The sequence below is a fragment of the Amblyomma maculatum genome, chromosome 1 (assembly GCF_055883805.1).
Source record: "Amblyomma maculatum isolate TAMU_Amacu chromosome 1, ASM5588380v1, whole genome shotgun sequence".
NCBI classification, from domain to species: Eukaryota; Metazoa; Arthropoda; class Arachnida; order Ixodida; family Ixodidae; genus Amblyomma; species Amblyomma maculatum.
The window spans coordinates 439,229,591-439,301,679 of NC_139344.1; the positions used below are offsets into that span (position 1 = coordinate 439,229,591).

At 47.6% G+C, this 72,089-nt stretch overlaps 1 protein-coding gene across 1 annotated transcript; it reads left to right on the top strand.

Annotated features, from left to right (window-relative positions):
* Window positions 1-4,348: 4,348 nt before the first annotated feature.
* Window positions 4,349-58,126, top strand: LOC146209533 (uncharacterized). The gene is made up of 3 exons (XM_084580405.1): window positions 4,349-5,650; window positions 42,369-42,430; window positions 57,399-58,126. Exon 3 carries the CDS (start codon window positions 57,434-57,436, stop codon window positions 58,124-58,126), a length of 693 nt encoding a protein of 230 aa, XP_084436531.1. The 5' UTR covers window positions 4,349-5,650; window positions 42,369-42,430; window positions 57,399-57,433.
* The last annotated feature ends 13,963 nt before the right edge of the window (window positions 58,127-72,089 follow it).

Here is a 72,089-nt window from a genome sequence, read left to right on the forward strand (position 1 = left end):
CCTGGCGCAAGCGCCCAGTTGAAAGATGAATTTCCACCCCGCAACCATTCGGGTTCTATGCAAGAGCAATTAGGAGACCAGAAAAGTGAACTGTCGGATTTTCAAAGCGGAATTATTGGCCTACTGTCCCAGCTACTTGCGTCAAAGGCACAATTTAGAGAAGGGATGGGAAGCGAGCCAGTTTCGTTAACGCCCACTCCCCTGTATCGCGATAACCATCTGCAGCTAAATTTGCCCGTGCCGAGGTTTGAAGGATACGCCGACAAGAAATCTGTTTGCGATTTTCTTCATGAACTCGATGACTATCAAATGGCAATGGATATTTCGGACAGTGCTCTGGTCACACGTGTGATTCCTGTAGCTTTAGTAGGTTCCGCAGCAACCTGGAGGCGTAGACAGCGGCCATTCACAACAAAACAGGACTTTGTACAGCGTTTTCGGGAAGAGTTTTTGCCGCCTGACTACGTCATCCGCATCAAAGATGAGCTTTGTGCCAGGACGCAAAACGAACACGAAAGTTTGCTCGAGTTTTTGCGCAGTTTTCAAGAGCTGCACGAGCGGGCAGATCCTGGAGCTCCGGAACCAGAGAAGGTGGCTCATGCCATACATCGGTACCATCCGAGGTACCAGCTATACCTCCGGCGCCGCCAGTTCATGGACTTTGAGGACATGGCCAGGGAGGCCTCCCGCATCGAGGCATCTTTTCTGGCGGAGCTCAACTACAAGCCACCTCCCCCACCGAAGACCTGCCTCGAGCCGTCCTGCGCTTGGCTCGGATCATTGGCAGCCCGCAGCGTGATGACCCCCAGCTGCCGTATGGGGGCAGGTGACTTCCACGAGGTCGCAATCCCTGGTGCGCCTCTTCCGGTGACTGGTCGTCTGCAGGGGGTGGCAGGCCGGACTGGGCCTCCTCCGGTGACTGGCCGCCTGCAGGGGGTGGCAGGCCGAGCCGAGCCTCCTCCAGTGACTGATCGAGAGAAAGGGGTGGCAGGCCGGACCGGGCCTCCTCCGATGACTGGCCGAGAGCGAGGGGTGGCAGGCCGGACCGGGCCTCCTCCGATGACTGGCCGAGAGCGAGGGGTGGCAGGCCGGACCGGGCCTCCTCCGGTGACTGACCGAGAGAAAGGGGTGGCAGGCCGGACCAGGCCTCCTCCGGTGATTGACCGAGCGCAAGGGGTGGCAGGCCGGACTGGGCCTCCTCCGATGAGTGGCCGAGCGCAAGGGGTGGCAGGCCGGACTGGGCCTCCTCCGATGAGTGGCCGAGCGCAAGGGGTGGCAGGCCGGACTGGGCCTCCTCCGATGAGTGGCTGAGCGCAAGGGGTGGCAGGCCGGACTGGGCCTCCTCCGATGAGTGGCCGAGCGCAAGGGGTGGCAGGCCGGACTGGGCCTCCTCCGATGAGTGGCCGAGCGCAAGGGGTGGCAGGCCGGACTGGGCCTCCTCCGATGAGTGGCCGAGCGCAAGGGGTGGCAGGCCGGACTGGGCCTCCTCCGATGAGTGGCCGAGCGCAAGGGGTGGCAGGCCGGACTGGGCCTCCTCTGATGAGTGGCCGAGCGCAAGGGGTGGCAGGCCGGACTGGGCCTCCTCTGATGAGTGACCGAGCGCAAAGGGTGGCAGGCCGGACCGGGCCTCCTCCGGTGAGTGACCGAGCGCAAGGGGTGGCAGGCAGGACCGGGCCTCTCCTGGCTGCCGCCTGCTACAATGCGGGCGAAGGAGCGTGGCCAACACAGAGCCTGGTGTTTTGGTCATCTCATCACCCGGCGGCCAGGGTATGGGGCTGCTGCAGACGTCAGCCTAAGCGACGTAAGGGACGAGGAAAGAAGTCGTCTCCTCTGGCCCAGACAGCCCCGGCACCAGAGGTGATTGGCGGCCCCTTGGAACGTGAATCACGGCCCCAGGACGTCAAGGACCAGGTAAGCGATTTGCCGTCCACTTTCCGCCTCCAGGATGCCCGCCCTGACAATGCACCATTGGTGGCTGTTCAAATAGCGGGGATAGAAGTTCCCGCTCTGCTGGACACCGGTTCCACTGTTTCTGTTTTTGGCGATAAGGTTAGGCGAGCATGCGATTCAAGACATTTGCAGTTACGAGAAGTGACTACAAAGCTTCGAATGGCGTCGCCACAGATAGCGTCAGCAACCTCTGCAGTACGCCTAACAGTTACCGTGAATGGTCGCAAAATAAGGCAGCGCTTCCTGCATCTTCGCGGACTTTCTTGTCCGGTAATTTTGGGCCGTAACTTCATCTCAAAGGCAGGGATCATTGTCGACCTACATTCAGGCAGCTACCGATACGGCAACAATGCACAACCACTCAAGTTCATTACAAAGATTACAGAGCGTCACTCAAATCTTCTGGTCACGGATTCCCCCTCAGTCGGAGTGGCAGAAAGTGGTGTTCTCACTGTCCTGCAGTCTTTCACAGGGTCACAAACGGAAAGATCCAGAATCCAGGCGACACTTGAGCCCTTCGCTACTATGTTCACGGAGGCTCCTGGAAAAGCTAACGTGCTGACGCACAGGATTGACACCGGCAGCTCCCGCCCGATCCGTTTCAACCCCCAGGCCATTGAGCGTCCACAAGCGAGGACTCCTGGATGCCGCTCTGGATGAAATGGTGGCTACCGGTGCAGTAAGACCCTCAAAGAGCCCTTGGGCTTTTCCCGTTGTTCTTGCGCCTAAGAAAGACGGCACAGCACGCTTATGTGTCGACTATCGGCGGCTTAACGCTGTAACAGTCAGAGATTCGTACCCTTTTCCATCAGTCGACTCTGTTATGTATACACTTGGATCAGCGAAATTCTTCACTACTCTAGACTGTAGCAGGGGTTTTCTGCAGATACCGATTGCCCAGAGTGACATCAAAAAAACTGCATTCACTTGCCATCGGGGCTTATTCTAGTTTGTTCGACTGCCTTTCGGTTTATGCAATTCACCTGCTACCTTTCAGCGCGTGATGGATATAGCACTCGGAGACGCGAAATTCAACTATGCGATGGCATACATGGACGACGTCGTGGTGTTTTCAGAAAGCCTAGATGAGCATCTGATCCATTTAACCACTGTTTTGCAACGAATGAAGGACGCAGGCATCACCATTAATCCACGCAAAGTGCAGTTGGTTTCGCGCAGAATCAACCTGCTTGGTTTCATTGTTGAACAGGGCACAGTCCGGCCTGACGAGGAGAAACTGCAGGCCATATTGCAGCTGCCATCACCAACAAACGTCAAGAGCCTGCAGCGATTCTTGGGCATGGTCGGTTTCTACCGCCACTTTATTCCAAACTGTGCGGACCTGGCAAGACCCCTTCATCAGCTTCTACGGAAGGGCGCCCGTTGGTCCTGGACAGACACGGAGCAGGAATCGTTTCGGTCGCTGTCAACAGCTATCGCCGACACTGCTCGTCTGCGGCTCCCGGACCTAAACCGGCCCTTTACAGTGCAGACTGATGCGAGTGAGTATGGAATAGGTGCTGTTTTACTTCAGGATCACGAAGGGAAGCTTTGCCCCTTGGCATTTGCAAGTCGCACTCTCTCATCGCCGGAGCGAAACTACACGGTAACAGAGAAAGACTGCTTGGCAATTGTATTTGCGCTAAAAAAGTTTGACATGTATTTGGATTGGGCTGAGTTTACAATTCAGACCGATCATCAGGCACTGTCTTGGTTGTCAAAGCTGCAGAACCCAGCCGGCCGTCTAGCCCGCTGGGCGCTCGCTCTTCAGAAATATAATTACAGGGTGGAGTACAAGAAAGGCACCTTCAACAAGGCAGCCGACGCCCTGTCCCGAGCTCCGTTACCTGCAGATGGCGAGCAAGCACCGCAAGTCCTGGTGATCGCAGAAGCGGCTGATGCCTGGGGAACGCTGGTTTCTCGTCAACAGCTGCTCCAAGCTCAGCTAAGCGATCCTCAGTGCATCCAAATAAGAAAGGGCCTGGACAGCGCCAACCCTGCAGGAAGCACAGCGCCTACCAGCAGCTATGGCTGCTACCTGGAAGCAGAGGATGGACTTCTCCTGAGATATATACCCGCTGCCGACACAGATGGTGGTGAGTCCCCATTTCGTGTTGTCGTACCAAAGAGCCTGCGCAAGCTCTTTTTAGAGTATTTTCACGACACACGCCTTGCAGGCCACAGCGATGGCAAGAAAACATATGAAAAGTTGGGTCGCATCGTGACTTGGCCCCGCATGAGAAAGGATGTCGTAGCATACGTCCGTACTTGTCTTACATGCCAGACAGCGAAGGCAAGGGGAGGTAAACCACCGGGCTTCTTGCAACCTGTGGAGAGCCGTTACCCGTGGGAAATTGTTGCCTGCGACGTAATGGGGCCTTATCCTTGATCTGTGAAAGGAAATCGCTACTTGCTAGTGGTCACTGATCATTTTTCTAAATGGGTTGAATTATACCCGCTGCGTAAACTGGACTCAAAAGTAGTCTGGGATAAACTCCTAGACGCATTCACTCGGTTCGGCTTCCCGGCGCAGCTAATCACTGATAATGCGACGTATTTCACGGGCAGGATATTTGCTGACACCTGCAAAGCTCTTGGCGTGCAGCACAAAAAGGCTACGCCCTACCATCCTCAGGCCAACATCACAGAGCGGGTCAACAGAAACCTGAAAAACATGCTCGTGGCTTTCACGGAACGTCACAAAGACTGGGATTTGCGAGTGCAGGAGATGGCTTTCGCCACTAGAACCACAGTAAACCGGTCGACTGGTTTTACGCCGGCAGCTATTCTTCTTGGCCGTGAGCTTCGATTTCCCATTGAACATGCCCTTACCCATGACTCTGATTTACAGGCTCCCAGTTATTCCAGGTTCACCCAGGATCTCTCCAGTCGTCTCGCCGGAACTCTACAGGAGGCCAGGGAGAACTTGGACCTCGCCCGCCTGGAGCACTGCGGCCAGTACAACAAGGGCAGGCGTCGTTTGCAGTTCGACGTTGGGGATAAAGTACTCCGCCGCTCGCACCCGCTAAGTAATGCCACAAAAGGATTTGCCGCCTCTCTCGCTCCTCGATGGACTGGTCCTTTTGTAGTAATAAAGCGTCTTTCGCGTCTGGCTTACATGCTTCGTCATGTGCAGGGCGGCCGGGAGATCGGACCAGTCAACGTCGCCGACCTGAGAAAGTACTACGAGCGGCCAGAAAGTACGTAACGGCACTCGGGTCTACCAGATGTGAACCACCTGGACCATCGTCTGATAATGCCAACAATCCAGCGGATTCCTTCAAGCGGGCGGCTCGTCAGAACCAGCACTGTTTTTGTACTCCTCCCAGTGCCCTTCTTTGTTTCGTTCTTAGAAATCTCGGGAGGTGTCCCGTCTTGAGAGGGGGGAGTGTGGGGCTCCTTAGCCCCTTAAGGTGTTTCAAACCGCGCGCGCGTTTTTCTATTTGTATTGTGTTTGCACGGGCAGCGCGAGTGCGCATGAGCAAGCAGGTAATCTTGGGGGGCGTGATGTTAGCGGCGACAGACGAGGGTAGATAAGCGCGTCAGAAGCGAGGCGCGGGGCTTTTTGCGCCGGCGGAAAGGCCGGCGCAGGGCAACCGGTGAGCGTCATGGGCCAGCAGGGTGTGCGCGGACGACCGAAAGAAGATCGCCGACGCGAAGATTGAAGCAGTGCCTGCAGGAACAGCCTAGCCGTATTTCTGTGAGTTGCTGTGCCGCGAGGGGCAATCTTTCTTGTGTCGCCGTTAGCGCTTTGGCCCCATTGCTCGTTTTATTCGCTCCGCAGTGTGTGTTGTTTCGCCGCGGTAAGGCCCTGACATTCTTGCCGCTTTCCGTTGTTCTATTGTCGCGCGCATGAACAGCCTGTTCTCAGCGCAGTAGCGGCTTATGTTTCTCTGTTTTGCCTTTTTTTGTTTATCCGGAATAAACCGATGTTTTTTAAGAGACTGGATTTGTCACTCGTCGGGCGAGACCATGGCTCGCGGACCCGTTTTTTGAAGGCGAGGCCTTCAGTACTTACGGAGAGTGCGGATGGAGTGATATAACAATTTATTACAAAATCAGCCTCATTCCGGTATGTTATGCATTTCATTATTATTAAACTCATAATGAGAGGGAAATATTTTCAGCAAGGACGTATTAGCAGAGCTAGCGTGCAAGTACACGATGATCCGTACCGTTCCGTCGGCCACTACTGTCAGCAAAAAGTTTTGTTTTGCTGTTGTCACTAATACCAACGATACGGTATGAGTCAGCAATGCACAAGAAAGGGTTCTTCTTTGCAATCTGTCGATTATTTAAAGAAATACAAAAAATAAGTGCGCTCTTTTGATGCCAGCCCAAGGCATGCCCCGTTGACGCGGGGTTGCGGGAAGCACGGCCGGCATGGCGTGCGGTAGCTACTGCGGTGGAGAGAGTGAAATGGGTATCATATTCTAGAGTGCGTCGTCGGTAAAAGTCTGTCTGATTTACACAAAACTTTCATGTGCTATCTAAATGAGGAACTAATGGAGAGGTAGGAAGCAGAATTGTATCACAGCCGCACTTTACTGTCGTTGCTTGTTTCCCGCATACGCTCACAGCAATCACCGTGCGGTTTCTTTTGTTTTTTGTCAAGTCCATGATCACGCATTGCTATTCCAATGACGTTAGCACAGAAAATGGTACTAATAAAGGGATTTAGGTCTTTAAATTGGCAAACTGCTAATTACCATAGACCCTCTGTCATGCATGAAGTGTGCGAATGCACAGCTCATTCGGGATTGACAATAGTGGGCTGCCCAAATAATTCTTATCGGAGAGTATTTTCCTCCGATACTCCTTTCTGTCGGTAAAATGGTCTATAGTAAACCTTGCCTTGCAGGCTGCATGAAAACGGTGGCTAAAAACGGCCGGTAGTGTTTTTATGTCTGCCACTGCAGGTGACCCAGAGTTTACGTACAACGTGACGTAGGCTTTGATAAATGGTGCTCAGTTGACAGCACCGCATGTCCGGAGGCGTACGCATGCACCCTCAGGCGATGGGCAAGACATTGATACGTGGGGTTGAGCTATAGTAAACTAGAGGCGCAGCACGGTTTTCCACACAACTCCATTGCTCGTCCGGTTGCCCCATCTGACTGCATGTAACACGCTGTTCCCCGAGAAGCTCGTCTTCGTCTCCGGAAGCCACCGCCCAAGGCGAGCAATGGAAGGAGCGCGCTGCCGTCGCTGATGCTCGTCGACTGGTGAGCTCACCATAAGTCGTGAAATGCGTCCCTTACTCCGCACTCGGTAGACTCCGAAACGTGGTTCAGTCATCCGGTGACGCCTTGAAATGTGTGAGTGCCACAGAAGCGTAATGCGAGGATTAATTACTGCACTGCTGTCGGCAGCTGATCACGGTTATCCATGTTTGACGAACGGCAGAAACAGCAGGAACGCAGGACAGCAGGGACAGCAGGAAGAAGGAACGCACCAGATTAGTAAGAAAGAAACCCATCAACTAATTAGCTGTGGAGGTTAGGGCAGAAGAGTTGAGCCTCTCGCAGCAGAGCAGATATTCAGCTCTAACCGAGGATGGCGACATTACCCTAGAAGCAATGAACAATAATTTCCGAGATATCATTACTGAGTGCGCGGTAGATGTAGGCGGTTGGATAGTTAGAGAGTATACCGGTAAGCTGTCTAAGGAGACGAAAGATTTGATTAAGAAACGCCAGAGTATGAAAGCTTCCAATCCAATAGACCAGATAGAATTGGCCAAGATATCAAAGCTAATCAATAAGCGCAAGGTGGCCTATATAAAGAAGTATAACATGGAGAAAATTGAGCATGCTGTAAAGAACGGAGGAAGCCTTAAAGCGGTAAAGAAGAAATTGGGCACAGGCGAAAACCAGATGTATGCGATAAGGGACAAGGTGGACAACGTCATCACGAATATGGACAAGATAGTCAAAGTAGCCGAGGAGTTCTATACAGATCTCTAAGCAGCCAAAGTAGTCAGGACCGTAATGTGATTGGCGGTAAGGGAAAAACCGTCAGACGGGCCACCAGTGACGAAGGACGATGTCAAGAAAGCATTAGAAACAATGAAAAGGGAGAACTCAGCTGAAGAGGATCAGATAACTACAGATTTGTTACAGGTCGGGTAGGATATCGTGCTCGAAAAACTGGCCACCCTGTATACGCAGTGCCTGGTATCATCGACGATACCTCAACCATAGAAGAATGCAAACATTATCCTTATTCACAAGAAAGGGGACTCTAAGGACCTTAAAAATTACAGACCAATAAGCTTAATGTTTGCTACGTATAAGGTACTTACTAAGATAATCGCTAAAAGATTCAGGACAACCTAAGACTGCAACCGAGCAAAATATCAAGCAGGGTTCGGAAATGGTACTCTACTATCGATCTTATACATACCATCAATCAGGTGATAGAAAAATGCTCGAAATATAACCAGCCCTTATAAATAGCATTCATTGATTACGAAAAAGCATTACTCAGTTGAAACTTCGGCGGTGATGCAGGCATTGCGAAATCAGGGCGTAGACGAGCCGTACGTGAAAGTGCTGAAGATATATATAAGGACTGCACAGCAACCATAGTTCTGCGTAAAGAAAGTAAAAAAAATTCCATAAAGAAAGTTGTTAGGCAAGGAGACAAGATTTCTACAGTACTATTCACAGCTTGCTTAGAGCAAGTATTCAGAGACTTGGAATGGGAGCAGTTAGGGATAAGGGTAGATGGAGAATACCTCAGTAATCTGCGATTTCTGATGACAGTTCCTTGCTAAGTAACTCGGGGGATGAACTGTAAATAATGATTGATGACCTAGACAAGAAAATTATAAATGAAGGCTTAAAAATCAATATGCAGAACACTAAGGTAATGTTCAACAGCCTCGGGGAGGAACAGCAGTTTACATTGGGCAGCGAGGCACTGGAAGTAATAGGCGAATATGTCTACTTAGGACAGGTGGTAACCGCAGATTAGGACCATGAAAAGGAAATAACAAGAATAATATTGGGATGGAGCACATTTGGCAAGCACTCGTATATTATGACTAGCAGCCTACCGGTATGGCTCAAGAGGAAAGTATACAATAGTGGCATTTTACCTGTACTCACCTATGGGGCTGAAACGTGGAGGCTAACCAAGAGGGTTCTATTTAAGTTGAGGACAACTCAGAGGGCTATGGAAAGAAAAATGGTAGGGGTAGCATTAAGAGATAGGAAGCATGCTGAGCGGGTAAAAGAAATAACTCCAGTTACTGACATTCTAGTGGAAATTAAGAAGAAATGGGCATGGGCAGGACATTTAGTGCGAAGAGAGGATAACCGATGGTCGCTTAGGGTAACAAACTGGATTCCAAGGGAAGAAAAACGTAGCAGTGGCCGGCAGAAAGTTAGGTGGGCGGATGAAGTTTAGAAGTTCGCAGGGGTCAAGCGGATGCAGCTAGCATAGAACCGGGTTAAGTGGAGAAATATGGGAGGGGCCTTCGCCCTGCAGTGGGTATAGTCAGGCTGATGATGATGATGATGAGTGACAGCAGGAGGCTAGTCACGGCCGTGTACGTAAAACAATAATGTGTCAGCAATTCCGCGTCGCTTCCGCGTCGCTTGCATCCTGGTTGTATCCACTTTCGGAAACAGCTAGGTATACCGGTAGATCGACATCCTCGCAGCAAGGTAACGATGGGACGTTCGCAATGTTTACAAGTGGAGTGGCGGTCTACAAGGTATACAACCGAAGGAATACTGGGACACGACACAGGAAATGAGAGCGGAGGTCCGGAAACGGATCCATGTCCCCCCATTACCAAAGAACATGCACCCTGAATATAATAAGCAAAGACGGGATAAGTGGGCCGAAACACAGACACGGAAATTCTAGACGGAAAATTCAGGTAGAATTGCATATGTAGACTCTGCATACTGCGGCAAAAGAAAAATGAATGCACTCGTACTCAATGGCAAGTGAGAAATGGTTACAGCAGTGTCTATAAAAACAAAATTCATACAGACAGCGGAATAGCCTGCAATAGCTCTGGCTCTTGCTCAGACCGAGGCAAAATATATAGTCAGTGACAGCAAAAGCGCGGTCTGGAGCTACGCCGCTGGAGTAATAGCAAAGATCGCGGGTATAATCCTCGATAAAAAGCGAATAGAAAGAGACGTCACAATTTTTTGGACGCCAGCCCACGCAGGCGTGCCCGGAAACGAGGCGGCACACAAACTAGCCCGAGATCGCACACACCGGGCTGGAGAAGTGCCACCGGAGCAAGGCAAACAAGAAGACCTGATTAACTATAGCGAAATAGCAATGCACTACAGACTGAGCCGGTGGGTCCTACCGCCACCAGACCCCACGTTAGGCAAAGAGGAAGCCGTAGCATAAGAAAGCTACTGACAAATACATACCCGAACCCAGTTCTTGTCAACCATATATGGCCATAAGTACGATCAGACCTATGTTCTTTATGTAAGGAAAGGGGATCACTAGATCACATAATATGGGAATGTGCAAAGTCACCAGGCAGGGCTAAAAATATAACTAAACACACCTGGGAGACCCTTCTGCGAAGCTCAGACCCAAGAGCCCAAAGAGAAATTGTTCGACTGGCCGAAGATGCCGCCGGAGTCCAAGAACTACCGGTCTGCAACTAAGGCGACTCTCCCACCTTCCGAGTCTAACCCCCGAAGAGCGGTTTAGTCACTTTGCTGGACAAATAAAAGTTTCTCTCTATCTCTAGGAGCGTGCAATGTAGCATCGTTGGCTGCACGAGATTCTCGAAAAAACTCGAGTTTCTCCGCAGCCGGACGTCCGATTCCCGCAAAAGTTTCTTTTTGAAACGAAATAAAGGCCTGTAGAGCCGCATGGAGCGGGAGTTCAATGGCAGACATGTTTGTAAATATGGCGGTTGGAAACTAATCACCGCCTGGTCATGGCGAATATCAGTTGTTGGTATACGCCGTTTTTTGTGAGGGCAACAAAAACAAGAATAGGCAGACGTCAAAGACCGCACGAAAAGGCAAGGAATAGAGAACAAGGCGACGGGTCCGCGCTTTGTCCTGTCACCTTCTTCTCTGTCCCTTGTCTTTTCGCGCGGTTGTATGATGTATTCCAATACTAGTCACCAACTAGCCCACCTCTAACTATTATATTTGGCAGACACCAAGAAACGCCCAATCACAGATCTCACCATACGGTTTGCAGCTTGTGCATCTGCGGCGAGAACGTTTCAGTCGAACTTTGTCAATAATCAGTTTGCTAGCTCTCGCTCGCATATGAAGGCTTAACCCTGTTGAGCCATGATCAATTTTTTTCTCCGTTAATGTCAAAAGCTAATACCGCGCACTTGGCAACGGTTGTCATTTTTCACAAAGATACAAAGTGTATGTACTTAGACTATAATGCATAGTAACGTTTTCATTCATAATGTGGGTCGAATTAGGCTGCGCAGCAGCTGCAATACGTCAGTTGTGCAGGTAGCGTGTGCATCGAGCTTGTGAGCATAAAAACTGTTTCACATGCAAGCAGAAACTCTGGTGACTTTTTGAAGATCATAAGCTGTCGAGATAGTTGGCTTTCCATCGTTTGTGCAGCGCGTAGCCGGATAAGGACAAAGAACGGAGGAACAAATCGGACGTACAGGCGCCGAACTGCAACTTTAATTGCAGTTCAGCGCCTGTGCGTCCTATTTCTTCCTCCCTTCTTGGTCCTTGTCCGACTACGCGCTGCACAAACAATGGTGATTTCTGCCGCGGCGACACAAAAACCTGTTGTTAGCGGTCGCGCCGGCTTGAGCGGCCAAATCGACGCAGTTTCACCAGGTTTCAAATTTTTCGCTTTCTAGCTGCCGTTCCCCGTGGTGCTCGCCCAATCACTTGCACATGAACCGCACTTCATGCACTGAATTGGTCTTGCGCAAAAGAAGTGCCTATATTCTTCGCATTAAAGGGCATCAGCGATTATATTTCTTCCGCTATGTATACAAAGTGATATAGCATACTGTAACTAAATAGCCGTATAATTATAGAGTCTTGCAGCATTTTTTCTCAGGTGCGCCTCAGTGTTTCTTCCTCTAAATATTTAGTTTGTATTTCGAAGCAATGTTTTCTTCGAATTTTCGAAAAGGGTCACTGAAACAAGAGAAATATAATTAAATATTTAGAGGAGCATGTACCTATATCAATTATAAGTACAAACAAATTACAGTATGACGCCGCAGAACGCAGATACTTCGTGTAAGAGGTTTAAATGCAGAAAATTGCGCTTTTAGTTTAGTCACTTGCCCGTTGCACAAGTCTTCGTCGCCGACGCCACTGATTGTTAACGTTCTTGAACACTCCAGCCTGTAAGTCCATCGCTGGGCCTTCAAGCAGCAAAAGTTAAACTTTCCTGCTTTGAATAGCACTTTAATTTATGTATATACTTTTACAGACAACGGCATGATTTGTTTCCTAAAAATTTAGCAATTTCATTGCTTCTGCAGCATCCGAAGACATTGTCGCGGGAGCACGAATCTGATCGAATTTTAGTTCCGAATTCATTCAAGTGGATGTCTCTGAAAACGGCAGACATATGAAGGTATTTTTTGGCGATAAAATTCCGATTTGTGACCAAACCGACGCTCCGGCTGTTTTCTTGAAGCAGAACAGCTACATTAGGGAATAAGCTTGATTTCTGGAATATTTTGTTTGCGAGAACAGAAACGTATCCTAAAATAACACTTTGAGAGCACAATTGTCTACTTCCGGGCAGCAGGATAGAGCAGCGTTCGTTTTCGCATGGCGTAACCTGTTGCCAGACCGTATACCAGGTTCGGCAGGCAGGCACATACTTGTGCTGTAGCGAAGAATGGCTGCTTTCCAGTGCTTTTATTTGTGAGCATATGCGCAAAACGCAATGAATACAAATAAAGAATAAATTCGGGGACGCATAAATATAGGTGTATCACCAGAACTGGCACATTCCAAATAGCTGCGATGACTCCGCAAAGACGGGAAAATTTGTCGGCAGCGTTTAGCCGCGAGGCAATAATTTTCATGACTTATACGGCTGAAATCAGCGTGGTATAATAAAATTCATTGTTTTGCTCCTTGATTACAAAATGTTTGCTTGCCAATTGCACACTCGTTTAAAAACCCGGTCTCAACCGAAATTGTTCCCTGCAGAATATACAACGGGTGCGCACCATAGTCCAGATATTACAGCAGCTTGAACTGCAAGTACCATTTCGCTAGAAAAAAAAATCACAACTGAAAAAAATATATTGTTGAAAAACATGCGCTGGGAAATAGAAAGCCTCTGATAAAAGGCCAGAACTTTGTTCACTCGGACTGCTCAGAAATGCTACTGCTGCTATTTCCGGCGCTGCTCATCTAACTAGACTCTTTGAGCTGTGAGGTAGAACAAAAGAATAAGTTTGCTTAAGCTACGATAACTGTCCATGATAACCAAATCGCTACCAAACAATGGCCACCGAATACTAATGGATGTGCTTTTGAAACATATGGGCATGTTTACTTTGTTTGAAAGCAGCCAGCACCTATTCCCCTTCCCGCACCCATCACATGATCGACACCGGGTCTGCACACCCGATTAGTCAGATGCCATTCCGTGTCTCACCTTAAGAACATAAAAATATTTCACGAACAGGTTCGTGATAGGATGCAAGAAGAAATTAGCCCGTGGGCCGCCCCTGTGATTCTCATGAAACAGAAAGATGGCACATGCAGATTTTGTGTCGACTATCGCCGCCTCAACCCTGTCCCATTGAAGAATGTTTGCCCACTTCCATGCGTTGTTGATGCTATTGACTACCTCCATTCAGCTTCCTACTTTTCCTCTGTTTATTTACAGTCCGGATACTGGCAGATTCCGATGCATCCAAATGACAAAGAGAAGATTGTGTTCGGGACTCCAGATGTGTTATACGAAGTTAATGTGATGCCTTTTCGGCTAAGCAAACGCTCCGGCTACCTTTGAAAGATTCATGGACACCCTTCTGCGTGCACTGAAGCGGAAAATTTGCATGTGTTACCTAGATGACGTAGTGATTTTCGAAACCTTCACCGATCATCATAGCCTTTTTGCTGTTGTCCTTAACTGCATGGAGAAAGCCGGTCTTATGCTCAACTCTACGAAGTGCCGCTTTTGGGAATGCCAGATCGTTGTGCTTGGGCATTTTGTTGACAAAGACGGTGTTAGGCCTGGCCCACAGAAGATTGAAGCTGTCAGCTGCATCAAAGAGCCCAAGTCTGAAAGAACTAAGGAGCTTCCTGGGACATTTCTCTTACTTTCGACGCTTCATCCCTACGTTTGCTGACGTAGCCTGCCCCGTCACATTCCTCTTGCAGAAATATACTCCTCTCACATCAGCCCCGAATGTTATTCTGCGTTACGTCAGCTCAAGTTTCTTTTTAATTCGCGGCCCATACTAAGTCATTTCAGCCGGACAGCTGCCACTGAACTCCACATTGACGCCAGTGGCATCTGCGTGGGTGCTGTACTCATACAACGAGCCACATAGCGGGAATCAACTCCTCGCTTAGGCAAGCCGCACCCTCAGTTAGTCGGAACGCAATTTTATCGTGACAGAGCAAAAGGGCCTTACCGTCGTGTTCGGCGTACAGCGGTCTCGCTCGTACCTTTATGGACGCGCATTACAGTCATCACTGATCATCATTCGCTCTACTAGCAAGCGAATCTGCCCGACTCATGCGATGAGTTGGTCCGCAGATGGGCATTACGACTTAAGGATTTTAACTTTACAGTGTCGTACAAACGCGGTTCCCAAAACGCCAAAGCTTCTTGCCTCTCGCTGCTCCCTCTAGCGACTGCACTTTGAGATGACAACTTTGGCGACTATCTTGCGCCGTTTCCGTATTTTTGGGATCTTCGCACTTTTCAGCGAGAAGAACGCGAAGATCAAGGCTTGGCACCGCTTTTTGAAAAAGCTCGTGATCCAGCATCTGAAAAGCCTTTCTGCGTTCGCGATTGTTTGCTCTAAGGAAACAAGATTTGTCTGGCGGTGCACATTTTTTTCTCGTCGTTCCGGCTAGCCTCTACTCCTTTGTTCTACACGTAATGCGGGATGACGTTACAACTGGACGCTAGGTGTTTGCCAGGACTCTTACCGAATTAAGGAACATTTATACTGACCAAATAAGCGTCGAACGACTAAGTGTTATGTGACCTGTGTGCAGTGCCAGCGATTCACCTTCCCAAGACTTCCCCGCGGGGCGCTTACATCCGTTGACAGCATAGACCACACCATATGAGGAAGTGGGTTTTTACCTGATTATGCCTGCTTCCTCGCTCGTACGAAGGCAATCGTTGGGTCATAATATGCGTTGATCATCTCACGCGTTACTGCGACCATCATTTTGCTACCGTCCCTGACTTCTCTTCCTTTCAGCCTCACGCTGTTATCCTTCGTCATGAGGCTCCTCATGTTATTATTAGTGACCATAGCCGCCAGTTTGCGGCAAATGTTGTAGAACAGCTTCTAAACTTTGTATTTGCCTAGTTGCGTAACTCTACACCATACCCCCTCCAAGCAAATAACCTCGTTGAACGTACAAACCGGACAATGACAAGCATGCTTCGAGAGTCGAAAAACGTCGCTTTTCACCACAAGAACTGCGATGGTGCGCTTCCCGTCATTACATATGCCTATAATACCTCAAAGCACGAAACAACTGCTTATAGTCCATTTTTCGTCGCTATGACCGTCCGCTTCCACATTCTCTCGACGTTATTGTACCGATCTCTATCGACACCGAGCCTTCTGTTTCGAGGTCGCGTAGGGCGACGGGGGGGGGGGGGGGGGGGGGTTGGAGTCCTTTGGTTCCTTTGGGTTGATCAGATCTTTGTGGTGAACTTGTCTCTAGTCATTTCGTCTGTGCTCTTTGTCTTCAGATCAGGGCTCGGGGCGGAGCGTTGGTAGTTGCGGCTGGTCGGGTCTGGGCAGGAAGGGCTGGGGCGTAGCTGCATGGCAATAGTCAGGGGCTCGCGGGCCGATAGTCCTGGTGTACGGATGTAGTCGAGCCTCCAAGGTGAAAATGGAGATGATCTACATCGCACCTGCAACCAGAATGCTACGCTGCGATAAGCAAGAAGACGGCACAGCATTGCGATAGGATGAAGGATGATGTTAATGGCTTAACTAGCGCGAGAGCTCCCCTCGCGCCACTGCCGATCTTCACAACAGCACTACGCAGGTCCATTTATTGTGTTCACTCAAATAAATGATTTAAATTACGTAGTGTGTCACCAATCTTCGCAAGGTTGCCCTTCTCGGAAAACACAAATTGTGCATGTCGCAGGATTGGAGCTCTGCCACTCTCGGGGCTCTGATGGCCCAGCGGATTGGTCTGCGAAAAGGGAAATGTCAGGAGCGAAGAACGAAGTGTGAGAAAGAAGCTCGCTGTATTTCAGTGAATGCACCAGGCTAAGGTGGGGGGATTCTTGTAAATAAACCTAACAATATCATTTCAGAACTACACTCATAACTTCAAGCTAAAATGGCAATTATTCACTACCAGATATAAAACTTGACAAAAGGCAGGAAGTAACCTGGCATCGCCTTCAGATACGAGCCTTCTTTAGCCCGCCAAAATTAGCACACATGTACCCAGCGCAATACAATCCAACGTGTAAAGAATGCAGTGAGACAGCCAGGTACGATCACATATTACAGAGCTGCAAGAAAGCGCAGCCACCGGCGGACCTAATACCAGTCCCTCCTCCAGAGCGGTGGGAGGTCATACTGACCAGCTCAGACACGCTGACGCCACTTGGGGCTACTAAGTACCCCATAAGGTTGCCCGGAGCCACAAGCATTAGGCCATCTAAGTGTTGTGCCCCACAGTGATCCAGTACTAACAACAAATGTGTTATTGCGAAAGCAATACTACTCGCACTTTCAAGCCTTCGCATGACCCGGCCGCAGTGACGTTTTACCCACGTGACGCTGCGACGTCACACCCTACATGGCACACGGGCTGGCAGGAGCTGCCAAGTTGGGTCTTTTGTTTCACATGGGATAGTTATGTCAGAATCAACCTGCTAGGACCCTGGCATTCACGTTAGCCCTATAGGCAACTAAGGCGCGTTTATGTGGGTTGGTTAAAGCGCGGCTTTATATGTGGGCTGAGGAAGAGGAAAAAGAGAAGAAGAACGCTCGGTCACCCGCAGCTAATGCTTTCGCTCAATATTTTGTTCAGCAGCGTTGAACCCTTGTAATGTTTTCCAATCGAATCCACTCAACATTGGTTAAAGGGCATTCAAGAAGTCATTATCCCAGTTAATCAAAACACAACTCAATGGCAAGCTGTGCTGATGCGTTTACAAAATAGATTTGTAGCATTTTAATAATGCAAATTTATAACGTGCATCTATTTGTCTAACCCAGCAAAACTACCCTCGGCACTATGCAAAGTGGCGTTGTATCATGTTACGTCTCGAAGGAAAGTATTTTAAGGCGAAAAAGTTTCTATGCTCATGGTGAAAACCTCGAGTTCGCGAGATGTGTTCGCAAGATCCTGCGCGGTGTCTGCTAGACGTCGCAATATGTCCTGGCGTAGATATAATTTTCCCTTTTAGGTAGTTAGGCCTCCATCCTCCCATATCGAGATGAGGAGTCTTGATATGTCGATGTCCCCGTAGCAGGCACACATGCACGCAACGTAGAGATAGAAGTGAAGAGGGAGAAGGAAGAGATAGAAGAGAAGGGGAGGGTAAAGGTTACAATTGGAGCTTGAAATATAAGCGGCATCATGTAACGAAGCAAATTTAGGCCCATAGAATTCAACGCACATTGCAAATGAGGCAAGAGAAACCGAGCATCGCCTGCAAGGGAGGTTCAACCTATGGATTCAACCTAGTGACCGAGCGAAAGCTGTGAGTGTTAGAGGGAATTTTTCTGCGGACACCTGGATATATTGTGCCAAAGTCACAACGTCTGAACTAACCTTCTGTCCTAGTAACCCGTTGTTGTCGTTTGCCTCTACCAACTACCGAGTTATCTGTCTTCTTCTGCTTCTTTTTCTTCTTCTTTTACTTGTTTTACTTCTTCTTTCTCTTCTACTTTCCTTATTCTTTTTTTCCTCCTTTCCTCCTCAAACTTCTGACATAGCTCTCGATCTATACCACGTCACAGCTGCTAGGTAATGGCGCAATGCACATGGTGGCACGGTGCCGCTCTGAAGGTTTGAAAAACCAGCGCAATGTAACTTTCGCTACAAAATTTAATTCCGCAGCAGAAGTGGGTCTGAACGCCACATAAAGGCAAGACACAGTCTTATAAGATGCGAAATAATTATGAAAATAGGTATGGAAATAATATTGGACTTAAATATTATAAGCGCTGCCACGACCTAGCAATTGATGTCGCCTCCTGGCTCCTTGTTTTACGCCTACTGGTAAGAGAAAACATCACATAATTCAACCAAAACGCTAACAGACCTCCATGGAATATTTTTTAGTAATTTGCCAAGTAATAGTGCCAATTTGTAAACATTAACAGTAAGAATTATGTTTTAAGAAGTAGATTTGAACGTGCTCAAAAACGTGGCTTTAATCCATTCCCGCCGCAGAAGCGTTTCTCTTTATTTATTGCTCCCAGAACCTTTGGAGGAACAAAAATTAAACTAGCTCATGCCTTATCTCATCGGGCTGAATAATGCATGACCGCTATAACCCAATAATTATCCGCCATAACAAATGCCAAAATAAAAGGATACGCACACGACCATCGGGATACGGTAAAAACTAGGTGACTCTTCCACAGAAGCCACAGGAGCGACGCAAACAGCGGGCTTTGATAGCGCTCTTCGCAATTTTAAGACTATTTCTGCTATGTATCGTCATGCGGCGTCATTCAGAGGACCCTGCCACATTCTAGCGAAATATTAGGTGGGAGGTATAGGTATGCTGACACACCAAGGAACAAATTCGCAAAGAATGGAATAACTCAGCAAAGAATATTTTAATATCAGGGACAAATACCGCGAGAAGGATATGGCTATCGGTCATTTATTTAGGGACAGGCGACAAAGGCAGGCAGGAAAGCAAGGATCTGGTTAACTATTTCAGTCAAGGTGAAAGCCGGTTTGTAGATGATGTCGATATTAGGCTATTGGGAGACATCAACGGCAAGCTACATCGAGGATTTGAATAGATACACTGAGCGCAACGGTACAATAATGTACACTTCTGTGAGCGACATTGTTAAACTTATTGTAAACACCGAAACTAAATGCGATGGGCAAATCACGTGAAAATTTCAGAACAGTAAGACGACCATTGACTATTGACCAACGTCGCAGGAAATTTATAGCAAGCTCGCGAAGATTGAAATGACGAGGAGGGTCACAACAGTCTGGGAAATGATCATAAATGTTTTATTCGGTAGTTAGGGGCGCTATTTAATACATAAATGCAGAAAAGACAAACAGCAACCTCACACCTAAACGACGAACAAATAGCGCTTATAGCAGTCCGTATTTGTGAAGATGTAGAAGAGCGTCCGATAGCAGAGTGGGATTGTAATCAGAGAGAACAACTTATAAGTAAGAAAATTAAAGATATAAAAGTAGCAAATCCCTTTTACGGTAACAGGAAGCTACGAAGCTGGTGAATTATGAAATTAGGCAAGCCATCAAACAACGACGGGTACTTGAATGGAGCACCATAAGGCAAAGAAGACGTAGCTAACACGGGAGGAAATAGACAAAAATGAAAATCGTATCGTCGAAAGAAACGGTTGTACAAGCCCTCGTCCAAAAAAAAATAAAGCAGTCCACTGATCAGTGGATGGGTGAAATCCGCGATGTATACAAGAAAATTCTCCAATCCTTTAGGCCAGCTATGTAAAAACGGTCCGAGAAAGTAAGGTCGAATTCTCGATTCCGAGGGAAGGTGTTTAGAGGAAGACGACGTTGTAAACAACATTACGTCAGTTCGTCGCGAATTTATGTACGCGTCCCTGTTTAGTTTGTAGTATTCACAGATCTCGGAGAGGTTAAACACCTACCACAAGATCTGTGAATACTACAAACTAAACAGGGACGCGTTTATAAATTCGCGACGAACTGGCGTAATGTTGTTTACAGCGTCGTCTTCTTCTAAACACCTTCCCTCGGAATCGGAATCAGAAAAAACATTCTCCTCTCCACATAAAGAGCTAAACAACGAAGAGACCAAAAGTCTTCGCAGACTACAGGCCGGAAGTGACCCCAACCCGGTATGGCTGCACCATTTAAAAGTAGATGACCGACAACACGAAAACTGTAAACACGGCGGACAGAGGTACACTAGTTCACATAATCTGGCATTGCCCCTTTTCGCCTGGAGCAGTGGCCAACATTCATGACACGGAAGCTTGGGAATTCCATCTCCAAAGCGAAACATTTGAGACCGAAAAAGAAGTCGTCCGCCTGGCGGCTGAGGCTGCGAAGAATCAATGTATCCTGGCACGCTTCTAGTCGCGGAGTCCTAGCCCCCTATTTGGGTCTGCGTTCCTGGGTGGGGGAGTAGGGGAACCTTCTGTATCGGCGGCAATAAAGTTTTAAATAAATAAATGAATGAACGCGTCTCGAAATGCAAGAGGCGAGCACTGCGCGAGCAGATTCGAACAATATCACAAAGATATGAAACAAAAACGCAGCTGTTTTTATAATTTAAAGCTAGGACGCCATTAGGAAATCACACTTACAGAAAAACACAAACAAAACTTGTACACCAGTGCAAGTAACTTTAAAGCGTTCACCGTATGAATAATGTCCAAGAAAAGCAGGAATGTCTTGTACCCAGGGCGGACGCGATTGAGTGAGCTGCATCGCGTCGGCGGTGCACCGTTCAAGAATGCTCTGCGAAGAGCCAGATAAAAGCAGGTGCAGAGAGGACGCAGATGAGACCTATGCACTTACGTCGGTTGCCCCAGGAACTTGGAAGTGGCAGGGTACCCAAATCTGAGACCTGCGCCAAACCCGTCGATGGCATTTTGTGATGCTGCAGGCTTAATTAGGCCAGCGTTGCAATGGTGGTCAGAGAAGCCTCTTCGCCGCACAAACCGGATATCCGTTAACCTCTACGATTTAATTCCCCTCCTTTATTCTTCTCCCTCAGTTCCTTGATATCTCGGTTTTCCAACAGGTCACCTCTCCGCTCCTTGTGCCCGGAACGCGCTTTGTTCTCGGCACTCGCGCGTAAACTCACACCAGCTTCGCTCCGCCGTCAGCGCACCACCAAATCCAGCCTTTCACCGCGCAGCACCTCACATATGCCCCCATTAACAAAGTTTTTGGTGAGAGGTACACTATGCCAGCCGCTTTGCCTCTTCACTGTGATGTTTTGGTTGGTAAACATTTGTTAAAACAGTCAAGGGGCAGAAGGCCAGATCTAGCAGTCGGCCAAGGCTCCTAACCTGGCAGCCTCTAGAGCGAGACCGATGAGAGCTCGTTGGTCGTCCAAGGTTGAGCTGCGCAGACAAGCCTCCCAGGTATGATGTTTGTGTGTTGGCATGTGTTGTAGTGGACAAGTCCAGACCTTATGAAGGAGAACGTCTGGGATATTGCAGTGTTTACACATCGGCATAAACCTTTAAGGAAATATGAAATCTTTTGGGATTGGGAAAGTGTCCCTCTGGAGTTGGCGCCACATGTAGGCCTCTGGCTTTGTAAGAGTTTGGAGCGGACCTGGATAGAGTTAGCGAGAAAAACGATAGTGTTGGCGCAGGTCGCGTAAAATGATTATGGCGTCCTTCCAGACCAAGGTGAGCATATTGGGGGCGGCATGATAAGCTGCTCGGAAATTAGCCCTCGAGCTAGCTCATGTGCTCCTTCATTACCATTGAGACCCATGTGGGCCGGAGCCTATTCGCCGCGAGATCGGCTTAGAGGTGGCGCCACCGTCACTCCGATAGTGTGGATCGGCAGCCGGCGGCGCTCGCAGAAACGCACGCTGCGTAGGTCTGCTTCCGAGTTTACGGCAGGTTTGTTGGCGATGAAAACGTGTCTTCTGAAGTATGTCTGCAATATTGCAGAAAAAATCTAAGGACTTCGCCAATGCAGCAGAAAAAGAGCGGATTTTAGGAAAACAAAGCACGCGACCACCAGTCTTCTAGATTTATATTTGCACGTCTCTTGCGCTATAGCGCACTAACGCGCCTAATGCTTAGGCCTGCCTAATGACAGCTTTGTTTTTATTATCGACTTTTAAACAGTTTGCGCGTGTCTCATGCGAGTGACCGGCGAAATTAGTGTCAAGCCCACGCATATACAAGGTTCGTGCTCTGACCTGCAGTACTTTAGATTGAATCGAGAAAGCCTGGTTCATTAATCGTACTTGACTCGAGGATTAAGCAGGTTAAAGGTAGCACTGGCAGCGCACTACCTGGCGAGTTGCTTTAGACTGAGTGCGCATCAACTCTGGCCCAAACAACCACGCACAAGTATTCCCCAAAAATGAGATCATGCCGACACTATACAGGAAACCTCGCCGCACAGGAAAGCTGATTGTTTACGTGTACAGCGCTGAGTGGATTGAATTTGCCGAGATGCTTTTTGCGGCCACTGTCATAGAATGTGATAGTGTATTACTGCATGCGCCACTAACTGTAAATGATTTCCTGAAACCGAGGAAAGTATAAGGGATTTCTAATGTGTGTGATGTTAATATATAACGGTAAATTAGTAGTGTAATTATTTTGTTTTGCCGCGTGAATAAATTTCACCGTGTGAGAGAACTTTTACACACTCGACACAATTTACAATAATCTGCGATTAATTTTCAGTAACGTTAAAGTGCAAGCTACGAATTACTCGCTGCGAAGACATCGTTAAAAACTGCGCATGGGCACTGTCATGTTCTGGGAAGCAATTTTACAGGTTGGAAATTTTTTTATCACTAATTATTTAGCAGTGACTAAATCTTATGCGAAGTAAAATATTAGGGTTGCTTCCAAAACAGATGCCGGATATAAAGTTATTCCGAAAGAAATGGAGGTCATCTTATCATGCGACTATAAAAATGTATTTATTCCCGAACTAAACACCGATATTTAAGCCCGCATGAAGCTGTTTTACTCCCCTTGTCAGAAATGACAAGTTTGCTTGGAAGACACCACTTGGACGAAAAGGGATTATAATGATTATAATAGGCTACCTGTAAAGTACATTGATCTAGGTGTATTATGTAATATTTAGGGTAACAATTAGGTGCAGGGAATATGTTTCCTAAACATTCGAGCATTTCTCTAAAGCAAAATGTGCTCACTAAAACTTTTACGGATGCACAGAAGCCTTCGGTGGTGCAGTGGTAAGACGCCCGACTACTGTGCCGGAGTTCCCGGGTTCGAACCCGACCGCGGCGGCTGCGTTTCGATGGAGGCGAAACGAAGAGGCGTCGTGTGCTGTGCGATGTCAGCGCACGTTAAAGATCCCCAGGTGGTCGAAATTACTCCGTAGCCCTCCACTACGGCTCCTCTTTCTCTCTTTCCACTTTCATTCCCACCTTCCTCCCTTCCCTTAAGGCGCGGTTCGGGTGTCCACAGAGCAAGTGTGACAGTTACTGCGCCTTTCCCTTCCTGTGAACCAATTTAACAAAAGAAAAGAAAAGAAAAGAAAAGAAATGCATATTGGCCCGGGTTTAACGCATGAAAGCGGTATCGGCTATGACGGATAATTGCAGAGGATGGTTTTGGTGTCGTTTTTTTTTTTATTACAAACACCACATTTACCTCGTGGGATTGTTTATTGTGCAGTAAAATCCCACAGCAGAGGAACGTCTTTCGAAACGGTTGTGATTGAATCCCCCGTTCTCGAAATCAGCAGTCGAGCGCCCTTACCATTGAGACATCACGACAGAGGTTTAAATGCAAAACAAAAGTACTCACACAACTCTATCGTGCATACAGACGGCATAGTAGGCATACAGTGGTCTGTTCAAACTGCATTCTGCTATATGAAGCAGTCTGCGGTGGCATATGTTTTAGTAGCTGCGGTATTCCGAACAGAAACGGGAATATGCGATTTCTGAGCGTTTCCATTAACTTTTATTGACGACAACGACCTGTTTTGCATTGAAACGGCGGTAACAACAGTACCACTTTGTTTGAGACATTGCATGTCAAAGGATCTCAAGCGCCGAAGACCGCGATGGATGATGTCCTTATCCAAGCATGACATGCTCAATACGGACTAGTATATATATATTTTTAATAAAATGTGGGGTTATAGACTGCTCATATTTATTTTGCAAGAGGCATATAGGTAAGCAAAAGCTCACAGGAACCACGAAACAAACAAAAACACTCCTGTACACGACGCATGCGTGCGCGTAAATCACTGCGGGCTGGCACGCGACGCGAAGACGCATCCACACTGAGTAGGTTTCGCCGCTGAGCCGCAAGGTGGCGATTCTGCTCGATCTCGAGGCCAATAGCAGGAGGATCTGGTGTTTAGGAGGACTTGATATGAATATTCAAAATGCTTCGACTGAAATACGGTCATGATTAAAATTAAGAACGGCATGCTGTGAGTCACTTATGACCACTTTAGCTTCAGAAGTGGAGAGCGCGAGAGCAATAGCTACTTCCTCCGCTGTAGTGATATGGGAAGTGCGTAAGGAGCAGGAGGCATAAGAGTCACGTTCTCATCTGTGGCAACCGCTGTTGCAGCAGTCTGAATAGGATGATCTGCCGCGTATGCGTAAACTACGTCACGTCGGTCAGCATATCGCTGCTATCGTGACGCGGCCCGAGCTTCTCTGCGATCTTGATGGTGAGTTAGATGCATGTTGCGAGGGAGAGAGAGAGTCTTGATGTTGGCCGTAATGTAAGGTGGGAGATTGATCACCGAGAATAGCGGACGGAGGGGAGCGATGCGAAGTTCAGGGATACAGCGACCTGCGGAAATTAGTAAGAGGCGTCGGCACTGAGCTAGGCGGGTCGCCTCAACGAGCTCGTCAACTGTGTTGGAGACACCAAGGGTGAGGAGCTTGTCGTTGGGAGTAGAGAGAGGAAGACCAAGGGCTGTTTTGACCCCGCTGCGGATAAGTCAATCCAGGCGGTGCTTCTCTGTGAACGTGAGGCGTAAATATGGAGCAGTGTACAATACGACTTACGACAAATACTTGAAAGAGAGAAAAACGATTGACCTCCTTCATGCCTGCCTACTTGTTGGCAACGCGCCGTATGAGATGGGCTGTCTGCTGTGTGCATCGAAGCACGCGTTGTATTGGGTTGGTGTTTGCTCCGTTTGTTTGGAGGTAGAGGCCAAGAATTCGGCTAGTGTCGATCGTAGGCACGGGAACGTTGTTAATAGTGAGGCGGATATCCGGAAATGGGGGGGCGGGGGGGTTTGGCTAGAGATCCAAGGATGGAGGTTTGATTCTCGGTGGAGACTTTTTTGTTTTCATGAGGAGACCGGCCCAGAGGTGTGACTAAGTAGTGCGGCGCCGCGAACTGTGGCGGTTGCTAGGCAATGGTTTAAGTTTAGCGCGACCACGACAAAAGTGTGATCACGGCGAAGACGGATATCTAGATATGTTGGCGGTTTCCGGGATCCGTTTTCGCCGTGATAGCACTCTTGTCGTTGTCGCACCTTGCCCGTGGTCGTGCTGAACTTGAACCGTTAACTAGCAACCGCCACAGCTGGCGATGCAGCAGAACTGATTAACACCGCTAGGCCAATCTCCTGATGAAAACAAAAACGTCTCCAACGAGAACCTCTCGGATCCCCAGCCGAGCGCTCTACTCATGAAATACACAGAATCCCTTCTCTAGCGTGAGGATGATAGTAGTGGTAATGATAAGCGGCGCATTTCAGGCAAGATGTACTCAGCATTGGACAGGCTTGGATTGGACTATATTACATTGGACTGGTTTTGATTGAATTGGGACTAACTAGTCACTAACTAGTACTAATTTCTCATTAGCCATGACTAATGACGTTTGGCTATGATGTCATCTTATAGTGACGTCATGATTGGATGTGCCGTCATCATTACGTCACACCCGGCCATGTCTAATTACCAGAAGGGCTGACATAATGACCTCACATCGATAATGACGCCACGGCTGGTGATGACGTCACCAGGCAAAGTTAAACCCGCCGGGCATTCAATCCCAGTGTCCGTACGGCGCCATACATTCGCCACATCACACAGCATATGGAAGCAGACAGTGCAGCAGCCATCAGTGGCGTTTCAAATTTGTTCACAGTAAAGAAAAGAGGCAGTGTCTGTTACAATTCGTAAGGAAAATGAGGAAGGTAGGACTGAAAATAGTGAGAAATAGGTTCCATAGTGTATGATTTACGTCCACCGCTTCACCGACGCTTTCGCCTTAACGCACTTTAGTAGTCAAAAGTGTCCCATATGGCATAAATAACGCTGTAACCATAGAGTAAACTATGTGCAAACGTTCAAGCCGAACCTAATCGCAGCCATGCAGATAGCTCCCCGCATAACTCCATGTTTGACCACAAGCTAAAGCACAGCTAATGTTCCAGAGAAAACTGACGTCGTGCGCATCATACCACACTTCTCAAGTGAAGGAGACAGGTTCAATGCCGCACACCAGTTGCACAACACACTGCGAAACTTCGGTAAGAAACATGGGAAGTAGCCATTAGCACGAAACCCGCTTCATTACGATCCTGTGGCCCAACTAGAGTCCACTTGACTATACTTTTTACAAAAGCCTTCAAATAACCAGAAATAGATCCACACATATTTGTGCTGCCGACATCAAAAATTATACATTATGACAACTGAGGAAAGAGAAACCCAGTATATACGAATTACAACGCTACATTGTACAGATAATTATTGTAAACCACGGATAATATAATTGTTTAGGCATCAGCCTCAGGCATTTTACAAACGACTCATGCAGACATCGCCTACGTTTTCCGACCCCTTCATGTACTGTACAGAATGGTATATTCTTGTAAATTTAGGCTCCAGCAAGTACCCTGCTGTTTACGTGTTTCGCTTTCGTCGGATACTGCAAAGGGTTGGGGTTAGTCCGAATTACGATACGCGTTCCATACAGGAATATGTGGAATTTTCCCACAGCCCAGACTGTCACCAAACACTATCGTTCGATCGCTTAATAGCAGGATTCGCGAGGTAACAATTGTCTGCTCGCGTATGACACCGGGTGGAGAACGCCTTCATGTTCCTTTAAAAAAACAGCGCCTATGCTAAACTTCCAAGCATATGTCGAACCACAAACTGCTTACTAAGAACTGGAGCTCTTAACACGTGTCTAGAAGTTAGTGCCTTCTTGAGGTCGTCAAAAGCGGCTTGCATCTGTGGTGCCCAGGAGACAACTTTGGGTTCATTTTTGCGTGTCATTTCCACTTGGACTTTGTCGGCAGTAACCTTACTAGTTTGTTCTAGTAACGTTGATCGGCATAGCCAGAACTGAAATCACGGTACTATCCGATCAGCTATAAGAATGAACGCACTTGCTTCTTGGTCTTCAGAAGCGGGAGGCTGACAAGCTATTCTACCGCAATTTCCAACGGCCAGATTGTCCCTTCTTCAAGATGGTGCACAAGAAAAGATTCATTTATGGCCCCGGTATCACTGTTCTGAGGTTTGATAGTGAGGCCAGCCTCGCGCAGCCTGTTAAACAGCCTGTATAATGTCCGAATATGTTTTTCCCAGAAAGAGGTCCCTACAAGAACATCGTTCATGCAATGAACAGCAATGTCTATGTCCTGCAACAGAATTTCCTACGCACGACACGTGTAAAGATAGCTGATGCTGTCTTACTGTCGAAGGGCATGTAAACGAACTCGTAATGACCGGATTGGGTCGACAACGCTGTTTTCGGGCTCGAATCTTCCTCTAAGGGTGCTTGCCAGTACCCTTTAACAAGGAAAAATTTCAAAAAGTACACCATGGAATCGCCACGATCAGGATCTCTAATTCGAACCCGCGTATTCTTTTAAAGACATTGTTCTTTATTATCAATCTTGTCATATCCTTTACCCTCGCTCGAGTAAAGGTCTATCTAAGACGGAGGAGCGGCTTCTACTCCGTCTTTATACCAACATTCTGCTGTGCCCGGTAGCACTAAAACATTTTAATCCCTCCTTCACGGGCAGTTGTCCGCACTGTGCGGAGAAGTCTTCGGACATCTACCACATGGTGTGGGCTTGCCCATCCAACCCAGCTATTCCTCCTCATCCCAACCCTACTCGGGAGGACTGGGAGGCGACCCTGCTCGGCTGCTATGACCTGCTGGCCCAAAAGGCCATGGTCGAGCGTGCCCGGGCAGCGGCCGACGCCACTGGGGTCCCGTACTAGGGACCCCACCCAGTATCTGTAAGAGCTGGATGTTCATAGATCCATCCACCCCTTTTTGACCAATAAATGTTTGTCACCACCACCACTCCAAGCCAACCTCCATATTAAGAGATCGTTTAAGATCCCCAGGTGGTCGAAATTACTCCGCAGCCCTCCACTGCCTCTCCTCCTTCTCTCATTCTACTTTTACTTCTACATCTCTCCCTTTCGCTCCAGCGCAGCTCAGGTGTCCACAAAAACATGTGTGACAGATACTGCACCTTTCTCTTCCTGTGCACCAATTATATGAAATTTGTTTACTCCCGCAAAAGAAAGGCTATTGCGACGCTCTTCATTTTCTCGTCCGCTTCATCTTTTTTGTTCATATCTATTTCTCTCCTCTCTGCACCAGGCCGCAGTGGTGGGGGGTGGTGATGATGATGGTGATGAATAACTTCATTAACACCCATCAAGAAATCTTCCTCCCTTTCACCAGGCTGGCATCCCTTGGAATTCAGCAGTGTCCAAGGCCAGATGGATGATTTTCTCATCTTTGTTCTGGCTGATCATTAAAGCCTCCCAGGACTCCAAATTCCTGTCTGGTTCGTTGTATCTAGGGCATGTCCACACCATGTGAATGATACCTGCAATTTCGTTACAGTGTTTGCACCGCGGGTTCTGTATCTCGGGATACCATCTGCTTTGTGCAACTGGGTTGGGGAATCCCCCCAACCCCATGCAGCTTTCTCCATATAACATCTTCTTTTCTGCTTAGAATTTTGTCTGCTCGAGGCAGCGTCTGTCTTTATAATCTGTAATGGTTAAAACATCACTCTTTCTGATCTGCATTGATCAGGAATATCATAGCATGTTTTCAACTCTTCGCTCTTAAGGGGCTGTCTACTCGACGAGACCGCACTGGTATTCCGGTGTGTAAGTCCTTGGCCTAGTGCATGCGCTGTCTAGTTTTCCTCGCATGCCTTCGTGGGCCGGAGTCCAGACGAGGCTAATCAGCCCTGCCGGTGGCGGTCCGGCAGCCTGAATTTTAACCGCTTCGGCAGATTACTGCCTGCGTTGTAGTTTCGGACAACTTCTTAGAAATTATTTGCAATCATCCTTACACTCTGCTGTATTAGGGCTGGCACAGCGACCACCTCCTCAGCTGCTGTTGCGTCCCTTTGTTGAATGTTGTAGCATAAAATCCGGTCCCCATCCTCCCTAGTTACGAAAATTTTATGCAATGTTGGCCGCCTTAAGTGATCACCTCTTAATGATAGGTCGACTCTTTGCTACGTGTTGTGGCTATAAGGTGGAGCTTCCCAGCGACTCCCAAAGCCCAGTTCATCAGCCGTGTTTGAACGGCCGAGTCAGAGCTGGATACCGCAGCCTCCAATCGCTCAAGGTCGGAGAGTTTCCGAGTCACTGGAGAGTGTAGGTCCGAACATGTGATCATAATATGTTCAAAATGAGCTTTAGGTGCCCCACAAAGCGTGAATTGCGGCCAGAACTGTCCTAGATGGATCAAAGCTAAGAAAGCAGGAAATGGGAATGTGCGGGATTGAAGCTGGTGCAACGTCACCTATTGGAGCTGTCAGATATTTATAAAGAGGAGGGTAGAGGGTTCGTCGATCTCGGTAATGGAAGGAGATTTCGTGGTACAATACCCTGCGCTCGCGAGCATCTCCTTAGGCGGGGGCAGTCCCTGCTCGGCTCACGTATCCTCGAGCAAAAGAGTGAACTGCGTGCCATGGAGACCAGTATGAGAGGGCAGCCAAATAATTGAATACGGTGTTCTCGTGGGAGGAGGGAAGCGAGGAACTGGAAGGCTGCGCCAGAGATCCGACCACGGGCGAAGTTCCACACGTCGGATTTAGAGTCGCTAAAGAATGGTGGTGGCTCGTGTAGTAAATATGACGAGGGCAACCGCCGCCGTCTCCGCCTCCAGAGAAGGGGAAGCAAGAGTATTACCGGCCGCGACCAGTTGCAGGGAATTGGAGACATCGCTGAGAGCGAACGCACGGCGGGAGGGGTGTGAGGCAGCGTCTACATAAACGGTCTCTAGATGGAAGCCATAGTGTTTGTGAAGAGCTTCTGCGCGTGCATTGCGGCAAGCGACATGATGCTCTGGGTGCATGTTCTTATGTAGGGGATGCACCTTAATAACGCGGTGTATGCAGGGGGAAGTGTATGTTGTGTAGAGCAGTAACCGGCAGGGGAGAAATGGATGCGCGCAAGGATGTTGCGGCTAGTGAGGGTAGATGATAGCCGCTCCAACTGGTCTGAGCGATGGGCCTCCGTGAGCGCAGCCAGGGAGTTATGGATGCCAATTTGAAGAAGGCGTTCATTGGAGGTTCAGCGGGGTACGTTGAGGGCGACCTTCTACGTGTGCCGTATGAGGGCGCTAACCTTGTCTTTTTCCGCTCGCGTGAGGAAGAGGTAGGCGAGGGAGTACACAACACAATTCAGGACCCAGGCATCTGAGGTCATGCTCGCGCATGCCGCGATGGTGGTTGGCTATGTCGCGAATGAGGCGAAGTGTTTCGTGTACCATCACCATCAGCTTAGTGATGATGGCAGTATTTTGTAATTGATTTGTATCCGGATTCCAAGAATAGAAAGTTTGTCCACTTCTGGTATCCGGGGGTCATCAACGGTGACGAATATAGGGGGAGGACGGCCTCTGTCTGTGCGACATCTAGGAGGTTGGAGTATGATAAGCTCCAATTTGGGAGGAGAACAAGCCAAGCAGACATTGGCGGCAAAAAATACTAAGATGTCAGCTCTACACTGTAGTATCTTCTATTACTACAATGTTACATGTGGTGCTCCACAGTGTAATATCACCGGCGTATAAGCAGTGGTACAGTGCAGGAATTTGGTTGAGGGTGTGTGCCGTGAGGATGAGGATAATATTAAAAAGCAGCGGAGATAGGACAGAGCCCTGAGGGGTGCGATTGCTACCAGGATTGACAGATGGAGATGAGAGGGAGCCGATGGTGATTTCTGCTTTGCGGTGACGAAGAAAGGCGGATATGTACTGGTGTACACGTGAGGCGACTTGAAGCGATGAAACCGAATCTAAAATGGCGGTGTGCTGGACATTATAAAAGGCCTTTGTGAGGTCTAGGTAAAACTTGCTCGGATGTGCTTCGCGTAGCGGGGGTGACGGACAACCGACAGCTGCAGCAGCTCAAGAGCCAGTAGCAGGCCCGTGTATTTTCTTTTCCTTCTTTCTACAGTCGTATACACAACCGCGGGAGAACATCTAGTAAAATGCGGTGAGCATTAAGTGCGTTAGCTTCGATAGGTTTATTACCTTCTTCACCTACAACGCATCAACCTAGGACGGATGCAGGGTGGCCCTTTCTGGCCTTAGAGTTCTGGGAATTGTCGACCCCAGCCGTATGCGGCGAGGACTCGCCTGGCATCGGTGGTTGCACATGTTTTAGGCTGTCATTGCAACCGATTGGGTGGCGAACGACGGCTGTTGCGACAAGCCTGTTTCTCTGTCCCTCTTCTTCTTTTGTTGCGAAAGCTACTAAAAACAAAGTTAGTGTGGCTCCGTGGAAGACGAAGACAAAGAACGAGAAGAACAATAGAAAGGGAAAGACGGAGAAGAAGAAAAAAAGAAAAAGCCCAAGAAAAAGAAGCAAAAAAATGAAGAAGTAAAAGAAGATGAAGAAAACGAAGAAATATAAAATGAAAATAAAAGAAAGAAAACAATAAAAAAGACAATGAAAATGAAGTAAAAGCAGAAGAAAAAAAATTGGCTGTGGCTTAGCTTCGTTAAGCCTGGTAATTGCGAAGCAATACCTGGGTTCTGCTATTGTACCTCTTGTGGTGATGCTCTGGTTATGCTTATGCTAGTATGGCTATAGTGATACTCTTGGCTGTGCTATGCTTCTGCTATGTTTGGCATGGGTAAACACGCACAGACAAGAATGACGACATACACATGTTACTCGTTTTCATCTTTTATTCACACCTATAAATACGCTTCGGTGATCTGTGAAGAAATGACTCTTTGTCTGGAAATCACTTATCACATATTCGTCAGAAGGTCTGTACATGATTAAGTCTGAACTGCTTCCCCACTGAGTTGCTGACACTGGTTCCCAATTGGCATAGTTCAAGTACCTCTCTCGATACGCACGTTCAACCTCGAGTCGCTGCTGCCGCTGTTCCGGAGTTTCTTGGGCACGTCGCTCTCGTTTGGCTGCGTTCCGGCGTTCCGAACTAGTAATGCTGGAACGAGATGCACATTCCACACTGTCGGCCAAACTTATAACTTCCTCACTTGCTTCTGCCATTGATTCTGCTGCCGAAGACGCTGAGCGTTTTTTTCGCCTGGCTGTATCTTGAGCTCGCCGCATGGAAAGCCGTTCTTCTCGTTCTTCTTCATTCTCCGTAGCTCGCTGATGCTTTCTCTTTGTAACCTGCCGAAGCGTATAGGCTGGAGGTGGCATCTCATGGGCTTGACGAGAAGAGCGGGAGTCAGGCGGCGGCCGCGGCTATGCGCCGCGCAAGGCGATGGCGTGAGATGGGGCCCCGTTTTTAAGCAGTATGACGATGGATGGATGTGTGGATTGAATATTGGAGCGTCCCCTTTGAAACGGGGTCATAGCAGTAGCTATCATGCTCATACGTCATGACGTCATGCGTCATATGCTCATGACGTCACGTAGCGCGCAGTGCCCCTGGTGAGAGGAGCGGGAGTCAGGCCGCGGCCGTGGCTATGCGCCGCGCAAGGCGATGGCGTGGGATGGGGCCCCGTTTTATGGTATGACGTCACATAGCGCGCAGTGTCCCTGGTGAGAGGAGCGGGAGTCAGGCCAAGGCCGTGGCGATGTGCCGCGCAAGGCAACGGCGCGAGATGGGGCCCCGTTTTTACACAGATGGTATGACGTCACGCAGCGAGGTCACGCGAAAGGTCAAGCGTGGCTATGCGGCCGCGGCATGGCACGGGCTGAGGTGGTAGCTAAAATAGTATTGCTTCGCAATAAAAAAAAAAGAAGAAGAAAGATAACTCGGTAGTTTGTAGAGGCGAACGACAACAGTGAGTTGCTAAGACAGAAGGCTCGTTCGAACGTTGTGACGGTGCTGTGGCCTTGAGTTCGATGTGGAGACAATGTCATACCACTAGAAAACTTCTACACCCGATTGAGAATGGCTTACGACGAGAAGCAGGGGGTGCTCATACGTGAAGTGATTACCCTATGGCTAAATAAAGCTGAAACCATAGAAGAAACTGCTATGCGCTGAAGCCATATCTTTACTTTGAAGACGAGCCTAAGCGTAGCCATGCAGATTGCTTTCGCGTAACTCTAGGTTTATCTTCAAGCTAAACCAGAGGCAATGTTTTTCTTTGTTGTCTAGTTTAACTTTGGTTCACCCGAGGCAGAGGAGGTGGCTCAGCTTCAGAGCCGGTAACAGGCCAGTGCATTTTATTCTGTAGCGAAAGCTACACTGTGGTAAGTTTTCAAGCTGTCGGTGTGGCAGCGTGGCATCGTGGAAGACGAAGAAGTAGACGAAGAAGAAGAAGAAAGAGAAGATGAAGAAAAAAGAAGAAAAAGAAGGCATCATTAAGAAAAATTAGAACAAAGAAAAGAAGAAGAAAAGAGAAGGAAGAGACCAAGAAGAACAATAAAAAAGAAAGACCGAAGACTCGACTAGGGTCATCATCATCATCATATCGGTAGTTGGTGGAGGCAAACGATAACAGCAAGTTGCTATGACAGAAGGTTCGTTCCAACTTTGAGAAAGCGGTGTGGACTGAAGTTCGACGTAGAGAGGATGTCATACCACTAGAAGTCTTCTACACCCGAATGAGAATGGTCAACGACGAGAGGCAAGGGGTGCTCATAGGTGAAGTGATTACCCTATGACATAAATAAAGCGGAAAGCAAAGAGTAAACTGCTGTGCATAAAAGCCACGTATTTACTCTGAAGACGAACCTAAGCGTAGATAATCAGATTGTTTTCGCGTACCTCCACGTTTACCCGCAAGGCAAACCATAGGCAATTTTTTTCTTCCTACAGTCGAAACAACTTCAACCTCGCTCTGAGAGTCGCTCAATACAGTATTCTGCAAGCTGTGGGAGCCAAATCTAGAAAACTTTCTGTCTACTCATTAAAAACGATTGATTTTATCCGAATACTGGATTGTCCCAACAGGTTCAGTTATTTATTTTATTTTATTTACAAATACTGCCAATCCTATCCCGGTATATTGGAGGAAGGGCACATATAAAATTGTCAAATACATGTACCACATTGGAGTGGGCCAGGTTCGGCAACATATTAATCGCAGCAGCAAACTTGTAGCGGTTTGAACAAACGGGGCAATAAAGCGCCAAAATAAAGAATGGGTTTACAGATGCATATATTCGTATTAGTTATATAGTTTGATAAAAAGAGGAAAAGATAACTGGATCACATAACCACCCTCTGGCGAAAGAAAAATAACAAAGGCATTGATTTTTGTAAGGCGTTTTCGTATAAATGATTGATAAGCACTGAAACAAAGCTATCAGTGAAGAACTGTTAAGGACTGATGTATGCAGGCCATTCTGTTCCCTTATGGCTCGTGGAAAATAAGAAACTTTGAAGCAGTCAGTACGAAATGTTTGTTCGGTGAGTGTTTGTGAATGCTTATGTCTTGTGGTCATTGATGTACCATAGCTAAGGTACCTCGAAGTGTCCATGTTTATCTGGTTGTGAATCAGCTGATACATGAACTTTGAACGCGCTAATTTGGCTCTGCTTTCGAGTGTCAAAATGTTAGCGTTCTCCAGTAGCTCAGTAGGAGAGTGTGTTAGTTTGTATTTATTAAAGATGAATCTTACTGCCTTCGTTTGCGCTCGCTCTAGTTTGTGAATGTGTTCTTTAGTAAACGGGAACCAAGTTATGTTAGCATACTCTAGTGTGGATCTGACGAGCGTGTTGTAGGTTAGTAATTTTGTTTCAGACGGTGCCTATTGAAGGCGTCTTTTAAGGAATAATAGTCGCTTTAGGGCGTTAGATGTGATTCTATATATATGAGAGGCCCACCTGAAGTCTTCGGATATAATCACACCAAGATATTTGTATTCGTTGTAGTCAGTAGGGTGTTATTGATATTGTACTGAAAATGTGAACGTTCACGTTTCTTTGTTATTCTTAATACAGCTGATGCTTTCACATTAAGTATCATTTGCCAGTCCGTGCACCCTTTTGAAACGATCTGCAAAGGAGCCATTTAGTGTTACGTGGTCTTCAAAAGAGTAAATTGGACAATATACCACACAGTCATCAGCAAAGAGTCTAATATCTACACCGATGCGGTAAACCAGATTATTTATGTAGAATAAAAAAAGCGTAGGAGCCAGGACAGATGCCTGGTTAACGCTGGACGTGACAAATACTGGAGCAGAAACTTCGTTGTTAATAGCTTCGAACTGTGATCGGTTAGTCAGGAAGTGCTCTATCCAGTTTACAATTGCAATATAACCTAATGTGTACCTTAGATTGTGAATACGTTTCTTATGCGATACCCGGTCGAATGCTTTTTAAAAATCCAGAAATATGAGGTCGACTTGTTTCTGATTATCTATGCAGAAGGATATGTCGTGTATTACTTCAAGTAGCTGAGTGACGGTTGACAGTCCTTTTCGAAATCCTTGCTGGAAGGGTGACAAAATGGGTTTGCGTTCGAGGAACATTGTTATATGCTTAAGGATTATATGCTCAAGAAGTTTACATACTGTACAGGTTAGCGAAATGGGACGAACATTTGAAGCCTCAGTTTTACTGGCATCTTTCAGTTCTTTCAGTGTTCCGACGTGTCTTGTCATTCTGATTCGCTGGAAGTAAAAAAAAAAGCGAATACAAAATGATGGCTGCTCGAGGAAAATGGCGAGGAGGGTTAAACAACCTCCCCCTTTGTTAATCAGCCGAGCAGCCGGTGATGATTATGATATCTTCAGTCGTATTGACATATACCCACAGCGGGGGGGAAGTGTCAATACGACTGAGGATAACATCGGGGGTACATTTCAGATACAAACAACTCGTATATTGGAAGTGGAGTATTTAGATAATTCCCTTTTAACTACAATTTTAACAAATAATGAAAAAAAAAACAATGAATTCCCATTTTAGCACAGGATACTCTCTTGATGTGATTATGCAGGCGCAATAGAATCGCACACTGGTTGCAGAGAGTATCCTTTAAGACTCGCACCGAAGGATAGGAGAATCGGAATAGACCCTATAGAAGAGACGAGAATCTACAAGTACATTCTACGGAGAGAAGCGAATCGCTGGCAGGAGAGGCAAGTGTGGTCGATAGACCCAATTGCGCCACAAGATTCACAATGGCATGTCCTATATAGCCCTGACCCGTATACGCAAACATTCAGGGCAGTATTCTGCAAAGAAAAACGGTCATGGACCCAACCGCAAACACTTCATTAAAATTTCAGTTTTTGGTGATCCACTGCAGCAGGGAGAGGTTCATGGCTAACGTGGTGTAGTTTAGGAAGCTTTGAAAGTGTTCTATAGTCAAATGTGCTGCGTTTAGGACAAACCGGTGAATAGGCATGTTCTCGTACTAGTTGTAATGTCACTATGGCCAGGTACCCAGTGAAAACGAACTTCTGAAATATGTGGCGGAATAAAATTAACTGAATGGCTGAGCGGAATATCCCTCCCATTTCTGAGCGCTGTCGAGACGGAAAGCTTTGGATAGAGGTGAAGCAAAGAGACGTCCATGTGCTGTGCGATTGCAGGGCAAGTTAAAGATCTCCAGGTAGTCGAAATTGCTCTGGAGCTCTCCACTACGGCACCCGTTTCCCTCTTTCGTTGTCAGTACCATCTGCTTCCCTTGCCGTACGGTACGGGTCGGGTGCTCACAGACCACGTGTGGCAGATACGGCGTCTTTCCTATGCGATGAACCAATCCTTCTTATTCTTTTTCTAGTTGTTGTTCTTCTTCTTCTACTTCTTGTTTTTCGTGTTCTTCTTCTTGTTGTTGTTCTCCTTCTTCTCCTTCTTGTTTTTCTTGTTCTTATTCTTCTTCTTCATCTTCTTCTTATTAATATTATTATTATTATTATTGAACAAAGTGGTATTTCGCTTTCAGCTTATGGGACTTGTCCGTAGGTTCATATCGCAAAACGGGATACAAAATCCCCATGAACATTGGGATCACTGTAAATTTTTGGTTTTGCATTTTCGATCCAGATTCGATCTCTGATGCCACCGTGTACCCACCGGGTTCGAATAGATAGAAGACTTCCTCCGTCCTGGTGCTCGGCTCTTCTGGGGTGGATGCTTGGGAACAGGCGCCATGAACCACAAATGCTCGTTAAAAAGCAGCCACAAATGGGCTTCTGTCGCACAAAGCGGAATTGTGGTTGTCCGATGGCGGAACAAATCACTGACCCACATCGCCGCAGTTTAAGACAGGGATTAAAGAGAAAATGCGTATACTTTTGTGAGCACGCTCTGCCCTGTGTGAAAATCATCCCCATCACAGGACATAGCTCTGTCTTTAGAGAGCCCATTTTTTGTGTCATGTGATAACCTGGATTATAGATCATTGCATCCTCTCCTGCAGGAGCTATGATCACAGAGAGGAAGTTAGTATACCTGTCCTCAATGTCAGCACTATATATCCACCTAGAGTGTCTGTTTGCCATTCCAACAACACTGAGATGAATATTTACCACTCGTGTGTTTGCTAAATGTTAAAGGCTGTGAGATTCCTTATTTGGAAGCAGGTGGTCTTCCGACACCCCAGACCTAGGGGGGGGGGGGGGTGTCGGTCTGGGGTGCGACCTGATGCCGGTGAACACCTCCGGCAACGCACTCCCTCACCAGAACAGGAGTTGGCCACCCTGGTGCAGTAATTGGCCACAACCTCCAATGATAAGCTCCATAAAACCCCGGCCCTCAGTCACCAGCGGCTGCGGAACAACTGACCACGGCGGCGGTCAGACCTGTGACGCAGCAGGGGGTGCTAAGAAAGCCTGGCTCCGCTGGACAGGCCGCCATTGGAAACTGACCCTGGCAACGTTTAATGCTAGAACCCTAGCTAGTGAAGCTAGTTTAGCAGTGCTGTTAGAGGAACTAGAGGGCATGAAATGGGATGTCATAGGGCTTAGTGAGGTTAGGAGGCCGAATGAGGCATATACTATACTGAAGGATGGGCATGTACTGTGTTATCGAGGTTTACCAGAAAGGCGACAACTAGGAGTAGGTTTCCTTGTCAATAAGTATATAGCGGGTAATATAGATGAATTTTATAGTATTAATGAGAGGGTTGCAGGCATCGTAATTAGGCTTAATAAGCGGTATAAACTGAAGGTCGTACAGGCCTATGCACCTACATGTAGTTATGATGACCAGGCAGTTGAAAGCTTCTATGAAGATGTAGAATCGGCAATGCGAAAAGTAAAGACGCAGTATACTGTACTAATGGGCGACTTCAATGCCAAGGTAGGGAAAAAACAGGCAGGAGACAAGGCAGTAGGTGACTATGGCATTGGTTCTAGGAATAGCAGGGGGGAGTTACTAGTTGAGTTTGCAGAGCGCAATAACTTACGAATCATGAATACCTTCTTCAGCAAACGGAAGAACCGGAAATGGACATGGAAAAGTCCTAACGGCGAGACTAAAAATGAAATCGACTTCATAATGTGTTCAACCCCCGCCATTGTGCAGGATGTAGAGGTAATCGGGAAAGTTCGATGTAGTGACCACAGGATGGTGAGGTCCCGAATTAGCCTAAATCTGAAGAAGGAACGCAATAGATTAGTAAGAAAGAAACCCATCAACGAATTAGCGGTGAGAGGGAGGGCAGAAGAGTTCAGGATCTCGCTACAGAATAGGTATTCAGCTCTAACTGAGGATGACGACATTACCCTAGAGGCAAGGAACAATAATTTCAGAGATATCGTTACTGAGTGCGCGGTAGAAATAGGCGGTAGGATAGTTAGAGAGGATACCGGTAAGCTGTCTAAGGAGACGAAAGATTTGATTAAGAAACGGCAGAGTATGAAAGCTTCCAATCCAACAGACCAGATCGAATTGGCCGAGATATCAAAGCTAATCAATAAGCGCAAGGTGGCCGATATAAGGAAGTATAACATGGAGAAAATTGAGCATGCTGTAAAGAACGGGGGAGGCCTTAAAGCGGTAAAGAAGAAATTGGGCACAGGCAAAAACCAGATGTATGCGATAAGGGACAAGGCGGGCAACGTCATCACTAATATGGACAAGATAGTCAAAGTAGCCGAGGAGTTCTATACAGATCTCTACAGTAGCCGAAGTAGTCAGCACCGTAATGAGATTGGCGGTAGGGAAAAACAGTCAGACATTCCACCAGTGACGAAGGACGAGGTCAAGAAAGCACTAGAAACTATGAAAAGGGGGAAATCAGCTGGAGAGGATCAGATAACTACAGATTTGCTGAAGGACGGGGGGGATATCGTGCTAGAAAAACTGGCCACCCTGTATACGCAGTGCCTGGTGTCATCGACGGTACCGGAAGCATGGAAGAATGCAAACATTATCCTCATTCACAAGAAAGGGGACTCTAAGGACCTAAGACCAATCAGCTTACTGTCTGTTACGTATAAGTTATTTACTAAGGTAATCGCTAATAGAATCAGGACAACCTTAGACTGCAATCAAGCAAAGGATCAAGCAGGGTTTCGGAAACGGTACTCTACTATCGATCATATCCATACCATCAATCAGGTGATAGAAAAATGCTCGGAATATAACCAGCCCTTATACATAGCATTCATTGATTACGAAAAAGCATTTGACTCAGTTGAAACCTCGGCGGTGATGCAGGCATTGCGAAATCAGGGGGTAGACGAGCCGTACGTGAAAGTGCTGGAAGATATATATAGTGGCTGCACAGCAACCATAGTTCTGCATAAAGAAAGCAACAAAATTCCCATAAAGAAAGGTGTTAGGCAAGGAGACACAATCTCCCCAGTACTATTCACAGCTTGTTTAGAGGAAGTATTCAGAGACTTGGAATGGGAGCAGTTAGGGATAAAGGTTGGTTGGTTGGTTTGTGGGGTTTAACGTCCCAAAGCGACTCAGGCTATGAGAGACGCCGTAGTGGAGGACTCCGGAAATTTCGACCACCTGGGGTTCTTTAACGTGCACTGACATCGCACAGCACACGGGCGCCTTGCTTTTCGCCTCCATCGAAAAGCTGCCGCCGAGGCCGGGATTCGATCCCGCGTCCTTGGGAACAGTAGTCGAGCGCCGTAACCACTGCGCCACCCCGGCGGGGTTAGGGATAAAGGTAGATGGAGAATACCTCAGTAATCTGCGATTTGCTGATGACATTGCCTTGCTAAGCAACTCGGGGGATGAACTGCAAATAATGATTGATGACCTAGACAGAAAAAGTAGAAAGGTAGGCTTGAAAATCAATATGAAGAAGAATAAGGTAAAGTTGAACAGCCTCGGGAAGGAACAGCAGTTTACATTAGGTAGCGAAATACTGGAAGTAGTTGGCGAATATGTCTACTTAGGACAGGTAGTAACCGCAGATCCGGACCATGAAAAGGAAATAACAAGAAGAATAAGATTGGGATGGAGCGCATTTGGCAAGCACTCGCAGATTATGACAAGCAGCTTACCGGTATCGCTCAAGAGGAAAGTATACAACAGTTGCATCTTGCCTGTACTCAACTATGGGGCTGAAACGTGGGGGCTAACGAAGAGATTTCTACTTAAGTTGAGGACAACCCAGAGGGCTATGGAACGAAAAATGGTAGGGGTAACATTCAGAGATAGAAAGCGTGCAGAGTGGGTCAGAGAAATAACTCAAGTTAACGACATTCTAGTGGAAATTAAGAAGAAGAAATGGACATGGGCAGGACATGTAGTGCGAAGAGAGGATAACCGATGGTCGCTGAGGGTAACAAACTGGATTCCAAGGGAAGGAAAGCGTAGCAGGGGGCGGCAGAAAGTTAGGTGGGCTGATGAGATTAAGAAGTTCGCAGGGGTCAATTGGATGCAGCTAGCACAGAACCGGGTGAAGTGGAGAAATATGGGAGAGGCCTTCGCCCTGCAGTGGGTATAATCAGGCTGATGATGATGATGATGATGATGGTCTTCCGACCAACAACTCGCGCCAGATATTCCTAGCACTCAGAAGAAGCATAACGGTTCCATTGTCGACTTCATTAGATCGACAAGCCTTTTTCATCTATTTGTTCTTTCTGAACAACTCCACTTATTTCTTGAGGCAATAAACGACGTTATTAAATAATTACTTGAAAACTGGTTTTCCTCGGTTAGGGTTGCCTTTTATAAATCCTGCCATTCAGGAATTTTGTGCAGCCGTCAAAGAGCGTGCCTTAAATCCGGGTGCGACATACTCCATGGGTATAATAATCCAACCGGAAGGAGGGAAGGAAAACCTTCATTTGGCTTTAAGTTATTTTGGTGGTTTTGAGGCGGATTCAGAGGTGTCTCGTTGTTGCATCCCCAGGAGTCTTCGCCGTCGACCTTGTCCACCTCCAACCATTGGTAGCTTGCCGGTCCAGGGCTGCGTGGCCACAGGGCTGCGTGGCCACATCAGCCCGCTGAGCTCGCTGTACTAGACGTTGCTGGTCTTCGCGGCGACCTAACGTTGAGATGCATTTCCTTAGTACTTAAAGCAACACGGCAGTTTTCACGCACGATCAGCGTCAGCTTCGGCGAAACCTATAGAAACTAAGAACTTCGATTTCGCCCAGCGGAATATGAACACATTTTCTGCGTGCATGAAGTGTTCCTCTTCCCTTTTCGGTTTCGTGCCGGGAAGCTTCTCTTTTAGTGCTTCGCTGTTTTGATTTTGTTTTATTTCATTATTCTTATAACTTTCTTGATTGCTTATCTTACTCCCTACATTTTTGTTTTTCAGTCAATTTCTCAACAACACTAACAGCAAGTTCCTGTTTTATGTACGATACAGCGTAAATCTGGCTTAATTATTGATTTGTTTCTCCTTTATTCTACTGCACGAAACCCAGGCCGATCCCCTATCATGGGTATGCGGTATGTCTACGGAGGAAAGAAGTAGAAGAAGTAGAGCGACCTTTTGATAAGCAGGCTGCCATTTCTTTCAGCGTTCCGAAGCGTGGTTTACCGTGGGACCTGTGAAGAGGCATCGATTCCCCTGAACTGCAAGGTAAGCCTGAGCAGTCGACATAGTGAGCGTGGCGTTGTCCCATCGAGAAACTTCAGCGAACCTATATGTTTTACCGATAGGGCGTTGTGTTCCTTAACCCTAACGAAACGTTCAGATGCACAGCCTTGGCATAGTAGTTAAAACAACGCGGCTGTTTGTCATAAACCATCAGCGTCGGCTTGGGCAAAGCCTGTGCCAACTAAAACTGCTGATTTCGCGGAGCAGACAATGAACACATTTTCCACTTACGTGAAATGTTCCTCTCTTCTTGTCGGTTTCGTCATACCGGTAGCGCTCACAGCGCTTGGACGCAGTACTGTTATCGCTCATATAGGGCTGGTTCTAGTGACACACCACAGTATAGGCACTGAGAGGAGGAGGCGAGCAAACGTAGCTTGAATTGCAGCACCTCGGCATGCTCAGAGTTCCGCTATAGGTATGACTTGCGATGCTAAGTCTCTAAATTCCTAGGGTGCAAAAACATCCCTCCTATCAGTCGACTGCACTGCAGGGAGAAGGCCTTTCCATATTGCTCCAAGAATCCCGTCTTGCGCTACCTGTATTCACCTGAGTTCTGTGAACTTCTTAACCTCATCCGCCTACATGACTTTCTGCCGCCCCCGCTACGCATTATTTCCTTTGCAAAGTCAATTCGGGGGGAGTTAAGTTCATTGTAATAAATCGCATGAAACCGCTGGTGCGAGACGGAGATAAGAGAAATATAATAGCACTTCCGTATACATCCTTTTATCGACGTAAGATGCACAGTTGTTTGAGTTGGAAATTTATTATAGTGGGTGGTACAGTGCGAAGACACAAAGCCCACACGACACTACACGAAGCGCTTCTCTGTTGTGCTCCTCTTTATGCTTCGTGTGCTCGCGCTATACCACCCACTAAGAAATACTTTTATCGACGGTTATTCGCAAGTGTACCTAATGGTATATTAGGCACAACGTATCGAAAAGACGCATGACTACGATGAACGCCGAGGCGGAACTTTCCAAATTCATTTAAACAGCCTTAGTTTCATTAGGCGCGCTGACATCATAGTGAGCGCTGTCATTTTCGTTTTGCACTGCCAAAACGTTGTGAATGTTGCAAAGGAATTCGGTCCCATAATTTTCTAGCAGTATACAAGAACTATTGTGTAGCCAGTGCCTGTACATTCGCAAGTACAGTATATTTGTACCGAGAATAATAATGCATTAGATATGCGCAAAGTAAATAGGAGCCGACCTGTCTGAATTTAACAAAGCATATTTCACTTCGTGATGACAAGGCCGATGAGAACAAATGAAGAGTCTCGGAGTGTACTGAACAAACTCTTTATTGTGCTGACGCACGCCCGCAAAAGAACTAAGTGATTTGGTTGCGGCAATTAAAGTAACAGTGCTCTTTGGTCGTCGATCTAAGGAATGCCCGTCGCTCAATGTAAAGCTCAATTTAAAAGCTGTGAAGAAACATATAGAAAAACTCGGGCTCAAAGGACGGTGCAGTGGAGGGTTTAAAAACTTTCCACCACCTGGGATTCTTCTAGCGTGCACTGACATCCGCAGTACAATAGTGCCTTGCGTTTTGGTGGCTTTTAAACGCGGCCTCCGCAGCAGCGATCAAAGTCGGTCACCCGCAGCCCCAGCAAATGCGGCAAAGTGATTGAGAATGGTTGACATTTCTGTATGCGCATCTTGGCGAAAGCTGTCAAATGTGTCCCCTGCTAGTGCAGTATGTTAACACTACCAGGTTACGTGTCCTGGTGCATCCAATTTGGTTCTTATGAGTAGCTGAATAAGGGATCCTGTCATACCTAAAACAGCCACTTCGATTAAGCGGTGAGAGAATGCTGCTATAATCGTAGCCCCCGATGTCGCCTCAAGACATTTGTATCGTAGCCGTGTTGTCTCTTAGACGCCTTTAATTACAATGACACATCTCTTTGTGGGTACAAATGTAGAATAGTCGGTTCATGGCGACCAAGCATTTCAAACTACTAACAAAACGTAGATTCGGCATAGACACCGTTTAGGATTGCAGCTAAGCTTAACGATGGGAATTCATAAGTATAATTATTGATACAGGGGCTCGAGCGTCCCGGAACAGATTAATTAATAGGAGCAGCAGCCGGACTGCACCCACTTTCTCATGTTGCTCCAGTTAAGACGGCCATGTGCTATCTGTATCCACTTGAATTTACACATTAAATGCACCTAACGAGAACAAAAAGTGGTAATACTAGCCAGTAACATGCCAGAAATAAACGAAGGGTTAGTAAGGTTGTTCCAGTCAACTATCGTATTGTCCGAGGGAAGGAAGAGTACTTAAAAGAAATAACTCTTGAGGTTAGAGGTGTTACTAGTTTTTCGTGTCGTGTTTTTTGGTAGCCTGTCGAGAGAGTAGAAATACCGGACTTGTCAATATTTTAATATCCTTTTATTAACTGAAAGAACTTCAACCTACAATTCCGATGCCTCTCAAATATTGACAGGAAACCACTTTGTGAAAGCAATTGCGTAATTGATCTACGACCATGTTTGTTTAAGATAAATCTTGCTGCTTTCAGCTGGATGCGTTCTAGGAGTGTCAATTTACGGAAGACGCTAGCTGTCAGTGTACACGTATTTTGTCTATGATAAGTTATTATAGTAATTCAGAGACCGAGTTATTTGTAATGCGTCACTTCTGATAGAAGGCTGTTAGTGCGGTACGGAGACAAAAGGGGACTTTTCTTGGTGATTTGCATGAATATACTGTCTTTTCATGGTTAATTGTCATTCGCCACTCTCCACAGCATGCTATTACTTTTGAAAATTGTTTTTTAATATAACTTGGTCATGTACAGTGTTAATAGTGTTATAGAGCATAGTCCTCTGCATACATTATAACATGAATAAAAATACTGCTACGGGGAAGTATTTATAGGAACTCGCGCTGCGAAAGCGGAACTCGGCGCAAAGACTTCAGGGGCCGCGCAGCATCCACTTTGTATCCGCCGCCGTCTTCTGACGCACTTCGTCGTGCACGCGTTCCTCAGTCGTCGTCGTCTTCTTTGAGGACACCACCACTTACCAGTCACACTTTCCCCGGTAACACTATCCCCCTGGCACAACGCCACGTTTCAGTGCATGTTAGGCGTGCGGTGAGGAGTAGATATCATACGGCTTGAGCCGAGCCACATGTACAATTCCGGAAGTGGTTTAGCGAACGGTGAATTCGGGCTGAGCGGTGTAATCTCACAGGTCTCATCGGTCACTGGGCGTAAAAGACAACAAGGACCTATGTAGTGCGGCAGTTTTTAAGATTTCCCCACATGGCGGGACGTGAGCCAAAGCAATACCAGATATCCTGGCGGATAGTAAACATCCAGTGGCGAGCGTCGTAGCGGCGTTTTTGAGCTGCCTGACAGAGAGCTTGTTACGAGCAATCTGGCGAGCTAGATTGTCTCAGGCGATGGTATTGCAGTCATAAGTAGTGACGGGGCCAGCGACGGTAAGCAAAGTGCCGAAAGGCAGTGAGGGGTCTCTCCTAAAGAGAACTTAGAATAGAGAGTACCCAGCAATATCATAGCGCGAATAGTTGGATGCGAAAGTGGCAAATGGCAGTCTAATGTCCTAGTCGCGGACCTCCGGATACATACATGGTGAGCATGTCGGTGAGTGTTCGGTTAAGACGTTCCGTAAGGCCGTTCGTCTGAGGTTTATCAGCCGTGGTGAACTTGTGACGAATGCAGGACGAATGAAGTATTTCGTCATCAACTCAGGAAAGGAAACAGTGGCCATGGTCGGTATGCAGTTGGCGCAGAGTACAATGGTGGGGTATGACATCGTTCAAAAGGAAGTCAGAAACGTCTGTGGCGCAGCTAGTTGGAATGGCGCAAGTGATGACGTACCGCGTGGCATAATCGCTGGCCACAGCGATCCATTTGTTTCCTGACGAGAACTCTGGGAAGGGCCCTAGGAGGTCAATGCCAGCATGAGAAAACGGCTCAGTCAGGATGGCAATCGACTGTAGGTATCCAGGACTCGGTAGGCAGAACAGATGGTTTCTTCCGGCGTAGACAGAGTTCGACAGCGACTACTTAACGTTAGACTGAGCGATTGAGTCCAGTCCAAAGAAACGCCGGCGCACGCAGTCGTATGTGCGTGAGAGGCCGAGATTACCAGCTGTAGGCACATCATGAATTTGTTCGAGAACTGCAGACTGTAGGCGTTGAGGAACAATCAGCAAGTGTATAGCCCCATCAATATTATCAACAATGCCATTAATGAAGAGTAAGAACAGCAGAGGGCCTAGTACGGACACCTGGGGAACACCAGAAACAACACATACAATATCATAAGATATTTTAGTGAACAGAATTGCTGTCGGTTCAGTAAGACAGCCGAGATCCACACAAGTACTTTCTTATTTTTAAGGACTTTAATTTGTGAACTAATATACTGTATGACACCATATCAAAAGCCATCGAAAAATCCACACACTCCGCGTCTGTCTGATTCCCATAATTTATTGTTTCTGGAAAATCATGTATAGATTTAACTAATTTAGTGATTGTAAAGTAACCTTGTCTGAACCCATGCTGTGCTTTTGTAATGACATTATGTTCAAGAAAAGTGATTAAATTCTTGTGACTTATGTGTTCGAGAAATTTGCAGGAGATCGAAGTTAGTAAAATCGGCTGGTAAGTTGGAAGGCGTGACTTGTCGCCTGTTTTGTGTATCGGTTTTATTCGGGCAGTTCCCCACTCGTCCGGTATTGAAGATAACTAGATTCCACCGAGGTGAAGAGCACTTATATCCGCGAAACATCACTCCTCTCCTCTGCCCGCGAAGCACACATCTGGCGGGAGCGAGCGGCAGCGGCGCGACGTCGTCTGTGGTGTCATCTGGCGGAGCTCGGCTAAGCGGCTAAGGTCATTCGTGGCCGCAGCCACGACATACGCATTAAGCATGAAACCTAGCGTAATGTTGCTTTCGCAACAAAAGTCAAACCAGTACTTGCAAGTGGTCGAAAATATTTTATTCCCTGGTGAATGCGAGGCTTCGACCCCTGAAAGCATTGCCGCGAATTGGATTGGATTGGAAAACATTTATTGTCAAGAATGAGCGATTTGTGGACGCTACACTTAGATGACCTCAAGTCCGTTGCTCTCGGCGACCTTTTGAGCCCACTCAGTAGCCCGAACTTGCGTTAACGGGTCTGAGCTGACCAGTATAGCCTCCCACCGCTCTAAAGAAGGGACTGGTAGTAGGTCCGCTGGGGGCGGCGCTTTTTTGCAGCTCCATAATGTGTGATCGTATCCTGCTATTTCACCGCAGTGTTTACAATTTGGATCGTATTGTGCTGGGCACATGTGTGCTAATTTAGAAGGGCTGAAGAAGGCACGCGTTTGGAGCCGACGCCAGACTACTTCCTGCCTTTTGTCTAGTTGTCTGGTGGAGGATATATCTGCCTTTCTAGTTTAAAGTGATTAGTGTAGTCACGAAAACAGATTAGTGCATCTCTCGAGAAATTGGGGGAATCAACCTGGCTCACTGCTCGGCTGAGATAACCTCGAGGTATACTGTGAGCCAACTCGTTTTCTTTGTTCCCTGAGTGTGCCGGCACCCATATTAATCCACCTCTTTTTGGTTCCAGTCTTTATATCTTTATTATTTTATTTTATTTATTTCAGAAATACTGCCAGCCTTCACAGAAGGCCTTAGGCAGGAGTGGGATTGCATGCATTGTTAAAATACAGAGCAGAAAAGAAAAACCAGCTTAACAAGAGGAAAACCCTAAGCAATAAAAAATCATCCCGGTGTCGACCTGCCACCAAAACATGGATTAAAATACTCACACATCAACACGCTGTTCGTACAGTGAAATTGACCACAAAAACAAAAAAAAGAAACATTAAAAGGAGACATTGAAACCACATGCGCGCAAGGAAATGGTAGGAGCAATACAGGAGCAAAATACCCGAACAGATAACCAACGGCAAACCACATGTACTAGAAACGCCAACAGTAATAAAGAAGCACTACACGTGAATATATCAAGAACAATTTTTCAATTTTGATAACATAGACTCGATGGTCGGGCATTCTGCAATATCAGCAGGAAGTGCGTTCCACTGGCTGACTGTTCTAGGGAAGAAAGAACTTTTAAACACGTTGGTTTTGCAGGTGTACTCTCTCATTTTTTTACTCTTTCTTTCTTTAAATTCGCTCTGTCTTTTTGGAGGTCATGCCCCTCGCAAAATTGTTTATAGCAGATTTGGAGTCGCTAAGTGTGGTTACCGCTTTGGTGCTGACCATCGCCATGGCGATAGCCGCCTCCTCCGCTGTTCCAGAGTAGTTTGTTTTTATTGAACCTGCCGTTAATGTTTTACCCGAGTCGTTCATGCCCACGATAGCAAAAGAGTTGCCTCCTTTGTATTCCGCCGCGTCTACATAAGCAGTGTATTCAGAGCCTTCTAACTTGGCCTCAAGGGCCTTTGCTCTTGCTCTTCTCCTGCCTTCATGAAAAGCAGGGTGCATGTTATTTGGTAGCGGTTTAATATTAAGTGCGTTCTTTACTTCAGTCCGCGAAATGTGTCTGAAAAGTGTAATTCAAAACGTAGTTGCAGCCACCGCAATCACCCGGTTCGGTCGTCTGCTCTCCTCCAGTTCACTCGCATAGGTTTTTCACTCTCCTGCCCCGTGGTCCTGCCTTCACAAGGCAAATTCCTCTTCCTCCTCCGCGTTTGGTGGCGGAGGGGGGAGGGGCATGGCACTCTGAGTGCGCGAGAACGAAACGGGAGAGGGAGCGCGCGCCGCTGCATTCATTGCATTCAGTCGGGCCGTGGCGAGGGCGAAGCACTCAATTAGTCGTGTACGCCCATCATTCACCCGTCAGTCAGTGAGGCGAAGCAATGGATGGGGGGGTCGTTGCCTTCTGAGGTCAGCCTAGCGGCGCGACAGGCGAGCGTAGAGAGCGGGGAAGCTGGTTCTCCGAATTTGTGCACGAGGAGACACGACAAAGGGTCATGCTGGAACGTCGCGTAATTAGTCAACTTGGCTGCCGCTCCTGGCTCTTGGAGGGCGACCACGGCGGGCAAAGCCTCGAATGTTTCGAGGTAGAGACGCAGGTTCGCGCGTTTCTGCCGAGCCTTAAAGCCTCTACATACACAGCCACCGAAATTGACCTCGATCTCAACATACCCTATTCATACATGAGGGTGAGTGTCCTCCCTCTTAGGCGATCGGATCGTGCCCTGCACGTGCTTAACGTATACTGCTCCCCGAAAATAAAGCCAGTGACCTTCGCGGGCCTCTTTAGCTGTGCACTTAAAGAGGCGGGTCGTGGTCCCCTGCTAATTGTGGGTGACTTCAACGCCCCTAGCCATCTATGGGGCTATCGTAAGGAGGGAGTGCGCGGACGCATGCTGGCTGAACTGGCGTACACATTGGGCCTCACCCTCCACACCGACCCAGCATTTCCCACCCGCGTAGGCAACTCGGTGACCCGAGACACATGCCCGGACCTCACCTTCACTCGCAACATAAGACACGCAGACTGGATCAACACCGAGGAGACCCTCGGTAGCGACCACTGTATCCTCAACAAAACAGTTTACACACGCCCCCTGAAGCGCCCCACAACGAAAGCCCGCATCCCCGATTGGACTACCTTTCGCCAAAATTTCCCAACAGAAACTAACACGAACATCACAGAGCAGGGCTATACGACCTGGTCCCAGTCAGTCATGGCGCACCTTCACTCCCATGAGAAACAAATACAGCTCACAGAGGTAGTTACGGACGTGGACAACCACCTCCTGCATCTCTGGGAAGCACGCCGTGGCCTCACGCGCCGCTGGAAGCGTCAGAAACACAACAAGAAGCTGAAAGCTCGCATTGCGGATCTCACCAGGCAGGCAGCAGAGTACGCGGAACAACTCGCTGACTCTAACTGGGTGGACCGTTGCAACACGGCGGCGAGGCAAATGTCGAGCCGCAACACGTGGCGGCTCTTCCGAGCCCTCATCAATCCAACACAGACACGCACGGAAACGCAAAAACACCTACACAAAGCCATGCACTCATTCCAAGGAAACACAATGTAGCTGGCAGTGGCGCTACGCGATCGCTACCTGTGCACAATTCAGGACCCCCGCGGATCGGCCTATTCCAATGCAGGCAGGAAAAACTCGGAGTTGGATAACCCATTCCGACTCCACGATCTGCGGGCCAGTCTGGCCAAAATGAGGTAGGGCACTGCGCCAGGCAGGGACAAGGTCACCGTTAAACTTCTGGCGAACCTCCCTGACACTGCGCACCAGTGCCTTCTTGACTATATCAATGAAATCTGGACAGGGGAAACCCCCCTTCCCATTGAATGGAAGACGGCTCTCGTCACCTTTATTCCCAAAGCTGGGAAACCAGTCGACACGGACAGCCTCCGACCCATCTCTCTCACCTCGTGTGTGGGCAAATTGATGGAGACGATGGTGCGGGATCGGCTGTCTGAGTACCTTGAACAACACAACACTTTCGCGGACACCATGTTCGGATTTCGCCCACACAGATCCGCACAGGATGTCCTGCTTCAACTCGACCGCAAAATACTGAACCCCATCACAGGCACAAGAAACGACAAAATCGTCCTCACCCTGGATCTCAAAGGGGCATTCGACAATGTAACACACGAGGTCATACTCACGCACTTGAGTCAAACGCACTGCGGCACGAACACTTTCAACTACATCAAACAATTTCTCACAGACAGACTGTCTTACATCCGAATACAGGATAAAGAACACGGACCTTTTTTGCTCGGCACGAGGGGCACTCCGCAAGGCGCAGTGCTGTCCCCTCTGCTATTCAATGTTGCAATGATGCGCTTGCCTGCTCTGTTGGGTGCGGTCGAAGGTGTGCAGCACGCGCTGTACGCCGACGACATTACCCTCTGGACCACACCCTCTGGACCACGCAAGGGCGTCTGGGGGACATGGAGACAAGCCTGCAAACGGCTGCTAGCATAGTGGACCGCTATGCCTGCGGCTGTGGTCTCCAATGCTCACCGCAGAAATCTGAATTCGTGCATCTGCGCACCTCGCGCTCATGCTCGACTCAAATAAATCTCACCTTGCAAAGCGGTTACATTCAAGAATCTAAGGAAATTAGAGTTCTTGGGCTCTTTATACACAACCAGAGACGATGCGACACAATACTCTCCAAGCTCCGGCAGGTGGCGGACCAGGTGAGCCGCATGGTCCGCCGGGTTTCCAACAAGCGTGGTGGGTTACGATGCAAGGACGCCTTGCGACTGGCGATCGCATTCGTGACCAGTCGAATCTTGTATTCGACTCCCTACTTCCACCTGCGGAAACAGGAGGAGGATACTCTCGAAGTTATCCTCCGTAAAATCATGAAATGAGCACTGGACCTCCCGGTCTCCACCTCCACCAGCCGTCTGATGGCGCTGGGTGTGGTGAATACTTTCAAGGAGCTTCGGGAGGCCCACCTCACCAATCAGTACACGCGTCTAACAAAGACAGAGTCGGGTCGCCGTCTTCTTTCCCTATTTCACGTCCAACACACCCAACTTACAGAGGAGAGTTGTCGCATTCCCGAAAAATGGAGACGCGCCCTCCATGTGCGGACTCTGCCCGCCAACATGTCCAAAGAGGACCATAATGGTCGGCGCCTGGCGCGGGCGGAAGCCTTGGACCGCCATTATGGAAGCAAACCAGGAGTTTTCTATGTGGATGTCTCCGGCCCAAATTCTAGGGGTTGGTACACAGCCGCGGTCATCCACAAGGGCAAAACAGTAGGCCATACGTTCAAGGCCCAGTCAACAACACACGCAGAAGAGGTTGCCATCGCCCTCGCAGCCTCTGACTCCTCCTCCAAATACATCATAACCGACTCGCGAGGGGCTTGTCGGAACGTCCAGCAAGGGTGGACTGCTCCTCTAGCTTACCGCATATACAAAAATTGCAGTCGAGATTCGGATCCCGCGTACCGATCTCTCGTTTGGGCTCCAGGTCACCAAGGTCTCCAAGGGAATGAGGCAGCCGACGCCGCCGCCCGCGCGCTTTCTCTCCGGGCATTTCCCACGGGACCCGACGCGGACCGGGATTTTGATTTCAGCCCAGTGTACAAATTTAAAGAAATATGTGAATATTACAGATCTACGCACCAAACTCTTCCCAGCCCGTGCAAAGGGCTGGGGAAGGCTAACGAGCGGGTGCTCCTGCGCCTGCTCACCAATACATTGTTGTGCCCGGCTACTCTAAAACATTTGGATCCGCAATTCGACGGGCTGTGCTCGCATTGTGGGGAGGTGTCTGACATCTACCACATGCTGTGGGCCTGCCAGAAAACCCTATCTTTGCCCCCTATCCCCAACCCCACCCGAGAGAACTGGGAGGCGACCCTGTCCGGCTGCTGCACCCTAGAGGCCCAAAAGGTCTTAACGCAGCGCGCCCGGGCTGCGGCAAGCGCCAATGGAGTGCCTGTCTAGGCATCCCACCTAGTGTACATATCTATATGTATTATAATAATAAATGTTTTCACCACCACCACCACCACCTCCGAAAGGGAGGATGAGAAAGCTGTGATTTGTATTTTGCTGCTTTGCGGGGCGTGTATGGCTGTAGTATTTTTCACAGACAATCTGCGGTACCTTATCGTAGCATTGGGCTCCTTTGCTTAAAATGTGGACAGTGGCCCTTTAAGAAGAAGCTAGGCGATATACTGATTGTGTGTGGGAATGGAGCATGTATACTTAAGAGTACACAAACATTGAAACGCGATAGCGTTACTCGCCTTCTGCACTGAGAATCTGGTGACAGCGTAGGCGCCATTGCTGGCTTTGAGAGCGGAAAATCACGAGCCTTGCGCTGACGCGCGGTAGCTGGCTGCTAGCATGGTCGCACACTGACTAGCAGTAGGGTTGCCTAACATTATGTTTGACAGCAGCTGCAACTCGTGCCTGTCTTTTCACATGGGGCGGTAATATAAGGATCAGCCTGCCAGAAATTTTGCATGCACGTTACCCCTAGGCGATACAAGAACGTTCTTGCGGCTTGGTTAAAGCAGGGATAATATGTGGGCTGGCAGCCTACGATGTCGCATTATATCTTTATAGGCGACGATAAGTCTCCCGCATATTTGAAATGTGCTCTAGTTTACATACCGAAAAAAAAATTCAGTGGTCCACTATAAGCCTCCTTATTTTCTGAAATGCAATAGCATTGCGAGCTCCATCCCCAGCTTCGTTTTGAGCCTGTTCTGCATTTGGTGCCTTTCACTGCTTTTGCACTTATGGTGGACCACTTCCGGCCTCAGTTTTGAGCTTGAGAGCCATAGAACTCTTTCACTTTAATAATAAACGTTGCACTTATTGGTCATCAAAGAATAGCTAATGATCCTGCTTCTGTAAATGTTGCGCTGCAAAAATTACAATTTCTAACTTACTTTATAGCGTCATCCCGTGCCTCTGTAACGGCTGCAACGAATCACTGCCAGTAGATCAATCACTTCGGAACCTCTACGCAATTCACACGAGGGCGTAGAAGCCTAAAGGTGAGCAGTAGATGCAACAAGTGTCTAGAGCAAAGTCATTTCAAAGTGGATAAGTGAATCAGCTGCCACAGTAAACCAGCATTCATTCGTCGGTCCATGCTATAAATTATACGCTCAAATTCTCTGCAACAAATATCCACATTCATAAGCGCGTGCGCTGCAGGTGATAGTGAAATTCTTGCTTCAAAGAAGTTATTCAGCACTTTTCTTGGGTGCAGCTTGGACGGGTTTCACGCTAGCTACTGATGCGCAGTAAATATGGCCTAACACAATTAGCTCGGCACCACGCCCGTCGTCGGTCGACGACATACCTAGAAGTCCATGACATCGCATGTTTACAAGGCAAGAGAGGGTGACATGGCAAGAACTAGATTAAAGCGCTTTATACAAACGTTTCTAGCTTCATGGAAGCATCGCGGAACATAATAAATTTGCAACTCGTCTTTCGCCTTCATTTTTTTTTCGTGGCAATCAAAGTTACACCCTCATTATATGATAGGCATAGCAACTCGGTGCTAGCGCAGAACATTTTCCCGTTAAGCTGTTTCTTTAAATCGTAAGGTTAGACAATTTTCATAGGTATTATCAAAAAAGTAGGCTACACTACCTGAGAGTTGTCTAAATGTGAAACATTACACTCGCAGAAGGCTTAACGAGGGCACTTATGACATGTTTCAGGTTTTCTGACGTTACGTGTATATTTAAAAAATTGTAACCCGACTATGGTTTAAGTCTCATTCAGTCTGTGTTTCGGTGGTACGAGTTCCAGCCAAACCATCATCATTTTCAGACATCAAAGCGTTGCACCACTACAAGCGGAAGCGGAAAGTTTTCGTACTCTACAGCACCACCCTATATATACACGTTGTGGTGCGTTTATACGGAGGGTGTTCAGGGTTGCTACTGATATGTACTGGTGAAAGTACCTGCTGCTGGAACTAACGACGTGTAAAACATTTTCAAGCAAAGCGCTCTCATTCAGTGCAGCATGAGCTAGTTTTTCTTTTATCAATAAAATATGACTGGTCGCAGAATTCCTATGCCTGGCGCTCAAATGCTGAGCCCGAGGATGCAACACCGAATCCCGGCCGTGGAGGTCGCTTTCGGTGGAAGCGATAATCAACGCGCCCGCATATTGTACAATATCAGTGCATCTTAGAGAACACCACATGGTAAAACATTTCGCCACCTCCATTACGGCGTCCCTCATAACCTGAGTCGCTTTGTGAAGTTAAGCCCTGTAAACCCGACCAGAGAATTCCTCCGCCTCATGAGGTGTCCACAGACAGACAGTGAACCGTCTGCAAGCAAGCCTGCACGAGGCCGACCTCGTTTATGATTAGACTCGGAACAGACACAGCGACGGTGGAGAGAAGTACAAGACCGCATGACCACGCGAGCTAGGCAATTCAAGCCACTTTGCAGCGACAACGTCTTTCTCTATTTGCAACAAATAAACGAAGCACTGGTGGTAAGAATGTCCACTTACCACCAGTCTTTTGCGTAAAAAACTTGAGGGCATTCTGCATCGTAAAGAAAAAATAATGCGTTTGAGCTGTATTTGCCGACACACTGCGGCAACAAAAAGGGTGCCTTCGCTGTGTACCAAAAATTACTTGAGCCCCGCATATATTTATGGGGCTAAAAAATTGTGGTCCTGGTTAAGTGTGGCTGTAGCGGTTCTTGAAAAGTCTAGTTAGATATGTCATACGCAATGATTAGGCTGATTTGCATAGCAACGTTCTGTATGAGTGGCTCCTACTATCTTCATCGTTTACATCAAAGCACTTAGTCTTTTACGCACGTAAGCTGATGTAGCGAAAACAGGATCATCCTGCCCTGCACCATGTCACTGATAAGCTACCGCGATCTCTGCAGTCTTTCGATGCGTCCTCTTCTACGTGTAGGTTCTTAGAACCTGGGAAAGAATTCGCATTCCGCCAAACACGAAGCAATCGTGTGAAAAAAAATGTTTTCCTGTTGTTGCAGTAGCAGCCACCACCACTACCAGCTTAGTCTAAATATTAAAATAAAGCTCTAGCACGCCGGAACTCATTAAATCTTTTCGAGAGGCCAATTTTCTCCGCCTCACTTTTTTATGATTCGCGTTAGTTACGTAATTGATATACTATACGAGGTGATAGATGGCGTAGGATAGAGTTGAAACATTGTCGAAACATAAATAGGCAGCAATATCGTTCTGAGAGGTCAAGCAAAATGTCACAACATTTTTCATCAACACATCGATTATCCTGGCGCCGCAGATGTGAAAAATAGCACATAATTTGCACAGTTAGGTTCCATTCGAAGGCGTAATGCTCCCCCCCCCCCTTTCTGTGGTCTCTACTTGTGGATTCTTTCGCGCGTAAACTCCTCACTACTCACTAACTTGCACTTGCGCCCAACTTCCGAGCTGTATATAAACTAAAATGCCGGCTCAAATCTGCTGCAGTTTCCTAATTTACTGTATGGCTGCAATGGTGTATTTCTCAGCAGTCCAATGATAGTTTAGGTTCTTTTGTAAAAACCTCCGTAAGTTATTCAATTTTGCACACAGTTCTGAAATGGCGCCTGCTCCATTAACTGTTTCTGCAATCTCACACATATACTCACAACAGTACAGACGCAAGCTAACACATAACGTGAAGTGTTGCTGTACAAAACAGCCTGGAATGTCTAGGCACTGCGCGTCTGAGACGCCCAACGCGTTTCCGCTGAACAGCTGCTGTCAAGATTATCTATTTACTATCTACGAGCTTCTTTGTCAGAGCTCAGTTCAAGACTGATGCCATATATTTATGCATTTACGAATGGCAGGCGCGATCAGATCCCCTGAGGTGCTGTGTACAACCGCTTCATCACGTTCTTTCCATTGTCATAGTTTAGGCGTCGAAGCTGCGCTCATTGCAACATGGCCAGCTCGATATGGAAGTGACGAAGCAACGGAGTGCGCGGCACACGTGAAAAAAGGAACATCATTCCGCTTGAGAAGCCCTTCAAGTCGATTCTCCATGTTTTACGCATGTTTCTGCTTGTGACGAAATACATTCTTTGCCATGATGCAGTGCTACCCAGGCAAAATTATTTTTTTCATTGGTGCACAGGAAGGGAAAGGCGCAGTATCTGTTACACATGCTCTGTGAACACCTGAACCGCTCCGTAATAGAAGGGAGGAAGGTGTTAGTGAAAGTGTAAAGAGAGAAAGAGGAGCCGTAGTAGAGGGCTACGGAGTAATTTCGACCACCTGGGGATCTTTAACGTGCACGGACATCGTACAGCACACATTTTATATTTACAAATGATAGCTTACAGCTCCATATTTCAGCAATACTTGTGTATAGGAGGTGCCAATCCTGGTGTAGGAAAGCCTCGCAGCAGCTTGCTGAATTATACCTTCCTATCTCTGTTGCTTGAAGGTTCGACCATAAAGGCACAACACCCTCGTCAAGCGATGTCTTCAGCACCCGAGGGCTCTCCAGGCAAGCCCCACCGCTCTTCAAAGCAGGAGGGAGAGGCGTCCAAGGTGTCCTTTCGGAAGAAACGCAGTACGCCAGTCACCGTAACGCCCAAGGACGAATCCCAAGGACATATCCGCCAATGGCGCTCGTTGGCCGGCACCTCCACTAACCGCCTTAAGGGCGTGACCAATAAGGAGGAAAAAGAGTCGTCAGGCTACCCTGCTTCAATGCCCGCAAAGCCCAGCGACACTGAGAGTGCCAAAGCGCCGTCTCTTCAACGCGTCGTTGAGACTCCTCCATCTCAAAAAGCTCAAGACAAAGACTCTTCGCACGACCCCATCCTCCAGACGGCCGTCGGCCGGGCCTCGGGCGGAAGTGGCGCTCCCTGGGGTGAAGAGGCGAAGGAGAAAAACGTGCTTGCCGCGGCAACCTCAGTCAAGCCTCCTCGCGCTCCTGGAGCGACGTCCACCGTAGACAACCAGGTCAAGGCTAAGGTGGTTTACCCGCAGAGCGCAAATGCCGCTCCTGACGACCTGAAGGTCGCCCTACCTGTTCAGAATATTGCACCTGCACAGGAGTCGGGCGCTGGGATCAAGGACATCGGGGCGAAACCGAAGAACACAATGCTGAGCCCCACCTTGCGAGGGCTCAGGGACTTTGACTTGAAGGATGTGCTGAGTTGCTGATTTGACGTTTCATATCGGCGTCTGTTCTATACTCGAGTACTGGTAGAAAAGTATCCACGTCTGCTTTTACGTAGGCAACGTCGTGACAAGTTTATCATGAAGAAGTTTAGATCGCTGCAAAGCCCGTTACAGCGCCATTTCCAGTACACTTCAGAGCAAGACTTAGATTTAAATACTGCAGTGCAGCAACGTTAATTTCACACGTAGTCTATTCGTAAAATAACGTTTCTGCTCTCTTTAGGCATTATAATATAAACCGCCAATACATCATAGGCTGTACTATAAATACGACGCATGCCACTTGACCATAAAAGTTGGATGTACTAAATCTGTCTACTACTACTGACCCAAACCAAACGAATATCTTAACCTTTCTTACTGTGAGAATCAGAACGCCGCATGTAGCTTACGCAGCAGTTTTCGAAGTCAGGTTTTAAGCACCGCAGGTATTCTCGCACCATTCGGCTAAATTAAATTAAATTAAATTGGTTCACAGGAAGGGAAAGGCGCAGTAACTGTCACACTTGCTCTGTGGACACCCGAACCGCGCCGTAAGGGAAGGGAGGAAGGTAGGAATGAAAGTGGAAAGAGAGAAAGAGGAGCCGTAGTGAAGGGCTACGGAGTAATTTCGACCACCTGGAGATCTTTAACGTGCGCTGACATCGCACAGCACACGACGCCTCTTCGTTTCGCCTCCATCGAAACGCAGCCGCCGCGGTCGGGTTCGAACCCGGGAACTCCGGCACAGTAGTCGGGCGTCTTACCACTGCACCACCCCGGCGGGCATCATTCGGCTAGCATTCGCGGAAATAAAGGTATCAACAACATCTGAACAGTGTGGCACTTGACGGCGTCGTTAGAACTTGAAAACGATTAGAAAAATTATTGGTATTTTAGTGTCAGCACAGGTGCCGTGTTCAACCTGGCAAAAAGCAGACGGGTCGTCGGTTATGGAGAAGAAAAAAATTATATGGAACTCCTCAGCCTCCGGTTTATTGGAGCGGCAGCACCGCTATTCGTAGTGCAACGTTGTATTTCAACTCCGCTTTTTTTCGCAGTGACCTTCACTTCTTACTTTGACCTCAAAAATTTTCCCTATGGAAACGGCGGTCTTCATGCGTACACTGAGGAGTGTTTGAGGTACTATGCTTTAACTTTCCTATATAACATTTTAAACATTGTGGGGATCTAAGCATGGCTTGAACCTATACTCAGGGAAACTTTCTGTGGCAATGTGGTGGAAGCTGTGAAGCCGAAACGCACCAGCTCGCTTCTATAGTGCCTTAAGGAATTTCGCAGGTGATGCTTTGGATTGCTATACAATTACGGAACTATTAACCTTATCAGGCGTATACTACAGTATTAGCCAATACAGCGGGAGTAAAATACGCAGCGTTCATGTTGATGGTTGCGCGGCATGGAGACAACCTGGCAAAGCGCAAGCAGTGTACGCGGGGCCAGGTGGGGTGCGTCTGCAGCTATTCTCCGCCAATTATTGTGCACGTTCGTTGTTGTTGTTGTGGCTGTATAGGAAGAAGGAAAAGAAAATGCACAGGCCTGCTACTGGCTCTGTAGCTGAGCCACCTCCGCTGCCTCGTGCGGACAGAAGAGAGAAAGTAGAGAAGAAAGAAAAAGAAGAGGGAGAAAAAGACTCATGTCGCCATAACTGTCGTCCACCACCTAAGTGCTGGCGGTACAATGACGGCCCCCGTCGCAATCGGCGTTGACCTACGGTACCAGCCCCGTAGGGCCAGGAACAGCCACCCTTCACCACCTCCTCCCGCGCACATTCGTAACGCGCGTCTGTTTTTTACAGTGTACGTCATACGCGATGCCGAAACCGCAGCTGAGGAGAGGTACTTAGAACAACATGCCGTAGTAACACTGGTAGGAAAGCCCCGCCTCCGTAGCCTTAGTTTCATTGCCACAGAAAGGTGTTCCTTGAGTTTGTTTTGTTTGTTTGTTCTTAGTTCTAACAACCGATTTTTTTTCCGCTGTTTTTTTTAATTTTTATTAACAATAATAATTCATTCACAGGAAAGGAAAGGTGCCCTATCTGTCACGCTTCTGCGGGCACCTCATGAGTAAGGGAGGGGAGGAAGATGGGAATAAGAGGAGACCTAGTGCAGGGCTACGAAGTAATTTCGACCACTTAGGAATCCTTAAAATGCGCTCACATCGAATAGCACCTGGAAGCCTCTTCATTTCTCCTCCTTCGAAGCGCAGCCGCCGGCGTTCCGAATTGTGGGGTTTAACGTCCGAAACTGATTTATTTGTAGGAAGGGAAAGGCACGGTAACTGTCTCACTTGTTTTCTGTGGACACCGCAACCGCGCCGTAAGGGGAGGGAGGAGAGTGGGAGTGAAAGTGGAAAGAGAGAAAGAGGAGCCGTAGTGGAGGGCTACGGAGTAATTTCGACCACCTGGGGATCTTTAACGTGCGCTGACATGGCACAGCACACGGACGCCTCTTCGTTTCGCCTCCATCGAAACGCAGCCTCCGAGGTCGGGTTCGAACCCGGGTACTCCGGCACAGTAGTCGGGCGTCTTACACTGCACCACCCCGGCGGGGCTTTAACGTCCGAAATGACTCAGGCTATGAGAGACGCCGTAATGGAGGACTCGGGAAATTTCGACCACCCGGGGTTCTTTAACGTGCACTGACATCGCACAGTACAAGGACGCCACTCCGTTTCGCCTCCATGAAAACGCAGCCACCGAGGCCCGGATTCGATCCCGCTTCCTTGGGCAAAGTAGTCGAGCGCTATGCCCACTGCGCCACCCCGGCAGAGCTCGTTCCGAATCGAATCAGAGTATTCCGCTACAATAGTCGGGCATCTTAACCATTGGAGCACCGCGGCCGGGTAAACGTAATTTTAAAACGAACGCGTTTGATGCCTCATGCGGTGTCCGGCACCCTGTCCAACTGTAGTGGTCAATCATCCTCACAGCCAGGGCGGGCACGTGAAAAACATATCTTCCGCAGTGGTGCAGTGCCAAGACGCCTGACTACTGGGCCGGATTGTCCGGGTTCGATCCCGTCCGCCGGCGGCTGCGTTTCGATGGAGGCGAAACGAAGTGGCGTCCATGTGCCGTGCGATGTCAGCTTTGTTGTTGAGACCATAGAAGAAGGAAAGCAAAATGTACGGGAATGCTACTGGCTCTGTATCTCATCCACCTCCGCTGCCTCTTGCGGACGGAAGAGAAAACAGACAACGAATAAAAAGAAGAGTTGTTGTAGCGACTGTAGGAAGAAGTAAACGGAAATGCAAGGGCCTGCTACTGGCTCTGCAGCTGAGCCGCCTCCGTTGCCTCGTGCGGACAGAAGACAAAATAGACAACGAAGAAAAAGAAGAGTGGTTGTTGCTAGTGTAGGAAGAAGGTTGTTGTGTTGTTCCAAGCATTGCGCCCTACGGGACACCGTACTCAACCGGAACTTACTTAGTGTTAGTTATTGATAACAACGAATTGATGGCGACGCTGAATGGAAGCTCATATTTATTGCACGAGCTGAACACTTTTGAGAAATTTATCCGATTCGATTAATAGATTTCTTAGAAATCTTGCCAATTTTTTTTAGAAATCAATAAATTTTTAGCACGTGTTTGATTTTCGTTCCACAAAAAGCAGGCAATAAATGCTATATAATAGGAAGGCAAGATACCCAATGTCCTCCAGAAATAACTTACTTGGCTCCAAACAAATGGAAGAGAAGTGGAGAGGGGTCGGGGGTGGGGAAACAGGTGCACGGATGAAATTCAGTTGTGTGGAGTCAAAAAACATTCTTTTGTCTAACACATATTTCATTACAAGACGACACGAACTTCTCGGGGATAAGTTACCACATTTAGCACAAGGTAGGGTAAATTACCGGGTTTAGCCAGGTGAATTTGCTATGTAGTTGGCCTGGTATGGCTACTGTCGACAAACCACCGCAAACACCTTCGCTCTTGATAAAGGTCGAAGAACCACACAAAGACAACGAGCCTTCGACCTGGAGTCGCATACATATGCTCTTGTGAAGGACATGCCACAACCTGTAGTACATTCATATGAGAGAAAGGAACCTTCAGAAGGACAGTTAGAAAACGCTAAACTTTGCATCCAGAATGCAAAAACGAGTTCTAAATAATGTCCCTAGAGTACGCCGCGAAGGCATGGTCTAGATGACTGACAGAGATTCAACCTTAGACATTAAACAATAAGCTTAAACAAAAGGCCCCTCAAGAAACTTGTACAAACACCATAGGAGCGCACGAGGCACCCGCAGTGGCCCCGAACAGTCAATGTCTTAATTTTCGACCAGATCTGAGCTTTGAATATTTAACCTAGATGACGTTTCGTCATTAAAATGTTCGCAAGGACGCATAATGACGTTTACTATTTACATGACAAAGCCCTTAAAATACAGTAATGCACTTAGAAGAACAAACATTTAGGCAAGGTGGTGCAGTAATGTATTTCTTTTTTTCATCGTCAGGTGAGAAGCCCTCGTGAGACCTTCAGCAGCAGCCCAAGCCTTCTCCTGAAGAATGAGTTCTTAACGGTCTTCGTTGCTTTAGCGACCATGTTCTTTGTCGTCGTCGCCCTCTTCTTACTTGTTCACATTTCCAAGCCGGAAAAGAAGAAAAGCTTCTGTGTTACAGATGACTGCCTCTTACATGGAAGCCTTCTGAAAGAGACGCGAGGCTTGAAGATCGACCCCTGTCATGACTTCAGTGCCCACGTCTGCTTCAACTGGGCGCCACCAAAAGAAAGGGAAGAAATAACTGATATTGATAAATCCGCCATGGACGACATGGTGTTCGCTTGACTCCTCGACATTAAGAAAGATATTCTGGAAGGATCTACATCTTTTCCCGTCTTCAATAAGGCATTAGCTATGTTTGCGTCGTGCATGAGTGATTCTTCGACGTACGGTAGCGACCTGAAGAGTTTCCGGAACTTTCTTAACAACATTAGCCTAATTTGGCCGAATCCACCAGAACAAGGCATTGACGCACTTCGCGTTCTCCTGAGTCTCGCCTACAAATGGCAGGCAGCCTTCTGGTTCAAGCTGAGAGTCTTCTCTCTTAGTAAAGGTACGTACAGAGGCAGGCGAAACATCGTGCTAACGCCGGCTCCTCTCATCGCCCGCTACCGCCTCATGCACCGCGCAGTAATGAGAGATGGAAAAGACGCGTACTTCAAGTACTGGATGGGTTTCTACAAGGCTCTTTTCGGCGACACTACAGCAGCCACCAGGGAGCGAGCGCTTACGGCCGCCGACATCGAGGGCGACATTCTAGACACACTACACTTGGCAATGCTGGCATCTTCCACGGGCCCGGCCATGTTCCCAATGAGCGAACTTGAAGTTTACGCGCCCGGCGTAAGCTCATCGCAATGGCTTAAAGAACTGCAGCATACTACAGCACTAAATCCCGTGCTTATTCAGGAAGATGTTGTTACTACGACCAATTTGCTCTTTCTTCAAAAAGTGGGCAACCTGTTCGCAAAATGCACCAACAATGAGATATTGGATTTTTTAGGGTGGCAATTCGCTCAACACTACGGAGCAGTGTCTGACAGCACCCTTTTGGTGGCGCGGTTCGGTGACCACAGGACAGCGAAAAGGTTACGCCCTGCCTTCTGCGGCGTATTTTTGTGGAATATTTTTTAGTAATTTGCCAAGTAATAGTGCCAATTTGTAAACATTAACAGTAAGAATTATGTTTTAAGAAGTAGATTTGAACGTGCTCAAAAACGTGGCTTTAATCCATTCCCGCCGCAGAAGCGTTTCTCTTTATTTATTGCTCCCAGAACCTTTGGAGGAACAAAAATTAAACTAGCTCATGCCTTATCTCATCGGGCTGAATAATGCATGACCGCTATAACCCAATAATTATCCGCCATAACAAATGCCAAAATAAAAGGATACGCACACGACCATCGGGATACGGTAAAAACTAGGTGACTCTTCCACAGAAGCCACAGGAGCGACGCAAACAGCGGGCTTTGATAGCGCTCTTCGCAATTTTAAGACTATTTCTGCTATGTATCGTCATGCGGCGTCATTCAGAGGACCCTGCCACATTCTAGCGAAATATTAGGTGGGAGGTATAGGTATGCTGACACACCAAGGAACAAATTCGCAAAGAATGGAATAACTCAGCAAAGAATATTTTAATATCAGGGACAAATACCGCGAGAAGGATATGGCTATCGGTCATTTATTTAGGGACAGGCGACAAAGGCAGGCAGGAAAGCAAGGATCTGGTTAACTATTTCAGTCAAGGTGAAAGCCGGTTTGTAGATGATGTCGATATTAGGCTATTGGGAGACATCAACGGCAAGCTACATCGAGGATTTGAATAGATACACTGAGCGCAACGGTACAATAATGTACACTTCTGTGAGCGACATTGTTAAACTTATTGTAAACACCGAAACTAAATGCGATGGGCAAATCACGTGAAAATTTCAGAACAGTAAGACGACCATTGACTATTGACCAACGTCGCAGGAAATTTATAGCAAGCTCGCGAAGATTGAAATGACGAGGAGGGTCACAACAGTCTGGGAAATGATCATAAATGTTTTATTCGGTAGTTAGGGGCGCTATTTAATACATAAATGCAGAAAAGACAAACAGCAACCTCACACCTAAACGACGAACAAATAGCGCTTATAGCAGTCCGTATTTGTGAAGATGTAGAAGAGCGTCCGATAGCAGAGTGGGATTGTAATCAGAGAGAACAACTTATAAGTAAGAAAATTAAAGATATAAAAGTAGCAAATCCCTTTTACGGTAACAGGAAGCTACGAAGCTGGTGAATTATGAAATTAGGCAAGCCATCAAACAACGACGGGTACTTGAATGGAGCACCATAAGGCAAAGAAGACGTAGCTAACACGGGAGGAAATAGACAAAAATGAAAATCGTATCGTCGAAAGAAACGGTTGTACAAGCCCTCGTCCAAAAAAAAATAAAGCAGTCCACTGATCAGTGGATGGGTGAAATCCGCGATGTATACAAGAAAATTCTCCAATCCTTTAGGCCAGCTATGTAAAAACGGTCCGAGAAAGTAAGGTCGAATTCTCGATTCCGAGGGAAGGTGTTTAGAGGAAGACGACGTTGTAAACAACATTACGTCAGTTCGTCGCGAATTTATGTACGCGTCCCTGTTTAGTTTGTAGTATTCACAGATCTCGGAGAGGTTAAACACCTACCACAAGATCTGTGAATACTACAAACTAAACAGGGACGCGTTTATAAATTCGCGACGAACTGGCGTAATGTTGTTTACAGCGTCGTCTTCTTCTAAACACCTTCCCTCGGAATCGGAATCAGAAAAAACATTCTCCTCTCCACATAAAGAGCTAAACAACGAAGAGACCAAAAGTCTTCGCAGACTACAGGCCGGAAGTGACCCCAACCCGGTATGGCTGCACCATTTAAAAGTAGATGACCGACAACACGAAAACTGTAAACACGGCGGACAGAGGTACACTAGTTCACATAATCTGGCATTGCCCCTTTTCGCCTGGAGCAGTGGCCAACATTCATGACACGGAAGCTTGGGAATTCCATCTCCAAAGCGAAACATTTGAGACCGAAAAAGAAGTCGTCCGCCTGGCGGCTGAGGCTGCGAAGAATCAATGTATCCTGGCACGCTTCTAGTCGCGGAGTCCTAGCCCCCTATTTGGGTCTGCGTTCCTGGGTGGGGGAGTAGGGGAACCTTCTGTATCGGCGGCAATAAAGTTTTAAATAAATAAATGAATGAACGCGTCTCGAAATGCAAGAGGCGAGCACTGCGCGAGCAGATTCGAACAATATCACAAAGATATGAAACAAAAACGCAGCTGTTTTTATAATTTAAAGCTAGGACGCCATTAGGAAATCACACTTACAGAAAAACACAAACAAAACTTGTACACCAGTGCAAGTAACTTTAAAGCGTTCACCGTATGAATAATGTCCAAGAAAAGCAGGAATGTCTTGTACCCAGGGCGGACGCGATTGAGTGAGCTGCATCGCGTCGGCGGTGCACCGTTCAAGAATGCTCTGCGAAGAGCCAGATAAAAGCAGGTGCAGAGAGGACGCAGATGAGACCTATGCACTTACGTCGGTTGCCCCAGGAACTTGGAAGTGGCAGGGTACCCAAATCTGAGACCTGCGCCAAACCCGTCGATGGCATTTTGTGATGCTGCAGGCTTAATTAGGCCAGCGTTGCAATGGTGGTCAGAGAAGCCTCTTCGCCGCACAAACCGGATATCCGTTAACCTCTACGATTTAATTCCCCTCCTTTTTTCTTCTCCCTCAGTTCCTTGATATCTCGGTTTTCCAACAGGTCACCTCTCCGCTCCTTGTGCCCGGAACGCGCTTTGTTCTCGGCACTCGCGCGTAAACTCACACCAGCTTCGCTCCGCCGTCAGCGCACCACCAAATCCAGCCTTTCACCGCGCAGCACCTCACATATGCCCCCATTAACAAAGTTTTTGGTGAGAGGTACACTATGCCAGCCGCTTTGCCTCTTCACTGTGATGTTTTGGTTGGTAAACATTTGTTAAAACAGTCAAGGGGCAGAAGGCCAGATCTAGCAGTCGGCCAAGGCTCCTAACCTGGCAGCCTCTAGAGCGAGACCGATGAGAGCTCGTTGGTCGTCCAAGGTTGAGCTGCGCAGACAAGCCTCCCAGGTATGATGTTTGTGTGTTGGCATGTGTTGTAGTGGACAAGTCCAGACCTTATGAAGGAGAACGTCTGGGATATTGCAGTGTTTACACATCGGCATAAACCTTTAAGGAAATATGAAATCTTTTGGGATTGGGAAAGTGTCCCTCTGGAGTTGGCGCCACATGTAGGCCTCTGGCTTTGTAAGAGTTTGGAGCGGACCTGGATAGAGTTAGCGAGAAAAACGATAGTGTTGGCGCAGGTCGCGTAAAATGATTATGGCGTCCTTCCAGACCAAGGTGAGCATATTGGGGGCGGCATGATAAGCTGCTCGGAAATTAGCCCTCGAGCTAGCTCATGTGCTCCTTCATTACCATTGAGACCCATGTGGGCCGGAGCCTATTCGCCGCGAGATCGGCTTAGAGGTGGCGCCACCGTCACTCCGATAGTGTGGATCGGCAGCCGGCGGCGCTCGCAGAAACGCACGCTGCGTAGGTCTGCTTCCGAGTTTACGGCAGGTTTGTTGGCGATGAAAACGTGTCTTCTGAAGTATGTCTGCAATATTGCAGAAAAAATCTAAGGACTTCGCCAATGCAGCAGAAAAAGAGCGGATTTTAGGAAAACAAAGCACGCGACCACCAGTCTTCTAGATTTATATTTGCACGTCTCTTGCGCTATAGCGCACTAACGCGCCTAATGCTTAGGCCTGCCTAATGACAGCTTTGTTTTTATTATCGACTTTTAAACAGTTTGCGCGTGTCTCATGCGAGTGACCGGCGAAATTAGTGTCAAGCCCACGCATATACAAGGTTCGTGCTCTGACCTGCAGTACTTTAGATTGAATCGAGAAAGCCTGGTTCATTAATCGTACTTGACTCGAGGATTAAGCAGGTTAAAGGTAGCACTGGCAGCGCACTACCTGGCGAGTTGCTTTAGACTGAGTGCGCATCAACTCTGGCCCAAACAACCACGCACAAGTATTCCCCAAAAATGAGATCATGCCGACACTATACAGGAAACCTCGCCGCACAGGAAAGCTGATTGTTTACGTGTACAGCGCTGAGTGGATTGAATTTGCCGAGATGCTTTTTGCGGCCACTGTCATAGAATGTGATAGTGTATTACTGCATGCGCCACTAACTGTAAATGATTTCCTGAAACCGAGGAAAGTATAAGGGATTTCTAATGTGTGTGATGTTAATATATAACGGTAAATTAGTAGTGTAATTATTTTGTTTTGCCGCGTGAATAAATTTCACCGTGTGAGAGAACTTTTACACACTCGACACAATTTACAATAATCTGCGATTAATTTTCAGTAACGTTAAAGTGCAAGCTACGAATTACTCGCTGCGAAGACATCGTTAAAAACTGCGCATGGGCACTGTCATGTTCTGGGAAGCAATTTTACAGGTTGGAAATTTTTTTATCACTAATTATTTAGCAGTGACTAAATCTTATGCGAAGTAAAATATTAGGGTTGCTTCCAAAACAGATGCCGGATATAAAGTTATTCCGAAAGAAATGGAGGTCATCTTATCATGCGACTATAAAAATGTATTTATTCCCGAACTAAACACCGATATTTAAGCCCGCATGAAGCTGTTTTACTCCCCTTGTCAGAAATGACAAGTTTGCTTGGAAGACACCACTTGGACGAAAAGGGATTATAATGATTATAATAGGCTACCTGTAAAGTACATTGATCTAGGTGTATTATGTAATATTTAGGGTAACAATTAGGTGCAGGGAATATGTTTCCTAAACATTCGAGCATTTCTCTAAAGCAAAATGTGCTCACTAAAACTTTTACGGATGCACAGAAGCCTTCGGTGGTGCAGTGGTAAGACGCCCGACTACTGTGCCGGAGTTCCCGGGTTCGAACCCGACCGCGGCGGCTGCGTTTCGATGGAGGCGAAACGAAGAGGCGTCGTGTGCTGTGCGATGTCAGCGCACGTTAAAGATCCCCAGGTGGTCGAAATTACTCCGTAGCCCTCCACTACGGCTCCTCTTTCTCTCTTTCCACTTTCATTCCCACCTTCCTCCCTTCCCTTAAGGCGCGGTTCGGGTGTCCACAGAGCAAGTGTGACAGTTACTGCGCCTTTCCCTTCCTGTGAACCAATTTAACAAAAGAAAAGAAAAGAAAAGAAAAGAAATGCATATTGGCCCGGGTTTAACGCATGAAAGCGGTATCGGCTATGACGGATAATTGCAGAGGATGGTTTTGGTGTCGTTTTTTTTTTTATTACAAACACCACATTTACCTCGTGGGATTGTTTATTGTGCAGTAAAATCCCACAGCAGAGGAACGTCTTTCGAAACGGTTGTGATTGAATCCCCCGTTCTCGAAATCAGCAGTCGAGCGCCCTTACCATTGAGACATCACGACAGAGGTTTAAATGCAAAACAAAAGTACTCACACAACTCTATCGTGCATACAGACGGCATAGTAGGCATACAGTGGTCTGTTCAAACTGCATTCTGCTATATGAAGCAGTCTGCGGTGGCATATGTTTTAGTAGCTGCGGTATTCCGAACAGAAACGGGAATATGCGATTTCTGAGCGTTTCCATTAACTTTTATTGACGACAACGACCTGTTTTGCATTGAAACGGCGGTAACAACAGTACCACTTTGTTTGAGACATTGCATGTCAAAGGATCTCAAGCGCCGAAGACCGCGATGGATGATGTCCTTATCCAAGCATGACATGCTCAATACGGACTAGTATATATATATTTTTAATAAAGTGTGGGGTTATAGACTGCTCATATTTATTTTGCAAGAGGCATATAGGTAAGCAAAAGCTCACAGGAACCACGAAACAAACAAAAACACTCCTGTACACGACGCATGCGTGCGCGTAAATCACTGCGGGCTGGCACGCGACGCGAAGACGCATCCACACTGAGTAGGTTTCGCCGCTGAGCCGCAAGGTGGCGATTCTGCTCGATCTCGAGGCCAATAGCAGGAGGATCTGGTGTTTAGGAGGACTTGATATGAATATTCAAAATGCTTCGACTGAAATACGGTCATGATTAAAATTAAGAACGGCATGCTGTGAGTCACTTATGACCACTTTAGCTTCAGAAGTGGAGAGCGCGAGAGCAATAGCTACTTCCTCCGCTGTAGTGATATGGGAAGTGCGTAAGGAGCAGGAGGCATAAGAGTCACGTTCTCATCTGTGGCAACCGCTGTTGCAGCAGTCTGAATAGGATGATCTGCCGCGTATGCGTAAACTACGTCACGTCGGTCAGCATATCGCTGCTATCGTGACGCGGCCCGAGCTTCTCTGCGATCTTGATGGTGAGTTAGATGCATGTTGCGAGGGAGAGAGAGAGTCTTGATGTTGGCCGTAATGTAAGGTGGGAGATTGATCACCGAGAATAGCGGACGGAGGGGAGCGATGCGAAGTTCAGGGATACAGCGACCTGCGGAAATTAGTAAGAGGCGTCGGCACTGAGCTAGGCGGGTCGCCTCAACGAGCTCGTCAACTGTGTTGGAGACACCAAGGGTGAGGAGCTTGTCGTTGGGAGTAGAGAGAGGAAGACCAAGGGCTGTTTTGACCCCGCTGCGGATAAGTCAATCCAGGCGGTGCTTCTCTGTGAACGTGAGGCGTAAATATGGAGCAGTGTACAATACGACTTACGACAAATACTTGAAAGAGAGAAAAACGATTGACCTCCTTCATGCCTGCCTACTTGTTGGCAACGCGCCGTATGAGATGGGCTGTCTGCTGTGTGCATCGAAGCACGCGTTGTATTGGGTTGGTGTTTGCTCCGTTTGTTTGGAGGTAGAGGCCAAGAATTCGGCTAGTGTCGATCGTAGGCACGGGAACGTTGTTAATAGTGAGGCGGATATCCGGAAATGGGGGGGCGGGGGGGTTTGGCTAGAGATCCAAGGATGGAGGTTTGATTCTCGGTGGAGACTTTTTTGTTTTCATGAGGAGACCGGCCCAGAGGTGTGACTAAGTAGTGCGGCGCCGCGAACTGTGGCGGTTGCTAGGCAATGGTTTAAGTTTAGCGCGACCACGACAAAAGTGTGATCACGGCGAAGACGGATATCTAGATATGTTGGCGGTTTCCGGGATCCGTTTTCGCCGTGATAGCACTCTTGTCGTTGTCGCACCTTGCCCGTGGTCGTGCTGAACTTGAACCGTTAACTAGCAACCGCCACAGCTGGCGATGCAGCAGAACTGATTAACACCGCTAGGCCAATCTCCTGATGAAAACAAAAACGTCTCCAACGAGAACCTCTCGGATCCCCAGCCGAGCGCTCTACTCATGAAATACACAGAATCCCTTCTCTAGCGTGAGGATGATAGTAGTGGTAATGATAAGCGGCGCATTTCAGGCAAGATGTACTCAGCATTGGACAGGCTTGGATTGGACTATATTACATTGGACTGGTTTTGATTGAATTGGGACTAACTAGTCACTAACTAGTACTAATTTCTCATTAGCCATGACTAATGACGTTTGGCTATGATGTCATCTTATAGTGACGTCATGATTGGATGTGCCGTCATCATTACGTCACACCCGGCCATGTCTAATTACCAGAAGGGCTGACATAATGACCTCACATCGATAATGACGCCACGGCTGGTGATGACGTCACCAGGCAAAGTTAAACCCGCCGGGCATTCAATCCCAGTGTCCGTACGGCGCCATACATTCGCCACATCACACAGCATATGGAAGCAGACAGTGCAGCAGCCATCAGTGGCGTTTCAAATTTGTTCACAGTAAAGAAAAGAGGCAGTGTCTGTTACAATTCGTAAGGAAAATGAGGAAGGTAGGACTGAAAATAGTGAGAAATAGGTTCCATAGTGTATGATTTACGTCCACCGCTTCACCGACGCTTTCGCCTTAACGCACTTTAGTAGTCAAAAGTGTCCCATATGGCATAAATAACGCTGTAACCATAGAGTAAACTATGTGCAAACGTTCAAGCCGAACCTAATCGCAGCCATGCAGATAGCTCCCCGCATAACTCCATGTTTGACCACAAGCTAAAGCACAGCTAATGTTCCAGAGAAAACTGACGTCGTGCGCATCATACCACACTTCTCAAGTGAAGGAGACAGGTTCAATGCCGCACACCAGTTGCACAACACACTGCGAAACTTCGGTAAGAAACATGGGAAGTAGCCATTAGCACGAAACCCGCTTCATTACGATCCTGTGGCCCAACTAGAGTCCACTTGACTATACTTTTTACAAAAGCCTTCAAATAACCAGAAATAGATCCACACATATTTGTGCTGCCGACATCAAAAATTATACATTATGACAACTGAGGAAAGAGAA

What these genes read in the sequence shown, in the direction of transcription:
- LOC146209533 (XM_084580405.1), top strand. Translation starts at nt 57,434, where the DNA reads ATGTCTTCAGCACCCGAGGGCTCTCCAGGCAAGCCCCACCGCTCTTCA.